Below are 72,089 nucleotides of genomic sequence, written 5' to 3'. Positions count from 1 at the left end.
AGTCCAGAATGTGCTCTGATATAACCTAGTTGTAACCTGCCATTCTCAAGAAATGAAACCATATGTTTTGAGTAACTTATAGTGAAGAAGAATGTGATCTTCTGATTCACCTTCACTCAAACATAAAATGCAAACATAGTTGTCAAGGCGGCTAGGCAACCATGGGGCGCCTAGGCAACGCCTAGGCGATGGAATCTATAAATATAAAATCTATAGATTTCTACCATATAATCATATTCATATATATTAATGATAGGTTCGGCTGTTAAAAACTGAAGTGAGAAGTGAGAACAATGACTGAATCAGTGAGAGAGGAGAATAGGGCGGAGCCCCTGTTTTTTCAAAAAAAAAAAAAGAAGCAAAACAAATGGACTCATGATGATGATGGGTTGAGAAAGGGAGGACTGAGGAGTATAGGGGCGGAGCCCCTGTTTTTTCGAAAAAAATGTCTGAGCTGAGAAGAGAGAACTCAGGACTGATTTGACTGAAATCTGGAAAAGAGAAAGAAGAAGAAGAGGGAGGACTCTGGCAGAGCCCCTGTTTTTTCAAAAAAAAAAAGAAAAAAAGAAAAATGTCTTAAATCTGGAAAAGAAGAAATAAGAAGAAGAAGATTAGAAGACCTTACCTGTTGGAGCTGAGGTGCGATGGAGTCGGGCCAGGGTTTGAAGTCTTTAGTTCTCCTCCCTCTCCAATTGAACCAAAAAAACCCTTATGGCATAAAGAAAAAAAGGCTGTATACTTGGTCTTAATAGCCTAGGTGTCGCCTTGAAAACTATGCCAAATACTTCTTCTGTGTGAGGTCACAAGTGTTTAGTCTCTGAAGACAAGCTTCCTAGACAAAGAAACATACTCTTTATGGGATGTGGCTGCCCCAAAACTTCTTGAGGAGGAATGTTGCTCACCTGTAGTCAGGGCCTTGAACAAAGAAGTAGAAGAAAAAAATGCCGTTTGGGTGGAGGGTCCAGACTCAGGTATTAGAGGAGGAAGGGGAGTGTAGGCTTCTTTAAGGGTCTGAAATATAGCAGTTAAATCAGAGATCTCCAAGTCCCTTAGAGGTCTTCTAAGAGAAAGGTTCAGAGTGTTTTCAACAGTTTGGTCTGGGAGGTAGGAAGAGATAGTGGCTTCTTGGTCTAGGGTGAGGTTGAAAAGTCTGGGAAAAGAGGCAGCAAGGGTAGATTCTCCCCACCAGAGGTCTGTCCAGAATTTTATTTTTGAACTGTTTCCCACTTTCCAAGGATTTGTTGACTTTCGCTTGTTCAAATGGAGATTTCTATCCCACCCATTTGTGTTTGACCTGTATTTGCTTGAAATGACAGCTGTCCATAAAGCATGGATTCTTTAGGAAACCTCCAAAGCCATTTACCCAAGAAATTTGGGTTTGCAAACTTGATCTCAACTGACTAAATGGCTTCTTCTATCCCCATCTCCTTCCCAAAAAAAATTCCTTTGAAGCTTCTCAATCTAATTTCTGACTTTGGTCATAATCCGGAAGACTGAAAGGAAATAGATTAGCAGATTTTCTAAAGAGGCCTTTAAGAGGGTAAGCCTTATCCCTTTTGAAAGATGGCATTTCTTCACTTTACATCCCAAAAATTGAAAGTTTTTGGATTTCCTCCAAGAGGCATCCCTAGATAGGAAATAGGAAGATTCTCCACTTTACATCCCAACAAAGAAGATTGGCCTTATCAAAAAGATAATTAATTAAAAATGTCCATTACCAAGGTGAAGAGTGTAATCATTCATGGAGAGTGGGAGACGAGAGAGAGAGAGAGAAAGAGAAGAAGAGGGAGATACGATTGAGAAAGAAAAAATTACTACTGGCTGCCACCAGTTCTCTATTTATATTAACTTAATAAAAAAATAGAAATTACAAGTATGCCCCTGGCGGCACACCCTAGAACCAAACTAATAAGAAAAAAAGACAAGTACCTAACTGACAGTATCTTAAGAAGTCAACCTACTAACAACAACTATAAAGTAACAATTAAATAAGCCTTACAACACTCCCCCTCAAGTTGGGCTGAATATGTCTATCATGCCCAACTTGTCACATAACTCATTGTGCCGCGAGTATAGAAGCCCCTTTGTGAGGACATCAGAAAGTTGTTCCTTGGAGTTAACATAAGGGATGCAAATCTCCCTTTTTTCCAATTTTTCCCTTTCCTGTAATGATGATATCATCCACATACACTATCAATACATCAACTTGTTCCTGACATCTCTTCATAAAGAGTGTATGATCAGACTAACATTGTTTGAAGCCCATCTGTTGAACCGCCATGTGAAACTTATTTTCACTTTCCTTGGCATAGAATCCAGGGGGTTGAACCATGTATACTTCTTCCTATAAGTCACCATTCAGAAAAGCATTCTTTATGTCCAGTTGATGCAATTCCCAGTCAAAATTAGCAGCTAAGGACAAGAGAACCCTAATTGAGTTCATCTTAGCTACTGGAGCAAAAGTCTCATCATAGTCAACCCCGTATACTTGTGTGTACCCTTTGGCTACTAATCTTGATTTGTACCTTTCAACTGTTCCGTTTGCCTTGTGCTTATCCGTGAACACCCATTTACACCCCACAGGGTCTTTCCCCTTTGGAAGGTCCACCAATTCCCAAGTTTGATTTTTGTGAAGAGCATTAATCTCCTCCATCATGGCATTTGTCCATTCAGGGTATTTTAAGGCTTCTGCAACATTTCTTGGAACAGGGATGCAATCAACTGTAGATAGGAAGGCTCGGTATGAGGGGGAAATGTGATCATAGGAGACAAAATGGGTAATGGGGTGTTTGGTAGTGCATGACCTGACTCCCTTTCGTTGAGCAATAGGAATATCAAGGTCATCCACAGTAGGAGTAGGGTTAGGGAGTGGACTTACCTCTTGGGAGTCTAACGGTGTCGGTTGCTCAGTGTTTGGCTGCTCCACATCTCTATCACATCGCTAATCTCTACGGCGTGTACGTTGGAAGACACAAAAGGGAGCAAGGTTCGGAATAGAAGGAAGAGATACCTGAACCTGCTTCTCCTCTTCCACACTGCTACTCTTCCCCTGAGGAGAAGCAAGGAAGAATGGCTCAGACTCAAAGAATGACACATCCATAGACACAAAAAACTTATGACTAACAGGATCAAAGCACTGATACCCTTTTTGAAAGGAGGGATACCCTAGAAAGACACACAAGGAATGGACCGAGGGTCTAACTTACCTCGAGATGGAGACAAATCATGGACAAAGGCATGACAACCAAAGACTCTCATGGGAATGGAAAATAAAGGAGACTGAGGGTACAATTGATGACATAAGCAGCTGCAAGTATAGCATCCACCCAAAACCTTTTTGGAACATTCATATGTAGCATCATCCCGCGAGCTACCTCAAGGAGGTGTCTATTTTTTCTTTCGGCAACACCATTTTGTTGTGGTGCTTTGGCGCATGAGCTCCTATGAATAGATCCGTGGGAGACAAAGAACTCATTGAGCTCCCCATGGAAGTATTCTTTTGCATTGTCGGATTGGAAGATCTGTATTTCAACATGGAACTGCATAAATACCATCCTTTGGAAGTCTTTCACAATCTTTGGAACTTCGTCTCTACTATGCATAGGAATTACCCATGTATAGTGAGAGTAATCATCGATCAATGTGATAAAGTACTTATATCCGCCCTCAAAGATTACATTGGTAGGCCCCCATACATCAGAATACACAACATGAAAAGGAACATTTGATCTTTTATTACTTGAGTGAAAAGTTGTTCTACATTGTTTGTTCAACTGACACATTTGGCACTGGAACTCTGATACTGAACATGACTTAAATAAAACCGAAAACAAAGACTTTATTATTTCGAAAGAAACATGACCTAAACGACTATGCCACAAAAAAAATTTGACTCTTAGTTGACTGACTATGTGACTCTGAGGATGACATCGAGAGACCAGCTTTGTTGTCGAGAATGTAGAGACCATCCACTAGGCTCCCTATACCAATCGTCCTCCCAGAAGTTAGGTCCTGAAAAACACATGAGTCAGCAAAAAAGGTTACACTACAGTTTAAAGGGCTTGTAATGCTACTAATTGAAAGCAAATTTATAGGAAGTTGAGGGACATGCAATACACAATTCAGGTTAAGGCCATGTGGAAGAGATATTGATCATTGGCCTGCAATGGAGGAAAAAGAACCATCTGCAAGTCTCACTCTATCCCTTCCTGACAAAAGGATGTAAGTCTGAAACAAGTTCGACTTACCGGTCATGTGGTTGGAGGCCCCTGAGTCAATGATCCAAGGGGAATCTGTGGGAGTGACATGGAATGCAGAAGCCGTATTACCTGAAGTAGATGCAAATGAAGTAAAGGGAGTACCAGTGACTGAGCTGTCCATTTGTCGCAAAGCCCTACCATAAGATTCTAGGTGCTCTCTGAAGGAAATCATTATCTCTTCCTTGGGGTCAGACTTATTCGGGTGGTCCCGGGTACTACTGGCAACCTGAGTTTCTTGGGTTGCCACATGTGTTGTAGCCTGTGCTGTGTTCACCTTCTTCTGACCTTGACTTTTACCCTGTTCTTGATTCTTCACTGCCCACTTGGGTTTCCCGTGGATGTCCCAACAAGATAAAGAACAACTTATCTTTATCATCAGTCTTCTTAGTGTCACTTTTCTTCCCCGTGGAGTTATTATTCATTGCAGCCAAAGCAACTTGTTGCTCCCCCTCAGTTGTAACCATCACACTCCGCCTGCTTTCTTCCGATTGAACAAGGGAGTATACCTCGTGAATCGTCGGCAACTCTTTGCTTCCTAGGATCTGAACCCTCAATGGTTCATATGCAGGGTTCAGTCCCAACAAGAAGGCAAACACACGTTGCTGAGAGACCAGCTTCCTTTAGGCCTTAGCATCATCATCATGTTTCCACTCTATAGCCTGACAATGATCCAATTCTTTCCATATGGAGGTAAGGGCTGAATAATATGAAGACAAACTACGGTTTCCCTGTTTACAGGTTGCAGATTCAGCTTGTAACTGGTAAACCTTGGCATAATGCCTTTGCTCAGAATAGGTAGTTTTGGCCTGTTCCCAGATCTCACTGGCGGTGTCTGCCCACATAAAGTTCTTCACATCAGGTTCAATGGCTGTGAGGAGCCAAGACATCACCATACTGTTTTCTTGGTCCCACCTATCATGTTCAACTATCTCACCCTTGGGTTCTTTCACCCTTCCATTAATGTAACCAGCTTTACCCCTTGTCGTTACATAGAGTTTTACACTTTTAGCCCACTCCAGGTAGTTCATACCATTTAAAGGGGTGTTTGGCATGGGAAAAATCATGTTTTCACCTCCCATACCAGCTGTGCTGCGGGTTGGTGTAACCCCCAATGAGGTTGATTCATAACTCGCCATAGGATACTGCTGGAAACCAGTCCAACACCACACAACTACACAGCAGCCACAAATAGAATACCAACCCTCAAGGAATTTACTTCTAGGATGTGAGGAAGAGAACAAGACACTGCTGAAATCAACTCTGAGATGGTTCAGTCATTAAACCAGCCCGGTAATCAGTTCAACATCCAAACAAGTATATATAACCAAGGAATAAGCCCTTCATACCATTGGCCAAAGAAGACAAAAAACAAGAACACACCTGTCCAGCACCTGTACGAAGGTGCCAACCTGAAATCAACTTCACAGCATCGAACAGAGAAGGAAGAGAGTCTCTATCAGCATCGCCCTTCTCCAACTAGGGTTTCCTTGGTATTACGACCAAGGAAAAAACACTGGAAGTGCCGCCAGAAATCTGCTAGGGTTTCCGCCAATAACCTACTAGGGTTTCTATGTCTTCCACGTCCAATAATTTAAAGAAGGAAACCTTGCTCAAAACAGGAGGGATCGTAGGTCTTTTACAGCCCAGAAAATCTGCTCTGATACCATGTAATCATTCATGGAGAGTGGGAAACGAGAGAGAGAGAGAGAGAGAGAAAGAGAAGAAGAGGGAGATACGATTGAGAAGGAAAAAGATACTACTGGCTGCCGCCAGTTCTCTATTTATATTAACTTAATAAAAAAATAGAAATTACAAGTATGCCCCTGGAGGCACACCTTAGAACCAAACTAATAAGAAAAAAAGACAAGTACCTAACTGACAGTATCTTAAGAAGTCATCCTACTAACAAAAACTATAAAGTAACAATTAAATAAGCCTTACAACAAAGAGAAAGGGGGAGAGCGGGCAATCTTGTCTGAGACCCCTGCTAGCCTTGAAATAGCCATTTGGTTTTCCATTAAGCAGCACTAAAAACCATGAAGAACCAATACAACCTTTGATCCACCTGATCCATTTCCTACCAAAGCCTCTTATCTTCAAGCAGTCTAAAATGCAATCCCAATCTACTTTTTCATAAGCCTTTTCAAGATTTAGTTTGACTAGGACCCCTGGTTTTCCAGAAACTTTCCCGTCTTCCACACATTCATTTGCAATTAGAATGCTGTCCACAATTTGTCTTCCTTTTACGATGCAAATTGATTTGGGGAAATTAGGTCTCCTAGGATTTCTTTAGTCTTCTTGCCAACACCTTAGCCAAAATTTTATAAATTTTCCCTATCAAACTTATTGGTCTAAAGTCTTTGCCCTCCAAGACTCCCCCTTTCTTTGGAATGAGACAAAGAAAGGTTGAGTTTAAACCTTTATTAATAATGGTAGAAGAGTGGAAGTCCCTGAAAAACTCCATCATATCTGTTTTTACAATATCCCAACACTTCTGGAAGAAAAATAAGGGGAAGCCATCAGGCCTAGGAGCCCTATCTCCATCCATACTAAAGACTGCCTCTTCAACTTCTTCCACTTCAAAGCTTCTTTCCAACCATACTCTCTTGTCAGCTGATAGAATCGTACCCTCCCATCTGTTCAAGGTAAACCTGTTGTTATTGTCCTTTGTGTACAGGCTTTTGAAGTAGGAGAGAAAGGCTTCCTTAGTTTCATCGGGATTCTCCACTTCCCTGTGGTCCACTTTGAGCTTAGAGATGAATTTTTTTCTACACCTTCCCGAAGTGTAAGTGTGGAAGAATAAAGTGTTGTTGTCTCCTTCTTTCAGCCAACTCACTATCGATCTTTGTTTCTAATAGATTTCTTCTTTTCTAATCATCTTCTCCCATACCTTTCTCAAATCAGCCCTTCTACCTCTGCTTAAATCATCTAAGGTTCCATTTTGCTCTCTACTATCTATCTCCTCTAACTCTGTGAGAATTCTTTTTTTCTCTCCTTCATGGGTATCTTAATTCCTCTCTTCCCAAAGATTTTAGATTTCTCTTTAGGTATTTTAATTTCTGTGATGGTCTGAATCCAGCCCAGCCCTCTACTTTGCATTCTTCCCACCAAGCAGCAACCTTCTTGTTAAAGTCTTTGTGAGACAGCCAAAGTTTTTCCAATCTAAATGGGGGCTTTCCCTTGATGATCCTTTCAGTGTTCAGCAAAATAAGCTAGTGACCTGATGTGCATCGTGGGCAGGGTTCTTAATCTCTCCATCCAGTCCTGAGATAGCAGAAATCTGTCAAGTCTGCAGATTATGGAGTTTTCTTTCATATTTGACCAGGTAAGAGCCTATTATTGAGGGGGAGATCACAGAGATTGTGTTTGGATACGAAATTAGAAAAGTTCCTCATACTTCTGGTTTGGGCTCTACCATTGGAATGTTCTTGACTAAATCTGGTTATGTTGAAATCTCTTGCTAAACACCATGGGATATCTTCATTCTCATGCAAAGAGCCCAGTTCTTCCCAAAACCTTCCTCTATTGGAGGGAGAGTTGGGGCCATACACTCCAGTTAAAATCCAACTGAATCCATCTTTAATACCGGTGAACAAAAAAGAGATTGAGAATTCACCTTTATCAATCTCCAGACCTGATATTTCTTCTTATTTCCAGGCTAGAATGATTCCACTTGAGACCCTACTGCTGGAACAGCAGTCCATTTCCTTTCCCTTATTCCCCAAATAGCTTTCATAAGTTTTTTGTCAACTACTTCCTTTAAAGGACCATGACCTCCATTCTAACAACCTCAATGTGAATGTACCCATGAGTTTGGGTGAGATGCAGAATTTATAGAAGCTTTACTTTGTTTTTTAATTATCTCAGAATAGGGGATATGTGACCATTGGTCAGGTTCAGGTTTAATGTATTTATTGCTCATGATAAGTATCCATAATCCTTGACATTTTTTTTGGTAAAACATAATCTACAGACATACTGATTAAATTAGCAATCGTTCTCTTACTTAACCTGCTAAAATTTAGAACCTATCCATTCAGGGTCAGGACTATGCATAAAGTCGAATTAAACTGGAAAACTCAGCTGATTCGTACCTTGATTAGCTGAGAAGATTGACTTAACTGACCTGGTTAGGTCAATCATTAGGTTACAGATCTATCCTTGAGTTGCTTAATTGGGGATGGGCACCACAAGAAGGCTTTTCAAATGTCACAACATCTGATATACTATCCTCCTATCCAAAAAAAATAATGATCTACCATCCTGATACTATATCAATCTATTCAATACTTTCTTTGTTAAGTGTAAATAAGCAGGTTGTTGATGGCCCTATCTAGGTGTATTAATAGTTATTTTAAACTATGAATGGTAAATGGTTCTTCACTTGTATCATCTTTAAACTTGAGGTTTCAACGCATTTAAAGTTCTTGCCAGAATTTAGGCATGAATATTATGTTTCTTGTGGGCAGCTGCTAAAATATTTATTTATAATAAAAAGAAAACAAAGACTGAAATGTTTCTTTTGAAGTACCTGTCTATGGTGACATCTCCATCATGGCATGAAAAGAACAAAATGAGTGCATACCCTGTTTGCCACAAACATATAAAATTTGTGCTTGTTGATATTAGCAATCCTTCAATAAATCCATAGTAATACCCACTTGCACCAGTGGCAATAGCTGTAGGAGGCCTAGGAAAAAAACCTGCTCCTATTTGTTAGGTTAGCAGACAACACACTGTTAGAAAATATTCTACAATGCCTTTTATCCCTCACCAAAAAAAAGATCATTGACGACATTTTATTCCTCAAGAATGATTTCTATAGATTGATGAATTGAACTTTTTAATAAATTTTCACTCCATTGAGAATCTTAAGGAATGACCAATCTGCAATGTGCTGGAAATTATTACCTTTCTAGTGCAAATAAAAAAAATACCTTTCTGGGAATATATTGAAAAGCTTCATGTTCATTTGGAGCTTCCCTACCATAAACTTGGTAACATGGTTTTCTAATTTTCCTATTTTAGTATATAATCATTGTCAATTTTGATTATTTTTTTTGAAGATAAATAAAAAGGGAAATTTTATTAATGTGAATAAAAGATACATCTAACATAGGTAACCAGGAATCACCCCAACAAAACAACAAGCATAAAATAAGTCTCATAAAACAAAAAACAGAGAACATGAACCAAGCCAAAAATCTTAAACATTCAAAGTATGCCAAAAGCCAGAACCAAAATCTTCTTTCTTTAGTCCTTCAAATTCTGGAAGTACCAACACCTAGCCAACAGATAATGAAGAGATTGCCGCCTCTACATCTTCCAAGCTTTTCATTCTCCCTTCAAAGATCCTCTTGTTTCTCTCCCCCCAAACCTCCCAGCAGACAGAAAATGGAATGCAGCTCCAGATTATTTTTTATTTAGTACTTCCAAAAACTCTCGGCCAGTCACCAAAGATTCCAGCAGAGTCCACTGGTGCCCATCCAGTCACCTTAAAGAGCTTGAAGAAGAAGAACCAGATCCTTTTCACAAAATTGCATTGAACCATAAAGTGCATAACATTCTCCTCTTCAGCAAAACATAGCACACATCTGTTTCGGAATTGATAGCCTCTTTTCTTCAACATATCCTGTGTAAGAACGCAGCACCTTGAAATCAGCCATGCAAAAGCTTCAACTCTTGGGGGGGACAGGTTTCCCCCAAACGCCTCTAATTGCATCAGCTTCCATTTAGTTCCTCATTAAAGCATTATACATAGATTTTACTGTAAATATCCCATTTTTACACTCTTTCCACCATTTGACATCTGATGACGATGGATCAATTTCCACCTCTTGAAGCTTAACCTGCAGCTCCACACACTCCAACTCCCAATAAATAAATGTCTTCTAAATTTAGGGCACCAGACTACAGCACCATTACTAACCTCAGCAGTGATAAATAAGCACTCCCTTCTCACATAAATTATATAATCTTGAAAGAGTTACTGAGTTCTATATTAGTCCATCTTTCTGATCCTGCTTGGATATCATTCAATTGATCACTAAATATGGTACAAAAGCAGCTAAGGTAAAACAATAATAGATAGAATGAAATTGGCAAAGCTAATAGGAAGCAATTGATTTAAACTTGGGAACCTCCATAAGGGACACATGATCTGCGCATATGTATAAGACTGTAAGGAGCAGATTTGCTAATGAGGTCATTTACTGAAGAAATTGAAAGGAACCTAGAAATCTTCCAAGATTTTCTAGTGTTGTCATTTACTTGAGAACTTTCCCTCAACTTTTTTTTCCTCTTATTTTCTGTCAAACCAAACACAACTTTAAGGCCATCCAAATTTGACCCATATATAATTAGAAAAAAGCATGAGGCCCATTCCAATCCAATCTGATATAATGATGTTTTGTATATTTACTAGTTTATTTATTAATAATATAAAATATTTTGATCATTTTATTTTAATTAGTTAATGGTATATAATATTCCATTTTGATCCAAGTATTCAAACAGATAAGATTCAATTTGAATCCAAATAGTAATGGATAATTTTTAGGTATACCAATTTGAATTAAATCTTTTTTCAGGCCTACCTTCATCCTATGTTGTACATAGATATACTTCAATAAATCCAATGAACATACAGCTATTTGTCAAAGCAACTTTTTTCCTATTTTTATTTTTATCAATGTTTTGAAAATGGGATGAATCTGGGCACTGAACAAGGTTCAATACAAGTGAACCCCTTTTCTGTTTAATGAAAATTAGGAACATCAGGAATTCTGTGGCCGAATTGCCAACTTAACCAAGAACTAGGGTCTTTTCTGGTTCTATGCCCAGTCGAGTTCAGCAAAACATTGATCTTTGCACATGGACTGTAAGAGAATTCTTGGCCCTATTCACCGAACAGATAAATAGTAGCAGAATTAGTAGTTGCTACTGGTATTACTTTTGTTTTTATTCTTAAAATTTTCTCTTCCTAGGGGAGTGGTTGGGGATTAGGAAGGCCAATTTTGGTGAACATCCACAGTATTTTGGTACTACCTGCATTGTTATACTCCAATCATTTCCTATACTATCTAAAACTTTCCTTGGTTCTTTCAGAAAGAAATATTATGAGAGTCAATATTATTCACTAATATTGTGTTTGGTTGTGAAGAAAGTGAGAGAAAGGAAAAGAAAACCAGAAAAAAAATAGTTTGACTGATATGGAAAACCAAAATAGAGAAGAAAGCTTAGACAAAATATGAAGATAAATTTTTCTTAATGGGTTTGGGTCGGATGAGGATTTCAAGGTTTCCATGTCATATGCATTTCAAGGTTTTTTATTAGATAACAAATATTTTTGTCTTTTATTCTTATTATTTCAAGGTTTTCAACTTTCATCTCACCCCACCTTGCACCAACACTGACCCTACCAGCTTTACATGGAATGAGACAGGTATGGTTAAACCCAGTTTGGGTTAAACAGAACCATTCTGAACCTGTCTCATTGGCATACCTATGCATTCAGGTATGCTTTTGCTCATGGTGCTCATGATAACGTTGGGAACTTTTGGTACGAAGAAATAGGGATTTTGGTTTGAATAGGCAGGGGATAATGGGCTATTAGGTGGCCCACAAAGAGTCAAGGCCTAGTCCATTGACAGCCCTACCCAGGTTGAAAACTCGTAAAATTGTACATTTTTTGATAAATAACAAGGTATTTTGTTGATTTTCATGAGAAAACCCAAAACTGTCCAGGCTAGACAGTAAGGCCAATACAATTCAGCCACAAGCTGAGCAAATTAACAACATAAAAATTATAATAGGAAATTACAACAGAGCCCCAGGACCAGGCATTTCGAATTGGCCCAAATTTTAACATATTACACATTTACACTGCTTATGACTCGGGCCCATTTAAGTTTTGGCAAACTCAATCTGAGCACGTCCAAGTTATACCCCCCTAAAATTACATATATCTGATGTTTCTAATATCACATGTTTATTATATTAGATAAAAAAAAAATTGTTTAAACAATTGAATTGCTAGACCCAGTCAATGGTCATGGAATGAAAAACAGGATTATATATAAGTTATGATACATGGATTGGCTCTAACGATTTAACCGGTCAAATCACTAAATCATTAACCGAATGAACCATTTTTTTGGTACGTGAACAGTCTGGGTGAAACGGAGACAGAAATCGAGAAATATAACTGGATGATGAATCAACCAGTTAGACTACAGGTTAAAAAAATATTCAATCCATGACCCATTGACTGGGTCAAATGGTTCAATCACTGAATGGTTGACCTAGTCGACAAATATTTTTAATAGATGAACATTTCCGGGGTGGCTTCCGAAAATGAAAAATGGTGGCAGTTTTATTAGAGATACTCTGCCCCACACTTAAGTAAGGGCAGTTTAGTCTTTGTAAATGTTATTAGAACCTAATAAACATTAGGGGGTCGAATGAATAGTGAATTAATCAGTCTCGACTAAACCCTCCTGTTCTCTCTTTCTCTTTTCTTCTTCTTCATCTTCTTCTTCCTTCTCTCCTGGTTCGGGTTACTGTAGCTGCATTCGAAACATGGTATCAGAGCGAGGTTCCTAACCTGCTTCAGTTTGTAAAGCATCTCAGATGTGTTCGTGACACCTTCTTCTTCGTTTCTGGTTAGTTAATGGAGAGAACTGGTTCGCCCTAGGTCTGTGACATCACAGCTCGTTTCTCTCTGCTGCGCACAGTCTTCTTCATCAAGGAAAGTGATTTCAGTAGTGAATGGTTGATTGATACTCTCAAAGGAAGGCTGGTTATTTAGTCCTTTTGTGTTGCTTGTATTTCTGGGTAGAAACCCTTCAAGAATCAGATAGTACTGATTAGAACCTAGAGAACTAGGTTCATTGTTGCCCTAGAACGGGCTGTGTACAGTAGCCGAATGGTGTAGGGGCTGCTGTAAGTGGTTGAGTGGGTTAGGGCTGCTGCAGGTGGCCGAGTGGTGTAAGGTGTAATGCAGTGACCTAGCCGAGTTCTTTGTGGTTGTGTATTGCCCTCTTAAATGTGTTAAACAAGTCTGAACTGGGTGTAGCAGATTTGACTGTGTTATGGTGCTTGTGGTGCACAACTTCTATTGAGTGGTTGTAAGAGGGCCTACATGTGATTAGTGAGTGCTAAATTGATGCTTATGTGGTTCGTGGGTTTGTGAAGTCAGCAGTAGTGTGAATAAGGACAAGGTGTGGGTTCTCACTGTTGTGTTTAGGGGCTGCAATAGGTGCTGAAATATCAAACTGTGAATAACATCAGTCAGCTTGTAGCTGAGAAGTCAGGTTAGAGGCAACTGTGAAAGAGTACAATGGCAGCAATAGGAGATGGGTACAATGATCAGAAACCTAGTGTGGTGGTTTCCCCCGACTACCTAGGGGTACAGATGACCTCAATTAAACTGAATAGGGAAAACTACGTTCCATGGGCTAAATCTGTGGAAGTTTTTCTCAAGGCAAAGAGGAAAGTGAAGCATGTAAAAGATGAGAAGCCACCGGATGACTCTCCAGGGTTTGATGATTGGGAACAAGAAGATGCTCAAATCATGACTTGGCTGTAGAATGGTATGGAGCCCAAAATTAGTGCCAATTTCATGTTCCTTGATACGGCTAAGGATATATGGGAGCATGCTAAGAAGCTATATTTTGGACAAGATAACACAACAAGAGTATATCAACTTTATTAGGAGTACTTTGATTTACAACACGGAACCAAAACACTGGAAGAGTACTATGCCTACATGAAGAATATAAGGAATGAACTCAATGTCTATCATCCCCTCACTCCAGATATTAAAGTTCAGCAACAGTAAAGGGAACAACTAGATGTTACAAGATTTTTAGTGGGGCTAAAGTCAGAGTATGAACCAGTTAGACCAAATATTAGGGGGCTCTTCTCTTCCTACACTTGAGGAAGTATTCTCAAGGCTTCGTAGAATTTCTTTGGGATAGACAGAGAACTCCACACAGTCTGATAGATGGACATAGTACAAGAGGGGGAGGTCATGCTCCCCAAGGAAGCCGTGGCAGTTCCATGATTGGTCAGGGTGGTCATGACTTAGGGGGAGGCCATGGCAGAGGGAAGAATAACTCTGCAAGGAAGTGTACTCATTGTGGTAGGGAAGGGCACACAGTGAATTTCTATTATGACCTACATGGCCCTCCCTCCAAATGGGCTAATCATGCTGTTGCAGGTGAGGTTGACATCAGTGACAGTAAACAGGCAGACTGTACTCCTCTCCCATCTACATCTACTTCTGGGAGGGAGATGGTGAGTGTACCGCGTGATGAGTATGAACGGTTCCTTCAAACTACTTCACAGCATACCACTGCCACACTTGTCCACTCAGGTATTGCTTGCATGTCATCTAAAACCTCTCCCTGGATTATTGACTCTGGAGCCTCAGATCATATGACCGGGACTCCAGGTGTGTTCTCTTCTCTTTCTGAAACCTCCAAATCACAAATTGCTACACTTGCCAATGGGTCCTCATCTCCCATCTGTGGTGTTGGTAATGTTAACATGGCTTTTGTGCCCTTATCATCTGTTTTATATGTACCTAAGTTTCCATTCAATCTTATGTTTGTTAGTAAAATAACCAAAGCTCTTAATTGTTCTGTTACCTTCTTTCCTTCTACTTGTGTTTTTCAGGATCTCAAGACAGGGAAGAAGATTGGTGGGGGGCATGAAGCTGGTGGATTGTATTATCTTGACGGTGGTGGATCTTCAATTGCTCTTTAGACTTCACTTACTCATCTACAATGGCATTGCAGACTGGGACATCTATCTCTCAAGGCTCTCAAGATTTTGGTCCTATCATTGAGTCATTTGTCAGTTTTGCAATGTGAGTCATGTCAGTTTGGTAAACATCGTCGTGTGTCCTTCAGTCCAAGAGTTGAGAGTCGTATGTTGAGTCCTTTTTCTTTGGTTCATTCACATGGATAAACCTATGAGACTGTATTGTGACAACCAAGCTGCACTCCATATCTCATCCAATCATGTATTTCATGAGAGAACAAAGCACATAGAGGTTGATTGCCACTTTGTGAGGAAGAAGGTCCTTGCTGGAGAGATAAACACAGAACATGTGGGCTCGAATGATCAATGGGCAGATTTGTTTACAAAAGCTCTAAGCTCAGGGAAAGTGAACTATCTATGTAACAAGCTGGGATTATATGACATATATTCTCTAGCTTGAGGGGGAGTGTTAAAGTGAGCCGAATAGGGGTAGTTAAGTCATCTCATGTTTGTTAAGTACCTTGCTTATGTGGCAGTTTTATTAGAGATACTCTGCCCCACACTTAAGTAAGGGCAGTTAAGTCTTTGTAAATGTTATTAGAACCTAATAAACATTAGGGGGTCGAATGAATAGTGAATTAATCAGTTTCGACTAAACCCTCCTGTTCTCTTTTTCTCTTTTCTTCTTCTTCCTTCTCTCCTGGTTCGGGTTACTGTAGTTGCATTCGAAACAATAATATTGGTTTCCTATATTTAAGATCTATTGACATGATTGAGAAGTTGCTTGTGTTACCTAACACTAAATACCATAATCAATGTATTATACCTTTTAAACTGGGGGGGGGGGGGGGGGGGCAGGGCCTTTATTTTTAATAACAGTTGTTACCGACTGTAATGAGGATGATCATTTTGTGCAGCTAAAGAAAATATACATATTCTTTTGATCAAGTTGATAGAAAGTTGGTTACTGATTAATTCCATAATAAATGTTTGAAAATTCAAGAATTACATGTGGTGTAATGTGTTTGGTAAGAGACTGAATTATATGTTTATGTCGTTTTGTCTTAAGCTTTTTCTGGTTTAGGTTGATAATTCTAACTTCTGCATTAATATGGCTTTTGATAACTGTAGTACATGTGAGTAGAAAAGGAGAAGGATAGAAAAGGATGAAAGTTTATGCTTAATTTTTCCTAATAATTAACAAAGGTTTTTCAATTATAATAAGCAACTACTTTCAACTAACTGATAGCCGCTAGGATATCAGTTCAATGTTTATGAGAAGTATATATATATATATATATATATATATATAGATAGATAGATAGATAGATAGATAGATAGATAGATAGATAGAGAGAGAGAGAGAGAGAAAGAGAGAGAGAAAGAGAGAGGGAGAGAGAGAGGGAGAATCTGGACATCTTTTGTGAGTTAATTGTAATGTTGCTCAGTAGAATGTGAGTTAATCTGGACATCTTTTGTGAGTTAATTGCCATTTTGCTGTTTTAGGTGAACTTAACTCTGTTCACATCAGCCTTGCAACTTCCTCCTTAATGACTGTGAAAATTTGAGAGAAAAAATGAATTGATTGTATTGTCTTGGAAGGAGCATATACACAACTTTATATAGAATTACAGAGCTAATTTACAGGGTGATAAAATAGGAAACTAACTTTTCCTAAAAAACTAATTTCTATATCAGTGGGATTCTCCAATTAATATCCCATGATTCTAGGAAATTAAGTTTCCTAAACTGATGGACCTAAAATTACGGAGAATCAATCAGAGAGCCAATCTTCTACTTTCCAACACTCCCCCTCAAGCTGGTGAATATGCATCTTTCATTCCCAGCTTGGAGATAAGTCCTTGGAATGCCACACTGCAAAGCCCTTTTGTCAGCACATCTGCCAGTTGACCATTTGTTGAGACGTATGGAGTGCAAATTAATCCGCTATCCAGCTTTTCCTTTATGAAATGCCTATCTATCTCAATGTGCTTTGTCTTGTCATGTTGGACGGGATTGTGAGCAATGTTAATAGCTGACTTGTTGTCATAGAATAATCTCATTGGACCTTCCCATCTGATCTTTAGGTCTTCCAAAATTATCTTGAGCCATAGTAATTCATATACTCCCTGAGCCATTGCCCTGAATTCTGCCTCCGCACTTGATCTAGCTACCACATTCTGCTTCTTACTCCTCCATGTCACAAGATTTCCTCCAAGGAATGTACAATAACCTGTAGTGGACCGCCTATCCATGGGAGAGCCTGCATAATCTGCATCGGTGTATGCCTCTGGGGTTAATCCAGTATTTCTTTTAAACAAGATTCCTTTGCCAGGATTAGCCTTTAGGTAATGTAGTATCCTATAGACCGCCTGTAGGTGAACCTCTTTCGGGTTGTGCATAAATTGGCTAGCCACGCTCACGGCATATGCTATGTCTGGCCTTGTGTGGGCAAGATATATAAGTTTTCCTACTAATCTTTGGTACATTTCCCTATTCACGGCTGGATCTTCATTTGCTTCTCCCAATTTGTGATTTGGTTCAATCGGTGTGGAGGATGGTTTGCATGCTAACTTTCCTGTCTCTCTTAAAAGATTTGTTACATATTTCTGTTGTGAGATAAAGATGCCTTCTCTGGAATGAGCTACTTCAATCCCTAGAAAATACTTCAATCTCCCAAGTTCTTTTATTTCAAATTCTTTGACTAGGCATCTTCTCAAGGCTTTCTTCTCCTTTTCATCATTTCCTATCACAATTATGTCATCGACATATACCAGAAGAGCCGTGACTCCCCCTACATCTGAATGCTTTATAAAGAGTGTATGATCTCCCTAACTTTGTTTGTATCCAATGGCAAGCATAACTTTAGTAAATCTTCCAAACCACGCCCTAGGTGATTGCTTGAGACCATATAGTGCTTTTTTCAACCTGCAAACTTTATTTCCTTTTAGATTTCCTTTGAAGCCCGGAGGAATATCCATGTATATCTCCTCCTCTAAATTACCGTGAAGAAAAGCATTCTTTACATCAAATTGCTCCAAGTACCAATTGAAGTTGGCTGCTAGTGACAACAAAATTCTTACCGTATTCATCTTAGCCACTAGAGCGAATGTCTCCTGATAGTCAACACCATAGGTTTGTGTATATCCTTTTGCCACGAGTCTTGCCTTGTATCTTTCTAGAGAGCCGTCTGACTTGTACTTTACTGTGAAAACCCACTTGCAGCCCACGGGTTTCTTTCCTGGTGGTAGGTCAACAATTTCCCATGTTTGATTCTTATCTAGAGCCTGCATCTCTTCTCTCATAGCATCTTTCCATTTCTCATCAGATAATGCCTCAGATAAAGTATTAGGAATATGAATGGTGTTTAGACTAACTAGGAAACTCCTATGTGATGGTGAGAATTTTTTAAAGAACACAAAATTTGCTAAGGGATATAAGGGATGTTTAGTGCATTCTCTTGTGCCTTTCCTAAGGGCAATAGGAAGATCTTGGTCAGATGCTAATTCAGAAGAAATTTCTGGAACTGTATTTACCTCATTCTCAGGATTAGGAGTTGAATCTTGAACCTGCACAAGATTAGGATCCTGGTTTCTTCTTCTTGAATATACCTGCAATCTCATAGAGTCACAAAGTTCATCATTCTTTGTCATGGGTCTGGTATGAATGGGTGAAGAAGTTGGTTTGGTCTGAGGTGGTTCGATAGGTGCAGATACGGATTGAACTGGTATAGATGCTGAGTTTGGGTGTTGAGAAACTGTAGGTAGACCAAGCGGGAACAATTCTCTGTCTTTATCTTCAATGAATGACAAAGACTCCCCCTGAAGATAAGGTTGAGTGAAATATGGTGTTTTTTCTTCAAAAGTGACATCAATAGAGACAAAGAATTTTTTAGTAGGTGGGTGGTAACACTTATAACCCTTTTGGGTGGACGAATAACCCACAAAAATACACTTGATGGCTCTTGGATCTAACTTCCCTCTATTATGGGTATGAACATGGACAAAAGCAGTGCATCCAAAGATTCTTGGGGTGAGATTATTTGTTGTACGTAGATCGGGATAAAATTAAGAAAGTGTTTCCATTGGTGTTTTAAATCCCAAAACCCTTGAAGGTAATCAATTTATAATGTATGCGGCTGTAAGCACAGCTTCCCCCCAATAGGTTTTTGGAACATGCTGGTGGAAAAGTAAGGCTCGGGTTGCAGCTAGTAGATGACCATTCTTCCTTTCTGCTACTCCGTTTTGTTGTGGAGTATTAATGCAGGAGGATTCATGGATAATCCCTTCTTTTTGAAAATATGGGGATAAAGTTTGGTTGAAATAATCCTGTGCATTATCCGATCTAAATCTTTTGATTCTGACCCCAAACTGATTTTGGATCATGTTATGGAAATTTGGGAGTACACTACTTACATCTGATTTAGATTTAAGAAGAAAGATCCAAGAGACCCTAGTGCAATCATCAATAAAAGAGATGAACCATCGTGAGCCAGACACATTTGGAACTGTGGAGGGTCCCCATATATCACTATGGATAAAAAAGAATGGGACTGAACTTCTCTTGTTACTGATTGGAAAGGGCACATGCTTGTGTTTTGCAAATTCACACACATCACAATGAAAATATTCAACACTCAATCCTTTAAACAAGGAGGGAAACATAGTTTTCAGAATTCTAAAAGATGGATGTCCTAGTCTAAAGTGATGAAGCCAAATGGTGTCTTTGTTGGATGATGAAAGGAATGACAGAGATAACTTATCCTGGACAATATTTGATTTGCATGATTCTTCAAGATAGTAGAGTCCATTCTTCTCCTTAGCAAGTCCAATCCTCTTCCCCGAATCCTGGTCCTGAAATATACAGTAAGAAGGATAGAAAAGCACATTATAGTTCATGTCATGGGTGAGTTTTTGGATGGATATCAGGTTAGTGGACAATTTTGGAACATGAAGGACACTTTTTAGTGTAAGTGATGGATTAATATGGATATCCCCAAGGCCAGCTACGGTAGTAAGGGAACCGTCTACAATGGCTATTTTTCGATTGCTTGGGCAGGGGGTGTAAGTGTTAAAATGTAGTGAGGAGTGAGTCATGTGATCTGTGGCTCCTGAGTCAATAACCCATAAATCCCTAATAGGTTCATTTGAGACATTTAGTTCGTGAGGAATAGAAAACTTACCTGAGATTGCAAGAGAGCCTGTACCACTAGGTTTCTCCAACGATCCCAGAAGCCCCTTTAACTTTTCGATCTCCTCCTTATTGAACTCGGTCTTGTCTGGAGGCTTTTCTTGGCTTGGCTGATTTGTGGTGAAGTTAGCTTGACTTCGACTCTTCTGTTGTCCTCCTCGGTAGCCCCATTCCCTATTCGATGGTTTACCGTTCAGCTGCCAACACTTCTCTTTGGTGTGCCTTGGTTTCTTGCAATAGGTACACCAAAGAGACTCCTTGTTGTCCCGTGCAGAGGACAAATCTGTCTTCATTCCTTCCAGTATTTTCGGTTGTTCCATCCTTGTAGTCATGGCTGAACCTTCTAGTACTTGGGGTTCAAGCATAACCCCCCTACGGCTTTCTTCAGCACGAATCAGAGAAATAGTCTCATTTAGAGATGGTACCTCTTCTTTTCCGAGAATCTGGACCCTAACTTGATCAAATTCTGCATTGAGTCCTGCAAGAAAGTCATAAACGCGATCTTTTTTGATAAAACTCTTTAGGATTGCTGCATCTGCTGCACATTTAGTCTCAATGCACCGATAATGATCGAGTTCTTGCCACAGGTTCTGCAGTAAATTTGCATACTCGGTAACTGTCTTGCTGCCTTGTTTAGTTGCTCCAGTCTTGACTTTGATTTCGTACACTTGTGCTGCATCACGTGCTTTTGAATATGTTTGTCGGACGGCATCCCAGATCTCTTTAGCCGTGGATAAAAACATACACGTATCGCTGATTTCAGGGTTCATTGAATTCCATAACCATGACATGATCATGGAGTCAGCTTCGTCCCATGCATCAAATCTTGGATCTCCTTCCTTCGGTCCCGTCCCTAAGAGATGGCTAAGCTTTCCTTTTCCCTTTAAATATGTTCGAACAAACTGAGACCACTTCAAATAATTTTTCCCGTTCAACCTATATGCTGCCTGAATGTTTTGCAGGTCGCCAGATGCTTGATGTGAGGAAACTTCTTCCGATTGTGCAGTAGTATTTGATACGGTGGCTTCTGACATATTGGGTGGGCTTCAAGAAAGAGAGAAAAAAACAGACAATGAAGGTCTGAAAAACTTAGTAAGGATTGGCGATGAAGGCCTAAAGAATCTTTCAGCCAATGTAAAAAAAAAAGGGTAACTGTAATGCTCCACCAAACTGAAGAGTGGATCGAAACCACTCAAAATCAAAACTGATCCAAATGAAACCAAAAGGATTCAGTAAATCTGCTCTGGGCAACACCAGATCTAAGATTTCAGACTGATCTGATGTCTCTACAAAGAGATCCAAGAAAAAAAGGATGAATCCAATGGCGCAACAGTCCAGAAGAAGCAAAAATGTAGAGTTCAGATCTGTAGCCGATCTCGAAGAAGAATCAAGGACACTCAAGAACCTCCCAAATACTGTTTGAGAGTTCTTGAACGCAGCAGATGACCAAAGAGATACTATGTGTGGATTAGGTCGTAACCTGGCTCTGATACCATGTGAAAATTTGAGAGAAAAAATGAATTGATTGTGTTGTCTTGGAAGGAGCATATACACAACTTTATATAGAATTACAGAGCTAATTTACAGGGTGATAAAATAGGAAACTAACTTTTCCTAAAAAACTAATTTCTATATCAGTGGGATTCTCCAATTAATATCCCATGATTCTAGGATATCCCATGATTCTAGGAAATTAAGTTTCCTAAACTGATGGACCTAAAATTATGGAGAATCAATCAGAGAGTCAATCTTCTACTTTCCAACAATGACCAACAGATGTTTTGGGTGATTTTTGGAATCCTTTTATACTTCTTGGAAGGGTTAGGGGTAGTCATTCATATGAAGAGAAAATTTGGTAAACAAACATTTTTGTTAAAAGTAACTGCATGGGTATTTTGGACATTTTCATGCCTCTTTTTAGAATATTTTACCAGGGGGATCTACTCGCAACCATGTCAAAAAGTTCAGGGGAGGTTTCAGTAACAACCAGAAACTTTAGGGGAGGTTTCAGCACTTTAACCTAAATATAATACACAGTTGAAATTGAGCCAAGTTAAAAGTATGGCTGCAACTTGTGGCTTCAAGGAATGGTGAAACAGTAGCTAGATATATCTGTGGCGTAGGAAAAAATATCAGAGGGTATCATTGCTATATGGGTATCCAACTCATCACAGCCCAAAGGGTTGATTGATCAGACTGATGAGCTTCCATATCCAGAGATACAGATTTCTTTACACAATCTGATTGCAACCCCAACTGCTGGTTCAATTCTGAAGTTCATTCATTTGAGCTTTGATTAAGATGCGCAGAAGTTCTTCCATTGGGAAGCAGCTCCTCCTTCTGCTACCTTAGTTATAGTAGCTACTAGCTAGCTAGCAAGTTATAGTAGTCTAAAGGTTTCTGATTCTGTTGGGATTATCAAAATGGAGAAGGTGATGAGATTGGCTTCAGAGAAAGGGGTGGTGATATTCAGTAAGAGCTCCTATTGCATGTGCTATGCAGTGAAGATTCTGTTTCATGGACTTGTAGTGAACCCAATCATTCACGAGATTGATAAAGACCCAGAAGGGAAGGAAATGGAGAGGGCACTGTGCAGGCTAGGGTGTAATGCCCTGTACCAGCTATGTTCATAGGTGGTAAGCTGGTGGGATCTACTAATGAAGTTATGTCCCTTCACCTGGGTGGCTCTCTGATTCCACTGCTCAAGCCATATCAAACTCTAGTTTGATTGATTATGCATCCTCTCTAATACCATGTAATTAGATGAATAAATTAAGCTTGCTCAATCCAAGGTAATCAATGGAGCTCTATACTAATAATGAAGTTATATAAATCCTACTCTTCTTTTCACAATGAATCTGGGTTAACCATATGGGTTTCCATGCCTCTATATTGCTCCTTGTGGTTTGACACAGACTAACTACAACAGGTAATTGGGTTTGCTTGATAATATGAATTAAAATTCCAAATCTTCTAATGTCCAGAGGATACTAAGACCTTGTGTGGATTACTTTGGTCATGCTATGTTCAATTAATGGTGTATTGGGAGAATATATGAGAATGGGACTGAAAAGATATTGACTGCAGAAATTTATGACCAGGAGGTATTCTACAAGCAGACAGTCACAACAGCAAATTTCACCACCACAAACCAGAATTAAATCATTAATAGAGCTAGCCTTCATCGTTGATGGGTAAAACAGACATGCCCCATATATAGATCAATAATTGTAACTCTTCTTGGTAAGTTATACAGATTAAAATGAAATTAAGCCATGTTAATTATCTTTTTCTTTCTGTTTTTCTCAACAGTCCCACTGTTCAGGCCTCAAGTTTGGTAGGTACCAAACAACCCAGTACTCTAGCTTCTCTCAGCTCATCACTTGACTAATTAATTAACAAGGTTAATTAACAAACATCCTATTTGTAAGCACTACTTGACATCAATCAATTTCAAAGCATGCCATCAGACATTGCTAACTAGAAAGTCATTATATGTATGGATCTGCAAATTAGAAGGCTTGATTTGGACATACATTTAGTTCAGAGTCATATTCCTACTTTTTTCAATACTTGTAATTTCAAACCCACAACATCCAAGTTCTATACTTTCTTATATTTTATTCCAAATTTGATGCATATACTTTTTTCAATACTTGTAATTTCAAACCCTTAAGCATTTACTGAATAGTTCCTTTCACTTTCATTTAGGTTATCAATATTTCAATTAAAAATAAATTGACATATATTAAATTCTTTCCTAGTTTTCTAATCGATCATTTTATTGTTGGTCATTTATCATTATCTATTAACTCTTCAATTATAACTGTACAAGCAATATATAGAAATATTTCTCATTATTTATCAAATTCCACCATTCACATAAATAAACCACTAATTACTAAATCTGAATCAAATTCCACTGAGCACTGAAATCAAATTTCACTGAGTTTACTTTGTAAACTCAATTCTATTAATTGGGTTTAGCCTATATGATTTCTTATATTTTATTTTTGTGGCTGGTTCTTTCCATTCTTTTTTGAAGGGGGAATTGTGTAGTGCAACCAAATTCACACATGCTTTTGATAGTGAGATGTTTGAATGGACACAGAGAGCATGCTACCCTGAACTTTGTTCCATGCCAATGAAGCAGGTATTTCATATGAATATGTTTTGTGATGCCCAAAGACCTGCAATTTACCTTCAAAGTAAGGCTTTTTGCTTAAACCCTGTTCTAATACTGGAATTCAAATAAAATGCAGGATGTAGACAAGAGTGAACTGGATGAAATTCAGGAAGATGAAAGCAATGCATTCCCACATATTCCCAGTCCAATTCCAATGATTGTACCAACTGACCTAACATCTTTTCCTTGTTTTCCTCTTCTCTCCCAAACCCAGCACTAAACGCATCTCGCCCCTCTCTCTCTCATGCAAACCTGTTCTCCTCTCTTCACAGTTAATTAATAGAGCATAGAAGTTTGGCAGCCCTAGTTGATTTTTAAATCTTGAAATGGAAAGTACTTCATGATCTAGGTTTTGCACTATGTCTAATAGAAATGGTAGTTGTTTTTGCAAGATATCTTCATGCATTCATTCTCTGTTTTCAGTTCCCTCAACGGCTCCACTGATATCACCCTCAAATAATTTGTGGGGTAACCACATACATGACCATTGACGATGATCGGGTGTTGCAACATTTCTTTGTCCATGCAAGACTGGTTCAAACTCAACTAGAGTTTGGTTTCCAGACTAAACTGTGTGATATCATTCATGAAAGCTATCTAATCTGCATTCCCTAATGTAAGTTGATATCTAAGGCTGCATTTAGTTTGACAGAAAAGAATAGAGAAACAGAAAGTCAGGGAAAAGGCTGTGTTTTTGCCACTGAGCCATGGGTCAATAATATCTAACCCACAAAATTAGAAACGGTAGGGATCCTCTCTTATATTCAATAAAAGAGTATAGAAGATAAAGAGTCCAGGATTACTTGACTCTAGTAAGGAAGATTTCTGTAGAATGAACAGTAATCCAAAAATTAATTCAGTCAATTTCTGATATATTCATATTGCAAATAACAAAACTGAACTCTAGTCAATTTCTGATTTAAGTCAAAAGAACAGAGTTCAGGAAGTGATCCTGGTCTTTATTGAACTACTAATGACTTCATTTATACACCTAGTTCTATTACTTACAGTCAAACAGATTATTGTCAACCCTTCACTTAGAATTGCAGCATTAAGTTTAACCCTTCTCCAATATCTCAGTAAGTGATGCATATGGACAAGAGAGAAAGCTGTCTAGTCGTCATTTAATTCTGGTGGCCCTTTCCATGGAAGGCATGCTAGACTAGTGAGGGTTGTCTAGTTGTCATTGAATTTTGATGCATATGGACCAATAGACATTTGCAATACCTTAAAGCCCAACTATTATTTGAAAGATGATACTTACTTTTGATAATAGAATGCCACAAACTATTATTCTCTTTCCAAAAAACTAATATTTACTTTTGATAACCACTTTTGCCTTTTTTTTTTCTTTCTGAAGGAGAGGGGGATTATTACTTACTCATGTCTTAAGATGGTGAGGGGATGTGAGATATTGTGATCACAATGAAGCCGAGGGAATAAGGTTCATCTGAAGATCTCAAAGACTTGATACCTTGTGATTTGGTTGTTGTCATTCCTTGGTTCCTTTGGGCTGTTAATCTACATAACATTCTAAATTTCGAACTTCCATTTGTTCTTTATGAGCTTTGTGTTCATTTGATCTTTGTGAGGTTTATGAAATAAAATAAAAATATTTCTTTAGTGAAATAGCAACTTAATTAATCCATCATAGAGTGCATTTCCCCATAGTAACAGTACATTTGTTTTGTAAATGGCTAACTAACACTTGATTCTTCCTAAATGCTGAAATGAGAGTCATTTAATGCTTTGCCATCTATATTTTTGCAAATATAGTAAATCTTTCACCATCTGAGATGGTCATGATTATTAAGAGGTTGGATGTTTGCCTTGATATGCTTCTATCTTAGAAGATCATCGATTTTCCTGGATGTTTCCTAGATGAAAAGTTCATGCAGTTTGCTGATGAATGGGAAACTTCATATTTCCTTCTCAGCTTTGATATTTTGACACTTGTAATGATATTTTGTTAGTCATTGTGATATATCATTGGATTTCAACCATCTTAAGCAAATGTGTTGTTCAATTGTATTAATCAGTTTAAACTGGAAGGTTTCTATGTGTGACATTTTTCCATTTCTGTCCATTTGTACAGGTCAGCTTTGATACATTTCCTTCTCAGCTTTCCTTTTCTTCTGTACTGGTCAACTCTCTACTGAGTCAACAATAAACTCTGCTAATGATGGAGACCTTAATAGGTTAAACCACCAAGTCTGTTTCTGAAAGATCTCTCTAGCTAGATCAGTTTCCGCTTGGACTGTTCTCAATAAATTGATAAGGAAACTATTGCTTCACTTAGATTGGTGATGGTTTTATTTCTCTAATGCACTTCTGTAATCTGAAAGACTCTTTTGAATTATTTGTTTGAAATTAGAGGTGCAGAGTTCCAGATGGAGTGTGGGTTTTTAGCATTTCTGTAATTCTGGAAAATTGTGTGCTTGTTACTAAAAGGTATTCATGCTTAGATCTCATTGGGCTTATGGTTCCTAAAAAAGTGTCTCTTTCTGTAGGTTATTTTTAATGTTTTTAAATTTAATTGTCATCTCTATGAAACAAATCTTTTCACTGTTATAACTTCTGAAGAAAAAACTACTCACGGAACCATTTGCATTAATTGATGCTTGGTGGTCTCTATTCTTATGTTATTCAATTGATTAATGGTCCAAGATGCAAGACCATTTGGTTTCAGTTGGTTGTCCATCTTTACCTACATCATCATATGGATCACATGTTTCTATGTGTGACATTTTTCCATTTCTGTACCCTTTTTGTTCTATAGCACCAAATATGGGTGATTTTCTCTCTTTTATTGTTTTCCTTTCATGTACCCTTTTTGTTCTTTGCAAGATATTTGTGCTGTAGTTGGGACACTGATGTTTACAGAGGGACACATTCTAATCTAAAATGGGAACATGGATGGTGTAGACAGTAATAAGCAAAAAAATATTGCTTTTTCCCAAGTTCAGAAAAATGCATCCTCCAAATAGAATTTGTTTGCAAATCGTGTTGTCCAAAAACACAATCCTAGGGTTAGCTGTTGATAGCAATGGATAAAAGAGGGGAGAACACATGAATAGAACAGAAGATTGATGTGGTTTGTCACAAGTTACAGCATCCATTTGGTGAAGATGAACTGATAAAAAAAAAGATGAACTGATAGAGATCCTCACTTGTGACTTGTATAAACAACCTATATGGTTGTCTTAAATCTATTAAGAAGTAACTGTCCAAGCCTGTAATAGGAAAACTATAGTAATAAAAGGGAAAGAAAACCTGCTGGAATGGTAAAAGTGTATCTGATAAGTGTGCTGATTTTCAGCCAGAGAAGACAAGTAGCCTAATATAGCAAAATATAGCATTATAATGTTATTTAATGTCATATATTTCTGCCATAGGATTTTAATAGCTTCTCATTTTATGTAAGGTCATATATTCTACCAATTGAATACTCTTAACACGGTTCTAATTTCCACCTTTATTTTCTGTTTCACTGTTCATCATCCAATGATACACACTCCCCGTAGTACTATATTAAATTAGTACCGGCCCACTGGGGCTCTTAAATTGTTACCGTGGTGTATCATTAAATTTCATGTTAAATTTTATCATTTTATTTATAAATGGTAAATATATGTTTCATATTATGTAATTATCTAATTATTTGCAGCCCTTGTAGTACTACAATAAATTGTTTCCAGGATGTGCTGTATCATTATGGCTTTACTAATTTCATGTTAGGTTCTATTTAAACTTTCATGTTAATATATGTATTCTTTTCCTTGTGTTGTTTTGCAGTGGGGACTATGGTGGTGCAGTTACTCTAGCAACTTTGAAAGATTTTCATAGGAGAAAGGTTCAGGTTTTAGCAGAATCAGGTGCTGACCTAATTGCATTTGAAACAATTCCGAATAAGCTGGAAGCACAGGTACATTCTTTGGTGCTTGTAGCAAATGATAGTGATTGGTTTCTCTCTTGTTTTTAACTTACAAAGGGTTTGTTGAGCAGAGAAGAAGAAGAAGAAGAAGAAGAAGAAGAGAGAAGAGGCTGCAGACTTAAGGCCTCAAAAGAATTGCTTCATGCGAGTGAAGCATTTGTATTTATACTATATTGGCCGTACAACACAAAAGGACTACAAAATTACAAAAATACCCTTACGGGCACTAAACCTGGATACAGTACATATAATACACACACTCCCCCTCAAGTTGGAGCATAGATGTCAATCATGCCCAACTTGTCACAGAGACCTTGGTGTCTGGAATGATTTAGCCCTTTTGTAAAGATGTCTGCTAGTTAGTCTTCAGAGCTGATGTATGGAGTGCATACTTTGCCTGTGATGATTTTCTCTCTGATAAAGTGCTTGTCAACTTCAATGTGCTTTGTTCTATCATATAGTACCGGGTTGGCAGCGATACTTATAGCTGCCTTGTTGTCACAGAGAAGAGTCATGGGTTTGTCAACTGGAAAACCCAACTCTCCCAATAGATTCTTTATCCACATACCTTCGGCTATTCCGTGTGCCATTGCACGGTACTCAGCTTCAGCACTGGATCTTGCTACCACGGTTTGCTTTTTACTCCTCCAAGTAACAAGGTTCCCTCCAACAAAGGTGCAGTAACCACTAGTAGACCTTCTGTCACTTTGAGATCCAACCCAATCCGCATCTGTGTAAATTTCAACTCTCAAATGTCCATGTTTCTGGAATAGTAAGCCAGCACCCGGGAATTTCTTAAGATACCGTAGTATTCTCTCCGCTGCTTCAAGATGAGTGGACCTAGGTGCATGCATGAACTGGCTAAAGACACCAACAACATATGCTATGTCTGGACGAGTCATAGAGAGGTACAACAATCTTCCTACAAGCCTCTGAAATTTCTTCACATCCTTAAGAGGTTCACCTTGGCTGTCACTTAACTTATGGTTGGGGTCAATGGGAGAGTCAGCTAGTTTAACCCCAGTCTTTCCAGTGTCCTTAAGCAAGTTAGGACATATTTCCTTTGGGAGATGAAGATACCCTTTTTTGATCGGGCAACCTCAATTCCAAGGAAGTATTTGGCGGGTCCTAGATCTTTCACTTCGAACTGAGTGGCAAGGAAGCCCTTCAAACTTTGAATTTCATCCTCCCAGTCACCAGTAATAATTATGTCATCCACATATACTATTAGGGCAGCCATTTTACCTTCTACCCTTTTTACAAGCAGTGTGTGATCTGACTAACATTGCTTGTATCCCCTCTATTGAACCACAGTATGAAATCTACTAAACCAAGCTCTTGGTGATTGCTTCAGCCCATATAAAGACTTCTTTAACTTGCACACTTTCTGTTCACTTCCTTGAGCCAAAAAACCGGGGGGTTGAACCATATAAACTTCCTCTTCAAGGTCACCATTCAAGAAGGCATTCTTGATGTCGAGCTGATGTAGATCCCAACTCAGATTTGCAGCAAGAGAGAAAAGTACTCTAATAGAGTTCATTTTGGCAACAGGGGCAAAGGTTTCTGCATAATCAACTCCATATACTTGAGTAAAAACCTTTGCCACTAAACGAGCTTTATACCTCTGCACAGTTCCATCAGCCCCATGCTTAACAGTGAACACCCATTTACATCCAACTGGAACCTTACCCTTAGGGAGATCAACAAGTTCCCACGTACCATTCTTATGAAAAGCATCAATTTCTTCCTTCATGGCATTTGTCCATTCTGGTACTGAGAGAGCTTCAGCCACATTCTTGGGAATAGGGATACTGTCAATGGAGGTAAGGAAGGCACGAAATGAAGGTGAGATGTTCTCATAGGAGACAAAGTTGGAAATGGGGTGTTTAGTGGTGCACAACCTAACACCTTTCCTGTGAGCAATAGGAAGGTCAAGATCATTAGCAACAGGGGGGTCAGGACTATCATGGGGAATCAAGTTACCTGAGAGAGTATGATCTTCCCCCGAGGAGTTTGATGGCACTTGAGGTACAACTTCTGAATTCTCCACAGCTCTTGAACTTGGTTGGCCTTTATGATGACGAGAAAAGACACAAAAAGGTGGAGGATCAGGAAGAGGTGGAAAAGAAGAAGGATTAGGAAGAGGGGGAAGCTTAACCAGTTTCTCCTCATGCCTACACTCCCCCTGAGGAGAAACAGGAAAGAAGGGCTCATCTTCAAAAAAGGTAACATCCATGGAGACATAGAATTTTCGAGAAACAGGATCAAAGCAACGATACGCTTTCTGAGAGAATGAGTAGCCAAGAAATATGCACGGGATAGCACGAGAGTCCAATTTCCCCCGAGTGGGAGAAAGGTTTTGGACAAAGCACTGACAACCAAAAACACGAGGAGGGATAGAAAGAAGAAGGGGCCTTAGGAAAGAGAAGCTGATGTGGGGCTTTGTACTCTAACCAACGAGAGGGCATTCGGTTAATGAGATATGTAGAACAGAGGACAACCCCAAGCCAAAAACGTTTGGGAACATTCATGTGGAGTAGTAAACCTCGTGCCACTTCAAGGAGGTGTCGGTTCTTCCGTTCAGCCACACCATTTTGTTGTGGCGTATGGGCACAAGAGCTCCGATGAAGAGAGCCATGTGAAGCAAAGAACTCCGTGAGGTCACTATGAAAAAACTCTTTTGCATTGTTTGACTGAAATATTTGAATCTCGGTCTAAAATTGGGTGAAGACCATCCGCTGAAAATCTTGGATAATTTTTGGTACTTCCTCACGGGTTCGCATTGGATATACCCAAGTATATCTGGAATAATCATCAATGAAGGTAATGAAGTACTTGTAGCCACTCTCAAAAGGTAAAGTAACAGGGCCCCACACATCAGAATGCACAATGTGAAAAGGAAACTCGGATTTACTATTTCTTTGAGGAAATTGAGTTCTATAATGCTTGCTTAACTGACACGTTTGACAAGAAAGATTAGAAACAGACATTGACTTACACAGTTCTGGGAAAACCAATTTCAAGGTCTCAAAAGACAAATGACCCAAACGACAGTGCCACAAGTACATTTTACTCTTTTTGAATTGACTCATAGACTCTGTAACATGAAGGCCAACTGTATTCTCCAGCATGTAGAGTCCATCAACCATACGTCCCCTACCAATTGCCCTCCCCGATGCCAGATCCTGAAATCACACAATGGGTAGGGAAAAAAGTCACAAAACAGTTTAAGGAATTTGTAACACTACTGACTGAGAACAAATTCATAGGGAATTTTGGAACATAAAGAACATCAAAAAGAGTAAGGCCGAGGGGAAGAGAGAGAGTTCCTTGACCAGTTATGGAAGTGTATGATCCATCAGCTAGTCTCACTTTATCTCTTTCGGAAAGAGGGTGATAAGATTGAAAGTAAGAGGACATACCAGTCATGTGTTTTGACGCTCCAGAATCGATGATCCATGGAGGGTCAAGGTTGTGTGAAGAGGCATGGAAAACTATGGCAGGATTACCTGATATGGATGCACAAGAGGTGGTGGGAGGAGCATCCATCTGGCGAATTGCTCTACCATAAAGCTCCAAATGGTCACAGTAGCTGTGTTGGCTATGTGGTGTTTGAGTCACAGTAGAAGTGGAGGACTGATTCTCCCGAGTAACCATATTTGCCATGTGGTGTTTCTTGATACCTTGTTGCCTGGGTCTTCTAATTACATCTGAGCCTTGCTTCTTAGGTAAATCCTGAGCCCACTTTGGTTTTCCATGGAGATCCCAACAAGTATCTTTGGTGTGCCGGAGCTTCTGACAATTAGTGCACCACAATCTTTCCTTATTCATGATTCTAGGTTTAGAAGTACTCAAAACAAAGGCACACTGCCTTACAAAGCTGTTACAGTCCACAACTAGGCACTTGATGATTTTCGGTTTCACAGAGAACCAAACACAAACACTGCAGCTGCAGTACTAGTTTGTATGACCTACCCTTTGTAGGAGTCCACAGAACAACATACGAACACTGCACTTGCAGTGTAACTAGGTCTAAATGACCTACAACTTTACAACTTTCATGCAGCTTCTCAGTAGGAACAACAATACAGCAATACAAGTGGTGGTTCACCACACCTAATCGGCTGATATCCACTTTCCAGGGCAGCCAAACAGTCACTTAGGGTTTAGGGTTCAACAACAGTCCCTTAGAGAGCTGAATAGAGCAGCACACAGTCGAAGGAGGGAGAAAAAGAAAAACAAACAGTCCCTACTCAGATTTTAGGACATTAACAGTCCATCGAAAGAGGGCAAGAAGAGAACCATAAACAGAGAAACTTTAGTTCAGTACCCAGATCACCCGAACTATGAATAAGCAATACACTCATGGACCCAATCTTCTCTGCAGGCCAGAACCCTTCTTTGTACATCTAGGATATTTTTCCACAGTCTTCTTAGCCGAGCAACCCCAGAAAACATGTAGTAGAACTCTTTTCTGTGCTAGGAAGTTGAACAGTCAGCTCTCTTGTAGCAGAACCATACTCGGCAGAGGAGACTAACTGCAGCATTAGAGAATGCTTCCTCTTCCTTGTCTTCGAGCATCAGGACCATAGCTCCTACGCAGCAGTGAAGAGAGACCTCAGCTGGTTGTTTTCCAGGTCTAGTCGGTCCTGCTCTGATACCATGTTGAGCAGAAAAGAAGAAGAAGAAGAAGAAGAAGAAGAAGAGAGAAGAGGCTGCAGACTTAAGGCCTCAAAAGAACTGCTTCATGCGAGTGAAGCATTTGTATTTATACTATACTGGCCGTACAACACAAAAGGATTACAAAGTTACAAAAATACCCCTGCGGGCACTAAACCTGTGTACAGTACATATAATACACCTGTCAACAGGGTTAATAGAATTAACTATTGAAATTTCTCAATAAGTGGCATGAGCCTTTTCTAAGAACTACATACTCTCTGATCTAGATCCAAAATCTAGACAGCTGTAGTAAATGGTTCAGCCATGAAAGAGATGCCAGAATAAATTGGACCATTAATGGTAGGTGGATGTTTAGCATTTTGTTTGTGCAGTTTTGAGGGTCCTATTTATTGAGCCAAACTGATGATTTGGTAGAACATCCAAGCAGGTTTACCAGTGTATGTTAAGTGAGTAGGGTTTATCAAAAATGATATTCCCATTGTAGTACTTGGTTTGAACTTTTCAGTTTGGTATTGACTTTATCTCTTGGTTTGGTTGGTGGTCATGCAGGCCTATGCTGAACTTCTCGAGGGAGATGACATAAAGATTCCGGCATGGTTTTCATTCAACTCTAAGGATGGTATCAATGTAGTTACTGGAGATTCTTTTCTTGAATGTGCATCTGTTGCTGATTCATGTAAGAAGGTTGTTGCTGTTGGAATTAACTGCACTCCTCCAAGGGTTGTTCATGATTTTGTTTTGTTAGTTTGTAAGGTATAATCCTCTTCTTCTATGCTGTTCTTTAATCAGGATTAAATATGAAAGAGCTTTTTATTTATTTTACTTTTCATCTTAGATGACTTTGCAATCAATGTGTGAATTCATTGAACAATGCATGTATTTTTCGCAAAAAAGACCAGAGCTCTGTTATTGTTCACCAGATAGCACTATGCTGAATACTTGTTTGTTTCTGTGTTGTATTGGGGGTGACACCTTGTCACCTCTTTTTTGTATTACCTTTTTCTCTTTTAATAAAACATTTTCCTTTAACAGAAAGAATAAACTCTCATTGTTTGACTGGCTAACCCCACAGGTGACATCTAAACTGATAATTATTTATCCAAACAGTGGTGAGACTTATGACCTTGATCACAAGGAGTGGGTAGTAAGTTCCCTCTTAACCTTTTCTATTAAATTCTTACAAGTTACAGTATTTTTGATTTGCAACACTCAAGATATTGGCTTGGGGGGACCATTGATGTTCTTTGAATAGGACATGAATTGTGTTCCCCATTCCACAAGTTCACACTTTGTTTTTTCTTATTATGTAAAACTGCTATATAACTGGACAATTAAGTTGCAGCCTTTGTATCTTTTAATGTATTTTGTCCATTTGATGGATAGTACCTTTTGCAGTTTTACACAAGGGCCACCTAGGTTTTGACCTGTAAAATTCACTCACTAAAAAAGAAAAACCATTTTACTGTGTAGGCAAGAAATTGAACCTTCTTGCCAAGTGTCCAACCTGGGTACCTACCCTCCTATTGGTGTGAGGTTGGGCTCAAAATCCAGACAATCTGGTCTACAATCACTATCAACACTTTTGGGCAATAAGCTTTTCAAGTTGGGGTCCTGCTACACATACTTGGTCATATCCTTTGGGTATTTTGAAAGAGAGTAAATTTTAGTGCTTCATTCATTAAGTGCTTTGACAAAGATATCTCTTTTAATGCTATATAACCCCTTCTACCCTATGTGAAATGTGAAATGAAGTAAACATGTTGTTAATTACTAGTCCTGATCATATTGTGACAAATTGGTTTAGATGCTGGTTGATGTAATTAATCACATCTTATTTGCCTTGCCGTTCTAAGAGAGAGAGAGAGAGAGAGAGAGAGAGATGTAAATATACATCAAGGCAAAAGTAGAAAAGGGCTGGAATGTGAACTTTTCCTTGTGCTTGTTTTTTTTTGGGGGTTGCTTGTAATAAGTTATCAGACTCTTGATTAACTGTGAGGTTGGAATTTTACAAAAAAATTTCCTGGTCTTTGCTTTTTCTCTTCTTTTTCCTATGCTAGACTAAAAGTATATATATTCAAATCTGGATATTTAGCCTTTTACCCTCTTTTAAAAAGCTTTTTGTGGTCAGGACTCAGGAAATAACTTATTCAGGTGATTTATTATGTAGTGTGGGCAACCATTCTCTTTCCCCCTTCTTACGTTGGGGATGATGGGGTGATTGGGTTGTCTATTTCTGACATGACAAGAGAAGGCAGTTCTATCATCTAACATCTATGCCAACTTTGAAGTTCTCCATGTGGTAAATTAATTTCTTTTGGTCTCGGATTATGAATGGACGCTGGATGATTCATGACTCATCGACTTACCTTCAGTGTCCGGTGATGGAATGATGGATAGCACCCCCCCTAAGTGATTCGTAGAAACAAAGTTCTCCACATAAAAAATGCACATGCTGCAGCGTGCAGGCTCTAGGATGAAGGCCATGTTCTCGATGGTCTATCTAATGTTTTGCTCAATGTCGATGGATAAGGTCTAGGAACCAGTATCTGCTTCATGTATTCTTTATACATTTCTACTCGTTTGATCATAGCACTTGCATCAAGGAGTATGTCTTACACTGCCTTCACAATAGTTGTAACACAACAAAAAGTAATTTAATGAATAAGCTAATTACGCAGACACTTAGGATGTACCAACAGGATTCCATCCAATGGTGCAAGGAAACCAATAGAATGTGGACTGTTCATGAAATAGGAGAAACTGTTTTAAATATTGGAAACTCAGTGTAAGGTATCGAGTTTTACTTCTGAGAAGCAGAAACTTACCAAGAACCATTGCATCCTTAGAGCTACACTAGCACTAAAGCAGGACAACCACTAGAACTCCACCAATCATGCCTTTGACTCCATTACTTTGTTCCAAGAACTAATCTTGCCATTCTTTGAACACTTGTATATGTAACAATAGTCCATGCTCTCTGAGGTCTTAGGAAGAATAGACTGGACACAAACCTAAGCTTGGCATTTTCTTTTTATAGTGACCACTTTCAGACTTGAATCCACATTCTCACCCTCCCAAGACTTTACCATTGCGCCAAGAAATTAGCCACATTTGTGTAAATATAGATACTTATTGAGGCAATATAGATATTTTCTTCACAAAAAGCTTTCAAGAAAATGTCATCATCATCATCATCCAAGAACCCAACTATATGGGGTCATCTCTTCAAGAAAATATGTACTTTCCTTTATTTCTTACAAACACTGTTTGGATGGGTAAGATATTGGTCTTATTGGTAATAAAACAGCAGTTGCACTTTTCAAGTGGCATTTCAAAATATCTCAGCAATAGCAAAAGAAAAGTTGTCATTGAGTAATGATAGCGTCAAGATTTTTCATCTCTAGTTTGCAGATAACACGATCTTCTTATGCAAGGCAATCAATAAATGCAGTACTTAAGATGTCAGCAGTTGATCACTTGATTCCGAGAAGAGTTCCCATCTGCAACATGCGTTTTACTGCATATCATTCAATCACTCTTATTTTATTCTTTTTCCTTTCTTCTTTTTTTTTTTTTTAATTTTACTTCTTTTTCTTAGTAACATTAAGCTTCTATTTAATATAAAAGAAGTGGTGCAAATATAAGCCCCCAAAAAAGGATAGGGCAAGGCCAAACAAAACCTAGAAGACCTAATGTCAACAGTAAAAGATGATAATTGTTAATGTAAAACCAGTGCCCCCGTCCAACTGTCCCTTGATATATTGCATCATCATCCTCGTTGTGTAGTCTTACATTTGGAGTTCTTTGGTATGTATTGTGTCACCACATACAATGTTCCTTGAGTTATTTTCTCTTGGCCTTCTATATGTTTTATAACGAGGGAAAAATTACAATTGTCTGGAATATCCTCCAATTTGCCATGTTTAGGACTATTTGGAAGTAGAGAGTTTGTATATATTTTTGAACAAGAGTAACTTAAGAAAAAAGAAAAAAAAAAAGACAAATATTCTCTTCTCATTATCTTCAATGTTTAAGAAATTCAGTGAGATTCAGTATTTTCATTCAGGGACCAACACTAAAATTATTTACAAGGTCCTAAATCCTAATACACAATGCTCAAAATATTTTGGTACAGCTGATAAGCTCATACATTGACCAACAAGTATACTTTCTTAAAGGAGAGGTTTTACCCCTTTTTTCTCCAAGTACCAAGAAAATTAACTTACAAATTTCATTGCTAATAAAGGCATAACATTTAAATCAATTGTTTCCTAGATGGAATGCAACTTGCTTAGTTTCATTAGGTGAAAGAAAACATATTAATCATTTTCTTGATTTAGCAAATGCACAAGCAAACATATGAAGACACACAGAAACATGGACCTACTGTTATTAATGGCATAATGAATCTATACCAGTCTTAACCAGGATAATAGGGATGCAAGGCAGAAGGTCTACAGCCAAAGGATGAAAGGAAAACAAAGATATTTATGTTTTTTCCTTTTTAGTCTGAAAAACTACCCCTTGTCAAGGAACCCTCGGTAGCCCTAGGGGTGCAAATGGATCAGATTCTAATCCGATTCGAAATTAGCAGATTCATCCCTCTTCGGACTTTCGAATTAGATCGGATTACAAAATTGGACTCGTTTTGGAATTTGGATCAAATTTGAATCACCCCCTAATTCGATCCCAAGAAAGATCTGATTTGATCTGACCCTTCACATATATATATATATATATATATATATATATATATATATTATAATATTATTTTTTATAATTATTATAAAATGACATTTATACCCCATTTTAATATTTTGTTTTAAAATAATATAATGTAATTTAATTAATTACATAGGTCTAAAATTATAAATTTAAAAATGAGGTCCTATCTAACAAAAGTAAAAACTAAAAAGTGGAGTCCAAATACCCTAGACTCTTCCTCTCTTCTAACTTCTAAACAACTGAAAAAGTGAAAGTGAGAAGAAGGCAAAGAACCCTAGCTGTCGCACGCCACTGTGTTGCTGCCTACTGCCCTCGCTGGTGATTAGTCGTAGGTTGCCACTTGATGACTTGCCATTCACCCATTTGGTTCAATTTTGACCATTCCTAGTCGTCGGTTGCCTAGCATTTAGCCATTCACAACTCAATAGCACCACCAGTAATCTTTCTTCCCCCATCTTCTATTTATTTCTATCCCCTTTTCTATGAGTTTTATCATATGGAATAGTTTTAGCCGTTTAAGTTTGTTCGAGTAAGATATTGAGTAAATGTTTTGTACTTGTGTGACTGCAAAATCGAGAAAAGCAATTAATGATGGCGTTTATGACACATAGGCGTCAGGCACCACATCAGCAAAGTGCCAGGAAGCTCCAAAATGAAGCTTCCTGAAATGGGAGAGGTGCACAGAATTGCAAACACCGATACATATGGATGCAATTAATGAGGCCTTTGCTGATAGCGTGCCTATGTGGCAACGTTTACTCAATAAACATAAACGGAACCAAACACATACTTTGCTTAGCTGTTTAGGTTTTTGTATGAGTGTTTGTTTTTTTTTTTTTTTGTTTTTTGCGTGTATGAATATTAAATTGATTAATTGAATATGTTGTATGCAGACAGTGAGACAAACACAAGTCTGAGATCTGAAATGCACTATATGAATTTTCATTTATGTATAATTTTTATTTTGTTATGGAATGCCCAATCTGATTTTTCATTTTTTGTTATACATGTTTATTATATTTTTAAAGTCTACTTTAATCCAATTATGTATGATATTTTTTTCTTAATGTTAAATTGAATATCAGAATAGGTTTGTCTGAATATTAAATTGAATATAATATTTGGGCATTTCTGAAAATTTACAAGTTAAATTGGTGCTAGAAGTTTATCTTAAATTGCTGAAAATTACAGGTTAAATTGCTGATAATTCACAAGTTAATTTGTTAAAAAATTCACAGGCTAAATTGCTGAAATAGTGAAATTTTCATGTTAAATTTATGTTAAAAGTCAATGTTAAATTGTTGATAATTAAGAGGTTAAATTGCTGAAATTTTACAGGTTAAATTTGTGTTAAGTGTAAGTTAAATTGGTGAAAATTTACAGGTTAAATTGGTGATACTTGAATCAGATCGAATCGGATATTTGATTCGAAAATTTGTGTTAAGTGTAAATTAAAATGGTCAAAATTTATAGGTTAAATTTATGCTTAGAAGTGTGTTAAATTGTTGATAATGCATAGGTTACAGGTTAAATTGGTGATATTTGAATCGGATCGAATCGGGTATTTGATTAAAAAATGTTCAATCGAATCGAATCGGATCTGTATTGAATATCCAATGAAAAGGTTTGAGTCGAATTCAAACCATTGAATACAAAATCCAACGGATTCAAATTCAAATTCAAATCATTTGTTTTTTTTTATCGAATCAAATTCGAATTCACCCCGTTTGAATCCGGTTATATCTTCATGGCAGTATCATGGGCAACCAAGGTCCATCTAGAGAAGTGGACTTTTAAAAAACTCAAAGATGTATGGGCACTATACTCATATCTAATAGGATTGTTGACTCTACAAGGGCATAAGTAATTGGTGTACTACAGGGCATTCAACTGGCGAAGTCCACGAACTACAAGAACTTGGACTAAAGGAGGCTCACATGTTGTCATAGGATGGCAAAATGTAATGTTGGCCAAGTCCATTGATAATGTCCATGCCATCTTGAGCAGCCTGTTTATGTGACCATTAAATAAGCAATTAAACAACAAAATATGAGAAAGCATTAAGCAGAAGTGGCAAGTTGATAGGAACCATGAATTGCATCATTGTTCCAGAAAGAGAAGGCTTAGAGGTTGGAATTGATTTTCACTGTTTGGAGTGTTGGACATTATGTACTTCTGTTTTGATAATACAATGAATCTTTTTTATCTATCAAAAAACATTGAAATAGAGTTGAACAATAGTACAATTGCATTCAATAAAATGTGAATGCAGTATGACCAATTCAACCATCCAACTCTGGAAAATTATTAGTTGCATCACAATTAAGCTAAATGAACTTGAATCTTAACTTTGAGGTATAGATTTCAAATTTGGCAAACAAATGTAAATGACCACATGATCAAACATAGTAGGCGATTCTGAGCATTCATTGAATAAGGAACATATATCATTATGCAGTAGCATTTATCTTCTATTTAGATGATATTTTATCAATCTTCTGCTATACTCTATTTAACCATGACACAATACACAAGGACTACAAACAATTCCCATATTTGGTTCCATTTCAAGGCTCCAAAGAGCAGAAAACTAAAGTTCGTTGTAGTAGTAAGAGAAACCCATAACTATTGTAGTAAGCCTATGGTACATTCTAGCAAAACTAGTCCCAAGCTCCAAATATCACTCTTGTAGCCATATGAAGGGATGAGAGATCCATCATATGGATGGCCAAACCCTACAGGTAGGTTGGGCGAAATTTCAAAAAATTCTCTCTCCCATGTGGGAATCACATTCCCTATTTTAGAAAACTGCATTTCCAATAACTAATCTTAAACCTAAACTAGACCAGATCTGAAACCAAAAGGGAGTGGAGGGATAAGAAGATGCAACTAACACCAAATTGACTGCAACCTGTGGACATGCCGTTGGCTGGGTTCTCTAGAGCAGCCATCAAGAACGGAGGGAAGATAACCCTACCAGTCGCAGTAGGGACTTAGCCACAACAAGTCACCTAGATGACCGAGTTCTTGGTTGTGAAGATAGGCTCCCCATATAATGCCATCATAGGGAGGGAGACCCTTCATGCACTCAAGGTGGCCATCTCGTCCTTGAAGGGAGATGAGAGATCCATCATATGGATGGTTGAACCTCGTAGGAAGGTTGGGCAAAATTTTAAAAATTTCTCTCTCTCCCATCTGGGAATCACATTCCCTGTTTTAGAACCGAATTCTTCAGCAAGAATGGGGTAGAGGGCTGGTGAGCACGACTTCAAATTGCTTCTTCTGCCAAGAAGCAATATCAAGAACAATTCTTGATCACTCCCACAAGTGGAGATCGAACTGGGTAGGGGCGACAAGAACAGGGAAGAGCTCTGCACTTTTCTATGTCTTGTCTGGTGTGTATTGCATGTCCGCCCTGCTCTCTTATTTATAGCCTTAAAGAGACAACCTCCTAATCTAATTAGGAGTTTCTTGATCCAAATCTTTATTTGGATCTGGACTCTTTAAGTGATAAAGTTAACCCCTTATCTTATCCGCAGTTTAAGATTAGCTTAATCATAATCAAATTAGGAGTTTCCTTATCCAAATCTTTATTTGGATATGGACTCTTTAAGTGGATAAGGCTTATCCTCTTATCCTTATCTGCTGATCCAAACCCAGATTTGCCCATATTTAATTAATCTAATTAACCCAGCTCGAATTGGGCTTTAGGCCCATTAACTTTATATGCTCACTTAACCTTTTAACATGTTGCCCAGTTGGCTCTCCTTGTGTGGCATGGGACCCAAACATTGATCTACACATCAGCCACATGGGTTCAACCCAACCTTTGTTACAAGGCCTGGTCGAATTCACTGTAGGATACAATGAACCCCTGAGTCCATTACCATGGGCTCTTAATGGGCCCAACATTTACTCTAAATGGCCCTTGGGTCCAGCCACCTTATAAAAACCCAATGACTGTGGGCAGATGCAAGATTAGCTCATCAGGTATTACCCTCAATGGTCTTACACTTAACCTCTCAGCCCATAATGATCAAACACTATCCGACAAGAGATGACCTCTCCCTCGGCTACAAGAAATAGTATTGCACTCTCTATTCACATGGATCTCGGGAATTAAAACCTTTTGCAAACATTTTGAAAACATAATATATATATATATATATATATATATATATATATATATTTATTTATTTATAATATCTTTATATAAATATATTTTGTAAAACAAATTTCAACAGTTGAAATCAACTGCCAGTAGTTTTAGGTTTCCATCAGAGAGAGTGCATCCCCAACCATTCACTTTGTCTGACAAATGGGCTAATCCTGTCACTATGATCACCCACTTAGATGAATTCTCGGACTGTCCCAACATACCCAGGTTTTTGACCCCCTCTAAGGATCTCACTGATTGGCATATCAAAGACAGCCCAATCCGACACCTAGTGCAGTACCCTAAATAGTCGTCTAATGTGTTCATGGTTAACAAAGCTAATGGAAAATGTCGCATATGCATTGACTTCACAAATCTCAATGAGGCCTGCCCCAAAGATAGCTTTCCTTTGACGAGGATTGATCAACTCGTCGACGCCACCATATGGTACAAGTTGTTAAGCTTCATGGACGCTTTCTTTGGGTACAGCCAAATCAAGATGCACCCTGGAGATGAAGAGAATACCTCATTCATCACCGAATACTACAAAGTGATGCCTTTTGGGTTGAAGAACACCAGAGCTACCTATCAATGGCTAGTGAACAAGATATTCAAGGACCAGGTGATGATGAACTTCGATGCTTATGTTGACGACGTGGTGGTGAAGAGCTTAAAGGCCAGCCAGTACACATTGGACCTCGACGGGACCTTTGAGGTGTTAAGGAAGTACAAAATGAAGTTAAACCCCAACAAGTGTGCCTTCGGCGTCACCTTGAGCAAGTTTCTAGGTTTTGTGGTAACTCAACGAGGCATAGAGGCCAATCCCAAGAAAATACGAGCCATATTTGACATGGAGACCCTCGATTCATGTCTAAGTCAACCGACCACTACATACCTTTCTTCCGAGCTATCAAAAAGCTGAAGGACTTCCAATGGACCGAAGAGTGCTAGGAAGCCTTTGAAGAATTCAAGTCTTACCTTGCATCGCCTCCTCTACTCACGCGACCCCTTCGGGGAGAGACCTTGCTCTTATACCTCTTGATCGGGGATGAAGTCGTTATCTTAGTTCTAGTACGAGAAGAAGAAAGAATTCAGAGGCTGGTCTATTATGTCAACAAGGTCCTCACCGATGTTGAGACTAGGTACCGAGAAGATAACCTTTGCACTGGTAGGCTCGACCAAAAAATTTAGGACCAACATCTTAGTACTAACCAACCAACCCCTCAAATTAATACTTTCCAAGCCTGAAACCTTGGGATGGCTAACCAAGTGGTCCATCGAGTTGTTGGAGTTTGATTTACACTATTAGCCGAGACCCGCAATAAAAGCACAAGCATTGGTGGACTTCTTGGTCGAATGCATATTCAGTCGCACCCTCGGCTAGGCCCTAGAAGAGGGTGAGAGGCCTCGACCTACCTGGACTTTGTTTGTGGATGGATCCTCCAACGCCAAAGGTAGCGGAGCTGACCTCATACTTCTTGCCCCAGACGACAAGAAGTTGGGATATGCATTGAAATTTGTCTTTCCTACATCCAACAATGAAGTCGAGTACGAGGCCCTGCTCCCCGGCCTGTAGCATGCCAAAGACCTCAGAGCCAAGTACATTGAGGTCTTCAGTGACTCACAACTGGTTATGAACCAAGTGAACGAGGAGCATGAGGCCAGGGAACCAAATATGGCTAAGTACCTGGCTGAAGTCCAAGAACTAATCAACCACTTCCAACACTTCTCCCTGCACAAGGTCCTACGGGATGAGAACATAAGAGTCAATGCCTTGTCCAAACTTACAAGTTGTTTGGGATCAGCCCTCGGCCGCATAATACAAACTAAGACTCTAGTACAACCTATCATAGAAGAGAAGCAAATGTACTCGTCCAAGACGAGCCCTATTGGATGGATCCCATCCTCGCCTACCTATAGCATAAGCAATTGCCATCCGATAAGAATGAAGAAAGAAGGTCCGATGGTAGTCAGCCCGCTATGCCCTGCTCGAAGGCAAGCTATATAGAAGATCCTTCACTTTGCCTTATGAGATATACAACATTCTATGGACCTACTGGGCAACACCTTGGGCTACCATAAGTGAATCTCCCTTCAACTTGACATATGGAATAGAGGTTGTCATCCCTATAGAGATTGGCTAGTTGACACTTCGAATCGAGGCGTACCAAGAAGCTAAGAACGATGAAGAGATAAGGAACAACCTTGATCTGTTGGAAGGTGTCCAAGAGCAAGCTCAAATCAAAGTCGGCCTATCAACAAAGAGTTGCCAGGTATTACAACTCTTGGGTCATAAAGCATCATTTCAATGAAGGTGACCTCATCCTCAGGAAGGTTATGGTTCCCAAGTCTGGTGTTGGAAAGCTTAGCCCATATTGGGAAGGGCCCTACAAAATCAAGCAAGTAGTCGGCCCCGACACCTTTTTGCTGGCATACATGAGTGGAAGACCAGTACCCTATACATGGAATTCTGAAAACCTCCAGATGTATTATCAGTGATGTAAACAAGGCTATTGAAACTTTTGTGAATAAAGTGTGCAAGTTCCTCTCTCCCTGGATTGATCCACCTTAGTGTAAACGCTCTCATCTTATTAGTTTGCCAGGACTCCTTAGCTGAATGACCGACTATAGAATACAATCTTCATTAAGGTTATACACTCAGACTACATGTTGGCTCAAGGCATACGACATATATGCGTAGTCACATTTTTTACTAAATCAAGAACTTCGGTGACCTCGACCATTGTGAAGAGCGACCTATGACCTTGGCTTCGACCTCAAAAACCCTCGAAAGAAGTGAGTCTTTTTGATGGCCAAGGAGCCAATATTGGCCCATTACTTAACAAGAAACACGATGTACAACACACTAAGCAACTAATGCTACTCCTGGGCAAAAGCACTCTGCAACCTCAGCCAAGTGTCATTCGCTAGGCCTCGGCCTGTAAGTCCATTACTTAACATGAACTTCTGTGATGTCCCCTCTCCTTTTCGCTAAGGCAGAGGGTCCCAAAACCTCGACACCAGGAGTCAGCCTTAGCTAAAAATCCTTGAGGCAGAGTGCCTTCGCAAGTAGCTAAGTTAGCGGTTACTAGTTTCTGTACAAAATTTGCCACTTCGGGGGAGGCATAGGCCCCTTGCATGAGAGAAAAGAAAAAACAACAAGAAAAAAGAAAAGACACATTTTTACAAGAAACTCAACATGGCAAAAAACTCTATGTATTTTCATTCAAATTTGCCTTTACAAAAGGGAAAAAAGAAAGAAGCCTCGACCTTGGACATGCATCTCCATATGGCCTCGATGTCGATGTGCTCGTTGGCTTCCATCTCCTACTGCGTGGTTGTTCGGCGCTGTCATGGGTCTCAATCACACCCACCACCTCGATCGCCTACTAACTCTAAAAGCAAGGACCCGGTTGGCTAATGTTGAAGTCGGGGAAGAATGTCAACACTTGAACCTTGGTGTCCTCAATCGCCTCTAGGTAGGAAGCGACTCTGAACTCAGCTAGGTCTACCTAGTGCGTCTCCGAGGCCTTGTACTACTCCATGGCTCAAGTGGAGGCCACTTGGAGCATATGATCCACCTCGTCCAATGAGGCCTTGGCGACCCTCAACTACTCCCTCTTGGTAGCCATGTCAGCCTCGAGCTTCTTCCGACACTCATGCTCCCCATGTGCCTACTTAGTAGCGGCCTTTCAGATGGCCCGCTCCTCAACCAACTGGTGCTTCAACTGCTCGATCTTCTCTTGCGACATGCACAACTACTGTATCATCACTTCCATCTTGTCGCAGAGGCCGACAACACAAAAAGATGTATGCAAAAACACAAAAATCTCACAACAATTAGAAAATTCCGAAGTAGGAGACAATGTTATGGAAGAAGCAGAAGTTCATTCATACCTCGGTCAGCTTGTCGAGCAGGGGGTCTCGAACGGTTGGGAGACACCTGGGTCCATGACTGCCTATCCCCAGTAGGGATCATATTGGTAATCAACGTGCGACCAACACCTATGTTGCTCAAGTAGTCCCCCTTCCTAACGCTCTAGTTGGGGCAGGACAATCGACGTGCTGTTAGTGGGAGATCATCTTGTGGGTCTCTCACTGCGACCTTCTTGGCCCTCTGCTCCTAAGGGACCTTAGTCGATCATTTTGGTGTGGCCGCCTTCCTCTTCTCAGCCTCGGTGTTCCCTTTGGGTCGAGGTGGACCCCTCACGTCTGTCTTCCTCGACATCCCCTCGGTTGGCCCTTCCTTGATTTCGTTATTGCAGCCTACAACAACCTCTCTTTAAGCCACTGTTCATCTCTTCAAACAAGAAGAGTAGCCGACGTTAGAAAAACGAAAGTGAAACTTGAACAAGAGACACAACTAGCCGACAACAGGAGTGCCCATACCAAGGGGCAGGACTGAAGCCAGTCAACACCAAGGCCTCCTCCTCCACTAAGGGTGCCGCATGAATCATCCCAGTTAGCTGAATCCGAGTCATCACAGCTGACTCCTCCTCTCGAGGAACAAGTCCGGTGTTCCCCAATTCGACTGGAAGGACCAACCTTGTGGATGACTAATGAAGAAGAACTTCTTCCAGTTGTGGACGGGCAACAAGTTGTCCACTAATATATCCCATCGGCTTTGGAAGTACCACAGACCTTCCCCATCGGAATGCTTCCTCAATGAGAACAGAGCTCGAAAGACTCTCAGGATCACAGTCACATCTCGGGGGCGAGCCATCACCAACACAACCTCTATGGTCCTAATGGTATTTGGAGCAACCTAGCTGATGGAAATATTGTACCCATTGAAGATTTCTGGGACAAGGGGAGGCAAAGGAAAATAGAGGCCGAATTAGAGGTAGTGCTCGTGGACACACACGTCCCCCTCGGGAGGTTGCCACAACCGATCACTAACACAAGGGACTTTAACCCTATAGTCCCTTGGGATATGGTACATCTTCGATAGAGCCCTCACTTGCTCTTTTCCAAGCTCAATACTGAAGTAAGAGCGGGGGTAATGCGTCAATGTCACTCTTTAGTGCTCGGCCTCGCCTCACTCCTTAGGTGTAGATTCGTCAACCTCCTTCGACTCCACCACTTAAGGAAGCCCAGGGGCATTCCCCGTGGCATCTGCCCTCGGCCTCGTAGAGCCAGTGCTTTCATTAGGAGAGTCTACACCCTATGGGTCACGCTCAACTCCCCGTGGCTCCATATTTGGCAACAACACGAGCCAATTGTCTCGATCATTGCTACATAACCAAATCTAACCATTCAATGCAAATTCCCAAAATACCCCACCATTACCAAATTCCAACCCAAACTCTAAGGCTGAGTTTGGAAGGAATACAAATGCAAATATGTAAAGTGCAAAATCTTATATTTTGTATTACTTTGTATGTATTTACGCTGTACATATTTGCATTTGTACTGCTTCCAAACCGAGCCTAATGTTTTTCCACCCACCAATTAAAGATTCAATTTCGGCAATTCTTATTAGTAGAAATCTTCTGAGCTTAAAAGCTCCCATCAGCATACTTCTAAACCAATTGAACTATGCCATTAAGCTCAAAAACTCAGCCTTGATCAACTTGCTAAATGTCATGAGAAAACTCCTCCAATTGTCTCTTAAACCAACCCTAATTCCATTTCAAGGCACCTAATTGGCCAACACAACTTGCCTTAAAGACTTTGAGTGGTTATATCCCATTCTACCCAATTGATTTAAGATCCATTATACCAAATTCCTTAGAATATCCATCTACCCAATTTCACCTGAGATCTCCACTATGACCTTTAGATCTCTGTTTCATTCCTCCTCATTGGCAAAAACCTTCAACCCCTCGGTTTTACATCGTTGACCCAAACCCAACTTTGTACCCACCAAATCATACCAATGAACTCATATAACTACAGACCCTTACCTACCAAATTTCATCACAAATCTCTACAACTTAACCATTTATCAAGCAAAAGTTCCAATTAGGATTCTTTCATTAACCGAAAAATACATTACTTATAACCCCCTCAGCTTGTCTAAAACCTCACCCTACCAAGTTTCATCTAAAACTACCGTCATCTACTCTTGAACCAAAAAGATTCTATAGTTGAGAATTTCATTGGTCCATTCTTTTAGATCTTGGTCCATTCTTTCATTTGCCCCGACGAAATGATTAAAATGTCTTATATTATCCAAAAATTACAAAAATGGCCATAATCTTTTAACCCTACTCCAATTTTTTTTTTTTTTTTTTTTTTAACATCTCTTCTTTTTCTTCGTCTCCTCTTCTTGAGCTCCGTCTCTCTTTTCTTCCTCACTCTGGTCTGAGCGGACCAGACCCCTCGAACGTTGCAGCGATCAAATCGTTTTAGGTCCTCTCCTCTCTCTCTCTCTCTCTCTCTCTCTCTCTCTCTCTCTTTCTCTCTCTCTCTCTATCCAAGCTTCAACAGCAGCCGCCAGTCCCTTTCCCCTTACTTCTCTATCTTCTTCACCGACCGGCCATACCTTTTCAATTGGACAGAACAGAGCAGCAGAGCGCCAAGGATCGCTATAATTAATCCATCACCCATTGATCTCCATTACCTTGAGACCGTTCAACACCCAAAACATATCTTATCCTAGGGTTTGAAGCCATAGTTGGCACGCTGGTTAGTTGACATTCTCTGACTTTAAAAATCAATTAGTATTCGTTCTTATTAAAGCAATTAGTCTTCCTAAGCATTATACGTAAACTTAACTATTCACTTATCTGTGGTTAGAAAAGAATACTAATGCCATTGTCTCAGTTAGGCTAAAACCCTAAAAGTATCTTATCCCATGGTCTTAGTCTATAGTTGGTACTGTGGTTAGTTGATATTCTCTCACCTTAGAGGGCCATACATAATGCATTGGAACATGATGATCTTGCCATCTATATCACGTTACAGGTCCACCAAAGACTGCATTGGTTGATAGTTGTGTGAGCGTTGATTGAAAGCTAGGAGGAGAAATGACGGCCACTCCTGGTGCTTTCACTGGGAACATTAAGGTGGGTTTTCACTTTCTTTACTCTCATTTTCTTTTTTCTTTGTTTCCATTGCTGTTGCTCTGCTTGAGCTTTATCTATCCACTTTCTCCTTCCTCCTTTCTCATTCTCACATAGTGATTCTTTGTCAAGACATGCGAAGTGATTCTTTTCATTTTTCTAGTACTTTTAGAAATTTGGTTCTGAAGTTTTTGACTTCTATTGGTATTACGATAAACCAATTCTCTGTATTATGGGTTTGGGTTTTGATCTGGAAACCTAGATAAAGTTGAATTGGAAGCTTAAGCTTGGGTTATGGTGGCAGAATAAATCTGAAGTTGTGCTGCATAGTGAATTTAATTATTCTTGTATCCAGCTCACATCCTATTTGGCACTGCAATTTAGTACATCCTTATCATTATCTCATCTTAAGTACTATTTTTTCTGTATCTGTTCTAAATTGTTCTTTTTCCATTCTTTGTTAACTTTAGTAAGGGGCTTCCAAGCAGAAAATGTTAGGATAAGACTGTCATGGCATGAAAACAATGAGCGCCTAAAACACTTGCTATAACCCCCACTACTACTCTTTGGGGCTTAGGCAAGTTTGTGGTGGTTAGTGTGTATGTAGATAAGTTGATAGGGTTGGTTCAAAATCTAGGTAATTGCATCAATACCCTATTTTATTGGCATGGGTAGTTGTTCATTGTTCTATTAGTTGTTTTCATTATTAATTTTCTTTTACTGACATTTGTCAAAGTTTATCAAACAGGCATTATATTATAAATTTAACTCAATATCTAGACCACTCATCTCCCTTACTGGGTGATCGGTCTCTCAACGTGAATGCGTGAAGTATTGCCATGGATGAAAGTAGGGAATGGTTGCAGATGACATATTAATTCTCTGTGAGGGGAGTGATCTTGAGAAAGTGAGAAATTTGAAGGTGTTGATTAAGAGCTTAGAAAGTATTTCTCTCTAATTTGAGAATCAGTCTTGAAAAGAAATGTATAGCAGGTGTCATTTTGGAGGTTAGTGAGGTGGAGGCTGTTGCGGAGTGTTTAGACTGCCCTATCTCAATTTGGCTCTTGATCTATTTGGGGCTTCCTTTAGGGGTTAACCCTAGGGAGAGTGGTTTTTGGTGCCCAGTTGTAGAGAAATTTGAGAAGAGATTGACCTTGGGGAAACAAAATTGAATTTCATTGGGGGGTAGAATCACTGTGATGAGAGCCACACTTCCTAATATACTAGCTTACATTTTGTCTGCCTTTAGGATCCCAATTAGGGAAGCCAAGAAACTGGAGAAGTTAATGAGAGACTATCTTTAGAACCAAGGGAAAGTAGAAAGGACCACATAATTATTCATCAAAAAGAAAAGAACCACATAATTAGGTGGGAGGTGGACCAGGTGGTATATCAGCGTAAAGAGGAAGGTGGCTTGGGCTTAGGGAATATGATTCAAAAGAATACAACTTTGTTAGGGGAGTGGTTGTGGTTGGTGGCCTCTGGAGAGATGATGTGGCATGAGGTGGTAGGAAACATATCCTGCTCAGTCAAATAATTGATGGGATGCTGGTGTATCACGATGGGCAAATCTGGCACCTTGGAAGCAAATTCACAGTATCCTTCCTTAGTTTCAAAGCTTTATTAGGTATGATGTCTGCTGGCAATTTTGTCCTTTTTTGGAGGATATTTGGATTGGAGACGTTCCCTTGAAGGACCTTTTCCCCTATTTATTCTCTGTCTCATGGTACAAAAAAGAGTTTGTTTCAAAATTTTTCTCTTCGTTGGAAACTCCTGTGGCACCAAATTGGAATTTTAGGTTTCATAGAGGTTTAAGGGATGGGGAGATTGAGTGTTTATCCGATTTGTTGTGTCTTCTTGATAAAGTCTGTTTGGATCCCTTTGAACCAAACAAAAGGTTTGGGATACCATGGCCTAAAGGGTCATTCTCTTGTGCTTCTTTTTTTTTTGATAAATTTCTCTTGTGCTTCTTTTTTTTGATAAATTTCTCTTGTGCTTCTTTCTTCAAGTCCATTTGCTAGTCTCATTCGTAGTAGGTTTTCCCAATTAATTTGGTGCAAGCCTATTCCTCCTAAGGTTTATGGCTTTCTATTGGGGAGTGTACTATGGAAAAGTAAAGACCTTGGATAATCTACAAAAGAGAAAACCTTCCCTTTGTGTTTTACCTTATTGGTGTATCCTTTGTAGGTTTCATGGTGAGAACTGTTACTATTTACTAATCTCCTCTTCCTTTATTGCAGAGATTTGAGATTGGCTCTTCTTGATGCTTGGGTGCAAGTGGAATGTTCTAGTAGAAGTAATCATATTATTTGATCCTTCTACCTTTGCTTGGCAACAAAGAAGAGGAAGAATTATGGAGGTGGGCAAGAGAAGTGCTATCTTGACAATTTGGGAAGAAAGAAATGCCAGAATATTCCAAGGAAAGAAATCAACAAGGGCTTAAGGATTGTGTCTTGAATAGAGTTATCCATTGGTTTAAATCCTTGGGTTTATTCCACCAATTGTTTATTGATATTTGGAGGAATTGGTGAGCAGTGGCAATCCTCCTGAAGATTTTTTGAAGCTGAATGTTAATGGAAGTAGTAGGTAATCCAGGCCCCTTTGGGATGGAAGGGGTCCTGAGGAATGTGGTTGGAAGTGTGGTATTCTTTTATGTGGGTCCTTTAGGAGTTGGGGTTCCAGTAGGGTGGAGTTATTAACTACTCTTCAATGTGTATAGTTTGCAACTCAAGCTAGGTGTGGAATAGCTAATAATTGAAGGGGGCTTTAAGGTGGTACTGAGCTAAATGCAGAACTTAGAGTCTGTAGTGTGGTGCTTTAGGAATGAAGTAAAGAAGTTTAAGTGGCTAACAAGAAATTTGTGTGTAAGAACACAATGAGTGGGGAGTAGGGGTGTCCATAGAAAATTGAAAAACTGAACCGAAGCGGGAAAACCAAACCGCAAAATGCGGTTAACTGAACCGATCGGTTCGGTTTCGGTTTGGATTTTTTGAAAAACCGAAGGACCCGTTCGGTTTTCGGTTAACCTACAAAAAAATCGGTGGTTAGCCGAACTGATCGGTATATATATTTATATGTATATTATATATATATTTTTAATATATGTCGCATATTTTCTATATATTATATATAAATATATATTCATTATATATATAAATATATACTTATGTTATATTTATAATAATCTATTTATAAATATATTATATATATGATATGTTTTTAAAATATTTATAATATATTACATATCATTTATTATTTATAATATAATGTTATACATATTTATATAATATATATTATAAATATAAAAAACCAAAAAACCGAAGAACCGAACCAGTCAAAAACCGAAACCGATGGACCGGTTAACCAGTGGTACCGGTTCAGTTTTGGTTTGGAGAAACGAAAAAACCGGTACCACCGATTCAGTTTATAAAATATGCCCATGGTTCGGTTAACCGAACCATGGACACCCCTAGTGGGGAGATCAGCAAATGCTTTGGCTGATTGTCTTATTAGGCATGGGGCAGTTAGGGAACTTTTGTATTCGGCACAATTGTAGTTTGATTTTGTTTTGTTTTGAGAGGACGTAAGTCGAAACTCTCAAGGGATGCTTGTATTAGTTTCTCTTTTTGATCTAATAAAATAATTTACTTATAAAAAAAGTAGGGAATGCTTGTATTAGTTTATCTTTCCTCGAATCTTCAACCTATCTCAATCCCAAGAAGTCACAATCTCCTCTTTCCTTACCCCTTCAACCTTAGATTTACTTGGAGCCTAAATCTCAGAAGGCCCTTAAGAGAAGCTTAGATTGCAAACCTGTTACATTCCCCTAGGTAGGTTTATCTATCTCCTAATACCCCTGATCAAGGAATCTCGACTCCTAACCCCATTGGAAAGTTTTTCATTGAATTCCTTTTTCAAGGCTCTTGTGTTGAGTGAGCTCAACATTAGCTTCTCATATAAGAAAGTGTGGTGCTCCCAAATTCCTCCTAAATCTCAGAAGGCCCTTAAGAGAAGCTTAGATTGCAAACCTGTTACATTCCCCTAGGTAGGTTTATCTATCTCCTAATACCCCTGATCAAAGAATCTCGACTCCTAACCCTTTTGGAAAATTTTTCATTGAATTCCTTTTTCAAGGCTCTTGTGTTGAGTGAGCTCAACATTAGCTTCTCATATAAGAAAGTGTGGTGCTCCCAAATTCCTCCTAAAGTTTCTTTTTTTTTTTTTTCTGTGTGGGGGAGTCATTCTTAAAGAAAATAAATACCTGTGACCTGTTGCGAAAGAATAACCAAGGTAGGTGGTGTATCTCTCCGCATGTCTGCCCTCTGTGCCTAAGTGATGAGTCGGTTGAGCACCTTCTTCTGCACTGTTCTGTAGCCAGGAGGATTTGGTGTTACTTCCTCAGGATAGTTGGTCTCAGTTGGGTATTTCCTAGACAGAAGGTTGAGTTTATGTGGCAATGGCAAGGTAGGCGGTTAGGAAGTAGAGGCAAATTGTATTGGAGGCTGGTAGCTCAAGCAACTATGTGGGGAGTGTGGGTAGAAAGAAACAGCAAGGTCTTTGAGAATAAAGCTAGAATAGTTGAAGACCTGATTTCCTATATCACCTTTCTTTGTAATTTTTGGGCAGTTAATACAGAAGAGTTTGCTGGGTTCTCTTTGAATGATCTCCATAGAAATTTAGTGGAAGTCCTCTACTCTTTTCCTCTTCAGGATGCTCATACCTACCGCCATTCAAGGAAGGAAGGGATGACACTAAGCTTTGATGGGAGTGCCCAAGGGTCTTCTGGTTTAGTAGGGTTGGAGGTGTAGTCGGGGATAGAGATGGGAATATTTGTTGGGCTTTCAATGGTCCCTTAGGACCAGTTGATTCAACAAAAGCAGAAATTTAGGCGGCCCTATTGGGGCTTCGTTTTGCAAAACCATTAGGCATTTCATGTCTAGCCATTGAGGGTGATTCTGTCAATACTGTAAGATGACTAAGGGAAAAAGATGGAGGGCCTTGGAGATTGGTGCATTTTCTGGCAGAAGCTAGAGGCATATTGGGTTCAATGAATGTGAAGTTGTGTTGGATCCCCATGGAACAAAACTCTCTGGCAGCGCAGTTTCTGATGGCCTTTTCTCCTGTGCTTCCTTTTTTAACCTTCTTGTCTTGTCAAAACCTTTGGGGGAAATTTTCCCGGTAAAAGAAATCAGGTGCAGACCTATCCCTCCTAAAGTATAAGCTTTGTGTTGGGAAGTGCTCCTTGGGAAAACTGGAAGAGGCTGATAAAAAAAGTGCTCCTTGGGGAGATCAACACCTGTGACTTGCTATAGAAAAGAAGGCCAAATAAGTGCTTCTCTCCTCATGTGTGTATCCTTTGCAAGGAAATTGGTGAGACCCTTCCTCATTTACTTATCACCTGCCCTTTTGTGTCTTGTCTATGGAAATGCATTTTTCTCTTTTTGGTTGCAGATGGGAACCCACACATGTGGTAGGCTTATTCAACTCAAGTATCTCAAGGCAGCAGAAGAAGAGAGGAAGAGTCGTGTGGAGGACAGAAAAAACAGCATTGATTTGGATTGTGTGGGAAGAAAGAAATCAGAGAATTGGGTCAAAAGAAGTGCTAACTCCTTTGCAGATGGATTAGCCAAACAAGGGGTGACTAGGGATTCTATGTTTTGGGCTCTTTTGTAATCTATTGTCTTTCTTGATTTTTGATTTTATTTCCATTATGTGCAGGAGAGTTAAGAAAGCTTATCTCTCCTTGCTTGTCTAATTATTTTTAATCCTAATGAAAGTCTCAAGTTATTGATAAAAAAAAAGAAAGAAATCAGAGAATCTTTAATGAAAAGAGCAAATCAAAGGAGGAACTGATTGAAGCTATAACAGTAAAAACAGCACAGTGGTGGTGGCCCTGTTTTCAGGATCAATCGGTTTTGGAGATTTAGTCCAGGCCGAAATTATGGCTCTCTTACAAGGATTAGGCTTGCAGTACAAATTGGAGCAAGGGAATTGGAAGTTGAAGGAGATTCACACTCTTGGTCCAAGAATTTCAGCTTGGCTCCTTGGAAATACAGACATGCCTTCAGAGAAATTGACACCCTAGCAAAGAGATTCAATTCTACTTTTGGCTGGATAAGGACTGCAGATGGGTTGGCAGATGCTTTGGCAAAATTATAACCTGAAATACTTTGGGCTGTTGGGAACCTATAGCATTTTTTGGTCTTTCCTGTAACTGTGGATTGGAAATTATTTAGGGATGGCATCCCTGTCATCAACTTGTATTAACTATTGCTTTAATTAATTCTAATAAAATAAGTTATTTTCTGCTGATAAAAAAAATTTGCATTCTTTGTTTTTCTTCTTGATGTAAAACTTCTCATGTACCTCTTTTTCTTCAATAAAATCATAGTTACTTTTGCTCAAAAAGATAAAAAATGTAGTGCATGGTTTTTATGACCTAGAGTATTTCTATGGTGAGACTTATCCAGTGGCAGTTCCTGTCTCTTTTCTCGTGTCATGCCACTGGGATCCATGTTAGGTTGTTCTTGTTATCTTGTCTCTATATATGCATGAGTTAAATTAATATGCATTCTTTTTATATTGGCAATATACACAAACCATTGAAGATCACTATTTAAGAGTATTATTGTCATTTCACTTTGCTTCTTAGCTTCATCTTCTAGGTAACCACATGCTGAATGCCCTTTTATTCTTTTAATGCATGTGTCATGCAGAAAGCACTTGCTGGCCTGAGGCGTATCAATTTGGAAGGTCTGCGATGGCGAGTATTTGATGCCAAAGGTCAGGTTGTATTTTATTTCATCCTTTCTCTATTTGCTTTTACAAGGATTGAAACATGTGATGTACACTGGGCTGGAAATGTTAGCTTTGGCAAGTCAAATGAGTAGAAAATTAGGACATTTTGTAACCTGATGGACTTTTTGGTAAGATAGGGTTTAAAATTTTGTAATCTGTTGAATTGATTTGGCTTGGTGGAATATATATATATATATACTATTCTTTCTTTGATTTCTAAGTAGATAATAATATCATAAATCTATTTTCTCATAGGTCCTCGGGAGGTTGGCTTCCCAAATATCCACTGTTCTTCAAGGCAAGGATAAGCCCACATACACACCCTACCGTGAAGATGGTGATATGTGCATTGTGCTCAATGCAAAAGATGTCTGTGTCACAGGGAGGAAACTGACTGATAAGTTTTATCGCTGGCATACTGGGCAAGTACCAATGGTTATAGTCATTCTCATTGTGGACATCAAGTGTTTTATGTATAACTGTTTCTTTGACTCAACATTAATCTATTATTAACTTGTAGGTATGTTGGCCACCTCAAGGAAAGGAGTTTAAAGGACCAATTGGCCAAGGATCCTACTGAAGTTATTCGGAAAGCTGTCCTACGGATGCTTCCACGAAATAAATTGCGTGATGTAAGTGATAATGGAAACTATTTCTTTTTCAAAACAAAACTAAGTGAAATTATAGAACCACTATTGCTTCTAAAATAAACTACTGGTGAACATTTGATCTTACCTGCAAGTGTTGTGTAGGATAAGACTTGTTTTTGTCAATGTTCCATACTATCATCTTATCTGATTTTCAGAATTATATGGAATTTAATAATTTTGTCAAGTTACTTTGTTAAGAAAATAGATCAGGTTTACATTTTTTGGCTTCCTACTTATATCTATATAGCCAGAGTATTTTTTTTTGAAGAGATAAAGCAAGATTTTATTAAGGAAAACACAATGAAAGATACAGGAAGGGTTCACTGCACAAAGACTGTGCAAGAGAGACACCTCATGAAACCTCAAAAAATTTAACCACTACACCAGCACTAGAAACATCTCTTTTGAACTGCATATTTGAGCTCAGCCACTCTCTCAACTCATTTACAACTGAGTTAATCACCTTTTCTACTTGGATCTGCTTTTGATCAAAGATGCTCCTGTTTCTCTCCCTCCAAATGGACCACAAGACTGCCAAGGGATAGGCCTTCAGCTTTCCAACTCTCAAGAAGAGATTTGACAGAGTTAGGCATGCAAAAAGAAAGGTTAATGGATTTATCAAAAAAAAAAAAAAAGAAAAGAAAAAAGAAAGGTGAATGGCCTTAACTAGGTGACTCCAGATTCTTGAAGAGAAGTCGCAGTGAAGAAACAGGTGACTGGAAGTCTCTTCTCCCTTACCAAATAGAACACATGAGGCGTCTGGAAGCACCACCCCTTTTCGAATCAACATAGTCTTTGTCAAGCACTTATCTCCAATCGTCACCCAAGTAAAAAAACTTCACTTTAAAGGGGGCCAAACCACCCCAAACTAGAAAACTGGGAAAATAGTCTGGATTGACCGGCTCCATACTAGAGAAAAGGGGCTTCGCTGAGAACAATTCAGGTTTGGACCAATGCCAACATTGCTGATCTGGGGAAACGGGGTTTAACCTTGTACCTTGCAGCTTTTCCAGCAGCTCTGCCACCTGCGGGACCTCCCAATCATTAAAGTCCCTCCGGAAGTAGGGAGTTCAGACAAGAGTCACCCGACACACTACAAGTCTACAACACTCAGCTACCTTGACAAGTTGACATCCTTATCATTTGCCAAGAGAAATAAATGTGGGTACAAATCTTTCAAAGGATACTCTGAGCACCAGCTGTCATGCCAAAAATACAGCCTTGCACCATTCTCAACCTGACACTTAAATTCCTTTCATAAAAAGAGGCTAAGCCTTATAGATCCCCTTCCACACCCCACACCCGTACGAGAGGGTAGATTCAGCTGCATCCCACCCGTTTGCGTGAATGCCATATTTCTGTGCTATAACTTGCCTCCAAAGCTTGTTGGGCTCCTTTAAGAACCTCCAGAACGAACCATTTACCAAGAAGAGCTAGATTGAAGGGTTTCAGTTTTCTGATTCCCAGATCACTGTCTTTGATAGGTTTGCAAATCTGGTCCCAATTGACTAAGTGGATCTTTTTAGAGTCTTTCCAACCCACCCAAAGGAAGTCTCTCATAATTGTCTCCAATGTTGAGCTATCTCTGAGGGGATTGGAAATAAAGACATACAATAAACAGGGATACTGGCCAACACACTTCTTAGAAGAGTTAGCTTACCCCCTTTAGACGATTACCTTGCCTTCCATGAAGCTAGCTTACCAGTCATTTTTTCCATCACTAAGGACCAGATACTTTTAGAAGTGCATTTGGCCCCCAAAGGCAGCCCCAAATAGGAAGAAGGAAGAGCTCCTACCCTGCACCCCAACAAATCTGCCAAGGACTGCAAGCTTTCAACATCCCCAAGAGCCATCATCTCACTCTCGCCAAATTGACCTTTAGCCCTGACACCACTTCGAACCAGCAAAGAATATACCTCATAGATATTACTTGATCAGCTTAAGTACTGCAGAAAAATAGTGTATCATCCGCAACCTGAAGTAGGGGAATTTCTACCCCATTGTTAGCTATTTGAAAACCTTCTAGGCATCCACCTTCCACAGCTCTACCAATCATCTTACTCAGCCCTTCCAAGACAATAAGGAGTAGGAGGGGGGACATGGGGTCTCCTTGCCTAAGACCTCTACAACTTTTAAAGTTACCTATTGCAGGTCCGTTAAGTAGAATTGAGTATCTAGGTGTGGAGACACAAACCTTCATCCAATTCCTCCAGGTTTGACTAAGGTGCATCCTTTTCAGCATATAATCTAGGAATGCCCAGTTAGCATGGTCATAAGCTCTCCCTAGATTAATTTTGTACACAAGTCCCTTCTTTCCACTCCTTTTTCTAGAATCTCTTGGTTCATTGGCTGTCAACATCCCATCCTGAATATGCTTGTTAAGAACAAAAGTCCCCTGAGAAGAGGAGATAAGGGATCCCAGCACCAATCTCAGTCTTGAGGCCAAGAGCTTTGCAAGGATTTTATACACGCTCCCTAGTAAGCTAATTGGCCTATAATATTTAAGCTCAGAATCTCCATTTTTCTTAGGGATAAGCATGATAAAAGTTGAGGCTTCTTTCTAAAGCAGCAGAGGAGTGAAACTCCTGCAATACTTTCATCAAATCCGCTTTTAACACCTTAATTTTTTAAAAAATAACATGGTAAAACCATCTGGCCCTGGGGCCTTATCCACCTCCATCTCCTTCAACACCTTTAACATTTCCTCTTCTGAGAAAGGCTTGTCCAGCTCTGCTACCTGATCCACTGATAGATGAGAAAACTGCAGACCATCTAATTTTGGCCTGCACCGCATAGGTTCAGTGTAAAGTTCTTATAGAAATCCACAACTACCTTCTCTATCTCATCACTTTTATCCACCAAGTGACCATTCACAAGCATTTTTTTTTATTGTGTTAGTCCTTTCATTTGCCACCTTGTGGAAAAAAGTGGTGTTTCTATCACCTTTCTTCAGCCATTGTACCCTGGAACATTGTCTCCAGTGGATTTCCTCTTGGAATGCCAACTTGTCATTGCTTGTTTAGCCTGCCACCTCTTCTTTCTCTTTACCTCATCAATAATGGAATCCTCTTTCTCTATATCTATTTCAGAAATAATTTGGCAACATTCCTCTTTTATTTTCCTGGACTCCCTGGACCGAGTTAGCCGCCACTCTTTAATGCCTTTACCTTCTGTAACTTTTCCTGAACACATAACTAGCTGACCCTTTGAAGCTTGCTTCTGACCACCTCTTAATAAAGTTTGCCTGAAACTCTTCCAGCTCCAGCCACCTGTGTTCCAATCTGAAAGGCGCATGCTTTCTGATAATCCTCCCTGTATCCAGCAATAAAGGGATGTGATCGGAAACTACTTTCGGAAGGGCTTCTTGTGATGACTGAGGAAACATCTCCTCCCATTCCACAGAAGTAAGGAAATGGTCAATTCTCACCAAAGAAGGGCAATCTTGGTTATTGGTCCAGGTGAACCGAGCACCCGCCAGCGGTAAGTCCAGTATCCCCCATTTTTGCATAAAATCTGAAAAAAAAAACTTTGTTGAGATGCCAAACCTTTTAACACCTTGTCTGTCTTCATAACTCAGAGTTGCATTGAATTCGCCTCCAATGACCCAAGGACCAGGCCACCTACATCTCACGTCACTGAGCTGCTCCCATAATAAGGGCTATAACGCAGGAGCTGTTGGGCGGCTTGGGCCATACACAGTAGAGATCAAGAGAGTCGTGTCCATCTGCTGTGAATAAAGTTTCACTGTGATAGAGAAGACTCCAATATGATTATCTACCACAGTGAACTTGGAGCTATTCCACACCATAGCTACACCCCTTGCTGTATTTACTGCTGGAATGTAAAGCCAGTCACAACTCACAAGGCTGGAAACCCCAAATACTCCTCATGATAGAGAAATCTACTTTCTGTACTTTAGTTTCCTGTAACAACAAGATATCCAACCTCTTTTCTTTGATAAAGTCCCCTGCCACCATCCGTCTCCTCCCAAATCCTAACCCTCTAATGTTCCATGATAAAATCTTAATGTTATACATAGTCGACGGTGAGCAGATCTACTTTTCCTTCCCATGTTTCCAGTCCTCTCATTCAACCCCCAAGTCAGAAGAAGAAGTTCTTTTGTTTGTTTCCCGTTTTGTTTGCCTTTCTTCATTAGATGTCTATTTTCCAAAGCAACCAATAGAGCCTTAGTTTCTTCTTCCATTCCTTTTATTGAAACTCCCAGGAATTCCCCAAAGCTAAGCAGTTTGGATAAAACCAAGGTTTAAAATGTCGATGTCGACGTCGACGGAAATGTCGCTTACCAAAATATAGGACATATGTCGGAAATGTCGAGGGGAAATATTGTAAAAATTAGAGACATTGTGGAAATATGCAAAGATATTTTGTAAAATGATAAAAGAAACATTAATACATATTTCTAGACTATTATCTTATTCCCAACCATTATATAAAGCTAAGAAACTAAGATCAATAACAAATTAGTAAATGACGATTTACTAATTTATTATGCATTTTGATGTTTTTACAAGGTTATCTGATATTTTCTTTTCTTATTTTTAATTCTGATTTATTATAAATTCTAATATATTTATTTCACACTAGTAAATAGAAATACATTTGTTCTGATTTTTTTAATATTAAAGTTATAATACATTATGTTTTATTATAAATTTAATAAACTGATTCTCCTTTTTGTAGTATTAAGATTATGATAAATTCTGATTTCTTATAAAACTTAATGAATTTATTATGATTTTTAATACTAAATTTATAATAAATTATGATTAAGTATAAAATTTATTAAACTTATTCTGATTTTTTATATTAAATGTAGAATATAGTTTATTATAAAATTTAATAAACATTTTCCGATTTTAATAAATATTTTAAAAATACTAACTAGTTAATATTTTATTACTTGAAAAATATTTTATGTTTTATATTATAAAGTAATTAATTTATTCTTTCGTTTTTATATTTTGTTAATTCTTTTTATAAATATTTTATTTGAAATATTAAATAGAAATTATTAATGGAATAATCTATATTAATATACTGCATTATATTAATATAATATACTAATATATTATATTTTTAATGTACATTAGTCGACATCTTGTTGACATAATAGGAAAAACTGTATTTTTTTTTGGTTATTTGGACCGATTTGGTCGACCGACATAATGTAATTTTTATATTACCATCCACTTTCATGTCGGTGAACCTCGATATCGACATATGTCGGGCGACATTAATGACATTTGGCGACATTTGAAACCATGGATAAAACCCAAGAGGACACTTCACTGTCTTGAGCACACCTAGGATGGATTAGTCGACCATTACTTATACTAGACTGTTCCCTCCGAGTCTGTTGCTCTGGAAGAATAACTGGCAAAGGCTCGATAGAAGCCCCATTATTGGCGATTGTTTGCCTTTCTGCTTCTTTTTGAGAGTTAAGCAGCCTACCCACCTCTTCTTCTGAGACCAGAGTCACCATCATGTTTTGAGGGACCTACATCTTTGACGACACCGAAGGGGGGTCTTTGGGCATTCATCTCTCTCCCCTGTAATCCCTGGCGAATATACCTCCTTCTGAGACTTAGGCTCCAAAGACACTGCTGGATCTCCCGTGAACCCTTCTGCCGGAACCACCTCTATCTCTGAAGCAAAACTCTTGGAAGTTTCACCTCCCCAAGATGAAATATTTGAGCTGGACGACCCCGAAGAATAAGATTTCTCTCTGGCAACCTCCTTCCCTTTCCCCTGAGATGGGCTAAGAAAGAGACAACTCTGATTTTCAAGAATTTTCAAAGGCCCTGGATTCCTGGCCTGCGTCCCTTCCTTAGGGCCCACTTTGCTTCCCAGATGGGCCTGATCCCCACACCCCTTTTGAATTTCTAAACGTCCTTTGGTTTTGGGACCCGCCTCCCTTAAGTGGGTCAAAAAGAAATGTGAAGACTATTGGTATCTTATTGCTGAATTGTACGTACTTACAAGGAAAAACTGCAATGTTAGAATTGTAATTTGTAAATGACTTTATGACACTGAATTAGAATTACTGAGTTATGGCACTGAACAGAAGGGAATGACCGAACAGGCTTCATGTAGCCGCTCCATAGAGTTGGGAAAGGCTTAGATAATAATAAACTAAAATTACTGTGTTGGGGAGGTATTGTGAAGTTCATTTTTATCCACTTAGGACCTAGTGAAGTTGAAGAATGGTTAAATTCTATTGCCCATGCTGGATAAAGAACTTAGATGCTTTGTATATGCCTGGGAGTAGCTTCTCACTTGGATGGCTTGAAAAGGAAGAACCAAATACATTGTACTTCCATCCAGCAATGGGATCGTGAAGATGAACTTTGGTGGATGTGCCTTTGGCAACCCTTGCCTATCTGGGAGTGTAGTGTCTTTAGAGATGTGATGGCTATTATCCTAATGAGCTATTTTCGCATGGTTGAGCTTATAGTTAAGGTCATTTGAGAAGGTAACTCATAGTTGAGCTCTTTTCTCTTCTACAAGATATGACACTTGCCCAATCATCTGGCTGGAATGGGCGACTGCCAGATGGCTAGAGAAGGTAATTCATAGTGGAGCTCTTTTCTCTTCTACAAGATACGACACTTGCCTAATCGTCTGGCTGGAATGTGACGGCTAGGTGGTGAGGGATAAGACACCTGCTAAGGTAGAAGGTCCTTGTACCCTGAAGCAGTGGCATTGGCATGTATGTAATACAACTTATTTAGATGGATTTCTTGATCAGTCAATGATCTGGAAAAGTTGTCTCTTGCAAGACAAGGTGTATGTGGAGCTGTTGTAGAACAGGGGTTCCAGGCGCAGGGATCAGATTTCTGAATAGCTTGCCCTTTTTCAGATGTTGGGGCATGGCTTGTAATTAATTAAAAAGGGCGAAGAGCATTGGCTTGTTAGGACTGATTTCTGCTTGTATAACGTTTATTACATGGTTCATCCTAAGTTATGGTCCGACTTTTATGTGTAGATTGATGAGTTATTGTGGCTTTAAACATATTCCAATTTGCCTTCACCACTTATTATTCGGAAGTCTATCTCGTAAAGTGTTGCCAGTAACTCGTTACCCTAAGCTTGAGTGATTTGTGTGAATGCAGGATAGAGATCGAAAATTGAGGATATTTTCTAGCAGTGAGCACCCTTTTGGTGATCGTCCCCTTGAATCTTACGTGATGCCTCCTCGGAAGGTACGAGAGATGCGGCCACGAGCAAGGCGAGCAATGATTCGAGCCCAGAAAAAGGCTGAACAACAGCAACAGGGAGCTACAGAGACCAAAAAAAGCAGAAAGAAGGGGGAAGTAGAATATGAAGTGAGAGTATGAAAATTATGAAAGTTTCTTTTTATTGCATGTTAGGGATTCAAAATTTTCTTTTCAAGTTTAGTTTTTCTTTGCAAGATCTTGCATGACCTATTGAGCTACCCCTCTTGGATTCTCGATGACTCGATAACTTAAAGTCGCAGTTTTCTTTGTTTGGTTGGTCCAATACCCTGGATTTCTTTTGCCATTTTTTCCCCAACTACGCCTTTCCAAGTCTTGAACCCTTATTACGCTCACAAATATTTTCGGCATGAGCATGAAAGTTTCTTTTCTTGTGCCTTGCTCTTGCAAATGCTCTCTGCTTCACAATATTGAATTGGCCGCAATGGCTGACAGCCTCTGCAACAAATTTCCTGTATGAACACCTAAATGTACATGACACATTAGCCACTGAAATTGCCATTTTAAAATTGTACAGATAATGAATTTGTGTATGTGAATTACTCCAATATTTGTGTAATTCAGGCTCAGTTTGGAAGGAGTACAAATACAAATATTTGTACAGTGCAAATGCATACAAAATAGTACAAAATACAGGGTTTTGCACTCTACATATTTGTATTTGTACTTCTTCCAAACTGAGCCTCAATTACAAATAATGAATATGAATGTGTTTATTTAAAAAAAAAATGAAATTTTATAATTGAATTACTCCAAGGTTGAAGTATTCGAGTAATCAGAAAACTGCTCGCCGATAACTAACAACGTAACACCAACAAGGTTTCCTTGTTTTCTTACTCAAAATCAAATAGGCCTATTTACTTTGTTCCCGCCAATAGAGAAAATGAGGTTGTCATCTTCGCCAATAGTTTCCTTTGCCAATAGAGATGTAAAACAGGCGGCACGGCCTGTGGGTCTAGTCGGGCTGCGCTTCCTTCCCTTTGGATACTTTGGGGGTGTCTGTCTGGCATGGCCCACAGCTTGAGATCGTACGGGCTGGATGGGTTGTAGGTCATGTCGTGGGCCTAGTTTGTGTTAGGTTGGGTTACGAGTTGGGCCTTGAGGCTTAGAGACTTTTTTCCTTGCTAACTTTTCTTTGGACTTTGCTTGCTTTGGGAACAAATTAAAAAAAATAAAAAATCTAACAAAAAAAGAGAAAAAAATTTACCAAAATACAAAATGGACAATAAATTAGAAAAAATAGGAATTTTATTTCATTTAAAATATAAAAAATTACAAATTGAAAATAAAATGTTACATTGTTGAAAAAAAAACAAATAAAATTGAAATAATTACTCCATCTCCTTGACGTTAATCATTTGCTTCATCACGTGTAGTAGTGTTATGTCCTTTGTCTTGTAATTTATCCTCATCATCCAACATATCTTTAAACTAGATATATTTTTATTGTTTCTCATGGAAGAACAAACAACTCCTTTTCCCTTTTCCTCAACCTCCTCTAGTTTAAATATTTTTCAAATCAGGCTAGTGAACTTACCGTTGGGGAATTGGTTTCGAGAGGAGGAGCCAATCATTATTTTTAATTCTAAAAAAATAAAACTTAATTTAATTGCACTTACCTAGATGGTTGAATTATCAATTCAGAATCTCAACTTGATTTCAATGGTTGAAGCCTTTCAAAGCCTCTTAAATGGCTAAATTGTTAAGTGCCTAACTACCCAAGTGCATGACAGTATGAGAATTGAGATGAGAGACTGAGAGAGTACGAGAATTGAGAAGAGAATTGCTGAATTGGTGTGATGAGAAATATGGACTGGTGTGGAGGATAGGGTTATTTATAGGAATTGAAAATAATTCAATTACCCTAAATACCCTAAAAACTAGTCATTTTTTAGTTGTTGAGAGGGGTATTTTCATTATAAAGTCATTTATCACTTTACCTAAATATCCCTTAAATTAGCTATATATAGTTGGGGGGCATTATTGGCATTTTATCTCCCCCAAAGCCAAAATACATAAATACCCCATATATAGCTATTTATAGTTGTTGGGGGGGGGGTATTTCTGTAAAGACCCCCTAAAGTTGAAACTAGTTGTTGGGGGGTTTCAGCGTCTAGTTCTTTGGGTAGGTCCATGGACCTAAAACCCCAAGCTCGGCACGACCCATATAATTGTGTCGTGTTGCGGTACGACCTGTCGTTTTTAGAGGCTTCACTACTACCGTTGTTAGACCACTCAAGAAGTCTTTGTCAGATTTCTAGGCAGACAGGTTTTCGGATCCATTTAGAATATTGGAGCATAGTGTTTTAAAAACCGACTTGGAGGTTGAACTGTTTTTTGCCTCCCGATTGCAGGTCACCAGTTTGATTGGCCGGGTTGAATGGTTCAGACCGTGCCACTTTAGTGTATATATATATATATATACATTGTTTTAAAAGGCTTAAGCCTCACAACTTTGATGTGAGGCTTAAGCCTTTGTTAGAATGAGATGTAAGCCTCAAGCCTCAAGGAGTGAGGTGTAGCCTAAGGCGTAAAAAAGCATTAGCCTCAAGTATCAATGATTAATTAGTGATTTAATGCAAAAAATGTATTTATATAATTTAAAACATATAGGAAAAGCAATTCAATAATTATGGACCAAATAAAAAAGTAAAAATGGAAAACTAATAAGGCAAATCAAATTATGTTAGTTTTTCATAGTGTTTTAAGATAGTTCAATACAAAAAGGACTAATCAAGTTCTTAGTTTCCTTTGAATAAATCTAATGAGGTTTTTCTTATTATTCTAAATGCAATGTCCGAAGTTTGTTGTTTTTCTCAATTCTTCTCCTAATTGATTTTTTAATAATAATAATAATAATAATAATAATAATAATAATAATAATAATAATAATATATAATAATAATAATATTATTATTATTATTGTTATTATTATTAATATTAATATTAATATTATTATTATTATTATTATTATTATTATTATTATTATTATTATTATTATTATTATTATTATTTACATAGATCAAATCAACTAAGTTGTTTTATTTACATGAAATATAAAATGTTTATAATTGTTAGTTGATTAGTTATTATTTTATTTAATGTTTAAATGCCAAAACTTATTGCTTATAAACTTCTAGTTTATAGATATATGTACCTTCTATCATTTTAATTTAGTATGATATATGTTATTTTTATTAATTTATAAACTTTAATTAAATTTTTCTTAAACTTTGAGTACACCCTTAGCCTTATATATATGTATGTATGTATGTATGCATAAATACATATTTTAAATCTCTAATATTATGTATCACATTAAATGATAAATAAGACTTATTTTTATTAATAATGGAAATAAAATATAAAATTTAAATCCACCATCATCACAATGGGCATTGGTTACTTATCTTTGTTTCATGGGTTATGATAGGAAAAATCTATGATGTAGAAAAAACATGATACTGAAAAGGCTTTGACCAATGGATTGAAAGTTTCTGGAAAGGCTTAGTGAATGAGAGAGTAAGAGTGTTCTCATCATTTGTATTCTTGAGTGTCATCATATCCACTCCGCCAAAGGTCAAGCAGGTGTTCTGTGCTTCCGCATTTGATGTGTATTTTTTTCCTCCTTTGATATCTCTTTCTCAATATCTCTATTATTACTTTACCATTATTTAGTTCTGCTATATATCCTGCTTGCAGATTCAAGGTGTTTGTTTGCAAGATTTCACTTTTTTTTATTATCCTTAAGTTAGACCAAGTGCTTGAGCACTGCGATTCTGGTGTCACTGCGAGTTTGTTATGTCTATGTACCTTGTTTAATTGGATGTCCCACACAGAGTATCTTGGTAAGTTCTCACAATTTGATTATTCTTGTACGTGACGACACAACTTTGGTATTGTTGATATAAGTTGGTCTCGCATCGTTAGAGTTGGTAAAAGGTGGCAAAATTGCAGAATTACATAAGCTAGCGCCTAGAGCTCTTCTATCAATCATCATAATTTTTATTACCAAAAAAGAAAAGGATAAATTACAAGGAACCCCATGTAGGGGTCAGTGACAAAGTCCTTAAATTTCTTTTTTCATATTTTTGGGAAGCTGGTGTAAAGTCCAGCTGAGAGAGGGGGTGTTTTCGTAAAGAATTAAGAATAGGAGGGCACCTCCTATCTGCTAAACCCAATTGGTGCCCATCCTCTCTCATTAGCAAACCCTAGGGAGCCTTTTTAACCTAATATTTTCCTCCTTAGCTAACCCTAGCCACCCCAGATGTGAAATCTCCATCATCCACTCCTTTTAATCTCCACCATCCATTTTAGGGCTCTCCTTTGTAGATTTTAAATCCTAGGGTACCACCTATTATGCTAATCCTCACCATTCAGCTCCTCATCATTAAAACTTAGCCACTCCCTCCATCCTATATCTCAACCATTCAATTTAGGGCACCACATATTCTTTTAATCTTAACCCTTCAACCCTGGATATTCTAGTCTACACCCTCCATTTCTGGGCACCCAAATCTCAGCCCTACATATTATTGGGTGCTCTCTCCTTCCATTTTCAACCATAAGGTCACCCAAAAACCATCTTAGCCATCCATTAGAAACCCTAGGGCATCCCTAACTTTGTTAAATCCCAGCTGCCGCCCCCCATCTTTCTCCTTATTTTCAGTTGTGTCCACCTGTTATGGACACATTTATCGGGAGTTAATATCACCGCCGACAATAGCAGTGATCCGGTGTTCTCATCCTATCCAATTCGGTAGCAACAATATTCTTATCAATTCGACAGATTAGATTAGATCATCTTATCTTATTAGTTTAGTAGATTAGATTACTTTATCTTATTAGATTAGAATTAAGAGAGACTTATCTTATCTTATCAGTCTTATCTTATCAAGATAGAGTAGAAGGGGGTCTTCCTAATAAGCAAGGAATCTCCCTAAGAGCAGGACTCGTACCCCTTGTAATATCCTATTTAAGGAGTTGCTATTATTCAATAAAGGATTGAATATTCAGTCAAGAAGAGAGTAAGGAGAGTTGGTGATCTCTTGAACAAATCACCATCAAGGCGCCAAGATAGGTACCTCAAGAAAGGGAAGGGACAAGGGGAAACACGAGGGTTTTCCCGTGGACCGACTCGTGATGAGATCTTATTCCCGGGCCCTTAACAACTTGGTATTAGAGCAAGGCGTCATGGGTGATCTGGAGCAGTTGCCGTCCAGGGTCCATGAACTAGAGCACCGGCTCGTGGAGACCAGCTCGAAAGTACGTGAAATCAAGGACAAAGTCAGGGAGCTATGGCGTCTGATGGAGTTATTCCTTTCTAGCAAGGAGAGGAACACAGAAGGGACGACAGCCACTAGTGGCCGCCGATCGGGCTTGTTAGAATCGTCCGGTGAGCAGCAGATTGTCACCCAGGGGGTCACGGTCATCCCCAAATACAACATGTTGAAATTTCCATCTTACAACGGCACCGAAGATCCCTTGGGTTGGCTGTACCGATGCGAGCAGTTTTTTCGCAATCAACGGACGGACGACCGAGACAAGGTAAGCCTAGCCGCTTTTCACCTGACGGAGGAAGCGCAACTCTGGTTCTATCGATTGGAACAGGAAGAACCCAGGCTCAATTGGACCCAGTTCAAATCTTACTGCCTTCTTAGGTTTGGGCCCCCTCTGACAAGCAACCCTTTGGGTGAGTTGATCAACCTTAAACAAACCAGAATGGTAGCAGAATATCAACGCCGGTTTCAAACCCTCCTCACCAAGGCATCATCAGTGCGACCGGATCAGCAGGTAGACTTGTCCACCGCAGGGTTAGCAGAACCCCTGAGGGTGGACGTGGAGATGCAAAATCCCCCCAACCTGGTTATGACCATGAACCTAGCCCACGCATTTGAACGCAAGCTGCAACTCAGCCGTGGGACCTTCAGTATGGGACAACCACCGTCATCTTGGGCACCCCCGAAATCATCTGTAGTGACCCCTTCCTCTGCAACCAGCCGCTAACAGAAGTCTCATACGAACAACATTCCCAGATCGACAACGAGTGTAGGGAGCAGCGTAGTGGCTCCCCCCATTAGGCGCTTGACCAGAGCCGAGATGGTCGAACGCCAGGCGAGGGGCCAATGTTTTAACTGCAACGATCTCTACTCGGCAAGACATAGGTGCAAGAGGCTCTTCTGCCATCTAGTGGATGAGCAAGAGGAGGACGAAGAAGAACCCTTAGTGTTCGAGCCGGAGATCTCTCTCTACGCAATCACCAGGATAAAAACCTCTCAGACCATGCAGTTGCAGGCACGGATAGCAGGAAGACCGGTGCGCATACTCGTTGGTTCAGGAAGCACACACAACTTCATAAGTGAGCAAGCTGCCCTTCAGTTAAAACTGCCAATGGAATCCAGGCCATGACTATAGGTAGCCGTCGCAAACGGTGAAAGGGTTCACAGTTCGGGAATCTGTAAGGGCGTACAGATACAAGTCGAATATGAACTATTCTCTGCTGATTTATTCATACTTTTCTTGGATGGATTCGATATTGTTCTTGGGTTAAATGGATGATCACCCTAGGCTCAATTCTATGGGATTTCAGCGCCCTAACAATGATATTCCACTTGAATGGAAAGCAAGTCTCTTGGCAGGGTAGCAAGGTAAAGGCGAGAAAGCCACAAGTTCATGCACTCCAGGAAGAAACAACGCATGCAGCAGCCATGGAAAGACTCCTCGCCGAATTTTCAAATGTGTTCCAGGAACCCAGAGGACTCCCTTCTCCCCCAACATGCGATCATCGAGTCCCTCTAGTGACAGGTTCAGAACCAGTCGTTGTCCGACCTTATCACTACTCTCATCTGCAGGACATAATAGAAAAGCAGTGTGCTGAAATGTTGAAACAGGGGATCATACGCAATAGCTATTCCCCCTTCTCTTCGCCGGTTCTGTTGGTAGCAAAACGGGATGGAACTTGGAGGTTTTGTGTTGACTATAGGGAGCTCAATAGCCAGACGGTCAAAGATAAGTTTCCCATTCCCGTTGTGGATGAACTGTTGGACGAACTACATGGTGCCCAGTACTTTTCCAAGTTAGACCTCAAGTCCGGGTACTTCCAGGTCCGAATGGCTCCCGGAGACGCTGAGAAAACTACCTTTCGAACTCACCACAACCACTTTGAATTTCTAGTCATGCCGTTCAGTCTCACAAACACCCCATCCACATTCCAGTCTCTGATGAATGAGGTATTTCAGTCCCATCTGCGCAAATTTGTTTTAGTGTTCTTTGACGACATTTTAGTTTACAGTAAATCATGGGTAGAACATATGCACCATATGCGGACCATTTTCGGGCTCCTGCGCCAACACAAACTCTTCCTTAAATGGTCCAAGTGCTCCTTTGGGGAGCGACAGGTTCTTTACTTGGGTCACGTCATCAACGGGCAAGGTGTGACGACAGCCAGTTCCAAAATTCAAGCTATCAAGGAATGGCCCAAGCCTCAATCTGCCAAGGCTCTACGCGGGTTCCTAGGTTTAACAGGATACTACCGCAAATTTGTGCAGAGTTACGGTCTGTTGGCTGCCCCGTTAACCAACCTACTAAAGAAAAATTCCTTCCGTTGGGACGATGCAACTGATACAGCTTTTGCGAATTTAAGAGATGCCCTGTCCTCCACCCCAGTTCTACAATTACCAAACTTTGCTCTCGAGTTTACAGTCGAGTGTGATGCATCCGGAATGGATATCGGGGCCGTATTACAGCAGCAAGGGCACCCGATTGCCTTTTTCAGCCGCAAACTAGCCGACTGACATTTAAAACTACCAGCCTATGAGCACGAACTAATCGGGCTAGCTAGAGCTGTCCAACACTAGAGACCGTACTTATGGGGGCAGTCATTCATCGTCAAAACCGATCACTACAACCTCAAGTGCTTGTTGGAGCAACGACTCACCACTCCTCCTCAGCAGCATTGGGTTAGCAAACTACTTGGTTTCGATTTTCGGGTGAATTACAAGGCGGGATCCTTGAATCGCGCAGCTGATGCTTTGTCTAGACGCGATGAGGACACTATGCTTCTGTGCGGAATTTCCCAACCCCGGATCACTCTACTAGACAACATCAAGCAGGCAATACCACAATCCCCGGAATGGTCGCTCCTTCTACAAAAAATTCAGTGTGGGGCCGCCGACTCCAATTGGTCCCTTCATGACGGGTTGGTACTGTATAAGGGTCGGGTACATCTCCCACTAGACTCCCCTTTGATTTCCTCCATCATCTCCAGTACTCATAGCTCCACCCATGAGGGCATCTAGAAAACGCTGCATTGCGTTCGGGCTGATTTCCATTGGCAATGTATGAAGGCTTCTATTCGGGACTTTGTCCGAAATTGCTCCACGTGTCAACAACATAAATGGGAAAACCTGCACCTGGCTGGCCTCCTTCAGCCCCTTTCGATCCCAATGCAAATCTGGGCCGACATCTCCATGGACTTCA

At 39.3% G+C, this 72,089-nt stretch overlaps 1 protein-coding gene, 2 long non-coding RNA genes and 1 pseudogene across 6 annotated transcripts; all 4 read left to right on the top strand.

Annotated features, from left to right (window-relative positions):
• Positions 1 to 22,639: 22,639 nt before the first annotated feature.
• Positions 22,640 to 22,944, top strand: LOC148874071 (glutaredoxin-C13 pseudogene; annotated as a pseudogene).
• A 1,323-nt stretch (positions 22,945 to 24,267) lies between these two features.
• On the top strand, positions 24,268 to 26,624 carry LOC148874070 (uncharacterized). Its single transcript, XR_016104776.1, has 3 exons — positions 24,268 to 24,369; positions 24,479 to 24,562; positions 26,498 to 26,624. It is a non-coding gene; the product is annotated as an uncharacterized LOC148874070 (long non-coding RNA).
• A 1,570-nt stretch (positions 26,625 to 28,194) lies between these two features.
• On the top strand, positions 28,195 to 34,873 carry LOC148874069 (uncharacterized). The gene is made up of 3 exons (XR_016105835.1): positions 28,195 to 28,327; positions 33,569 to 33,772; positions 34,092 to 34,873. It is a non-coding gene; the product is annotated as an uncharacterized LOC148874069 (long non-coding RNA).
• Positions 34,874 to 47,928: 13,055 nt separating this feature from the next.
• On the top strand, positions 47,929 to 63,876 carry LOC148874068 (Ribosomal protein L13 family protein). Of its 4 annotated transcripts, none has more exons than XM_088949339.1 (6): positions 47,929 to 48,530; positions 48,810 to 48,910; positions 55,624 to 55,695; positions 55,961 to 56,127; positions 56,226 to 56,337; positions 63,489 to 63,876. In XM_088949339.1, exons 2-6 carry the CDS (start codon positions 48,872 to 48,874, stop codon positions 63,711 to 63,713), a joined length of 615 nt encoding a protein of 204 aa, XP_088805465.1. In that variant the 5' UTR covers positions 47,929 to 48,530; positions 48,810 to 48,871; the 3' UTR covers positions 63,714 to 63,876. The 4 variants fall into 4 exon arrangements, with proteins under 4 accessions (XP_088805465.1, XP_088805472.1, XP_088805482.1 ...); XM_088949346.1 differs by having other exon boundaries at positions 48,119 to 48,254; XM_088949356.1 differs by having other exon boundaries at positions 48,119 to 48,530; positions 55,624 to 55,690.
• Positions 63,877 to 72,089: the final 8,213 nt, after the last annotated feature.

Source organism: Nelumbo lutea, chromosome 1, assembly GCF_056320005.1.
Source record: "Nelumbo lutea isolate HS-2025 chromosome 1, American lotus-T2T, whole genome shotgun sequence".
NCBI classification, from domain to species: Eukaryota; Viridiplantae; Streptophyta; class Magnoliopsida; order Proteales; family Nelumbonaceae; genus Nelumbo; species Nelumbo lutea.
The sequence above is the reverse complement of the archived record's forward strand: the minus strand, read 5'-3'. Positions and strand labels throughout refer to the sequence as shown.

Excerpts from the sequence above, each read along its gene's own strand:
- LOC148874068 (XM_088949339.1), top strand. The coding sequence starts at position 48,872 with ATGACGGCCACTCCTGGTGCTTTCACTGGGAACATTAAG. Across the intron at positions 55,696-55,960 it reads TATTTGATGCCAAAGGTCAG|GTCCTCGGGAGGTTGGCTTC; the intron begins GTTGTATTTTAT and ends ATTTTCTCATAG. Across the intron at positions 56,128-56,225 it reads TTTTATCGCTGGCATACTGG|GTATGTTGGCCACCTCAAGG; the intron begins GCAAGTACCAAT and ends ATTAACTTGTAG.